This window comes from Zootoca vivipara, chromosome 15 (genome assembly GCF_963506605.1).
Source record: "Zootoca vivipara chromosome 15, rZooViv1.1, whole genome shotgun sequence".
NCBI lineage: Eukaryota > Metazoa > Chordata > Lepidosauria > Squamata > Lacertidae > Zootoca > Zootoca vivipara.
Window position 1 is genome coordinate 25,144,561 of NC_083290.1, and position 71,658 is coordinate 25,216,218.

Genomic DNA, 71,658 nt, shown 5'->3' on the forward strand with positions numbered 1-71,658 from the left:
TATCTAAAGAGGCTGCAGGGAAATTCTGCTGATCGCAGCCTCCACAGACCGGAAAGCGCAGCCACGTTCATTAATTCTCCCTCTCCCCCTGCCACACACAAACTCCCTTCACCCCACATAAAGTCTGCTCTTGGCATTTGCACAACTCATCCCACACATCCCCACCCCCACCCCCTGCCAAACAGAAGCAACAGGAGAACAAAGTGTGTTTCCTGTCACCCACCATCACCATTTCTTTTCTCACTCCCCTCAACTCCCAGACGGAACTCTTGATAATAGAATCCTTCATTTAACTTCTTCTGTGGACTCCTTCCTAGATCTTTCCTGGCCCTGCAAGGAAATAAGGCCTCAATTTCAACCAGTATGCTTTGCGTACGGCACTGTTTCCTTTCCACTGCGGTTCAGTTTCAAAAAAAAAAAACCTGCGTTATTCTTCCCACTGTCAGCAGACTTTCACACAATCAATTCCTTTGTGGACTGAAAACAGAAAACACTATGGCTTTTTCGCTGGGTTGATTTCCATTCCAGATGTGTAATGAATAAGCGAACATCAGCAACTTCCACACCCGTTGGAATTCTCTGACATCACTGCTTTGCCCATCTATGTTTTATTTTGCTCTGGTTTTCTGGTATGATCGTGTGGCACGCATTCCCATGGTCAAAGAGTGGTGTTTCATCCAAACTTCCTAAGGGGACTTTCAGTCTCAAGCAGCACCAGGGATGTTAAACTTGTTAGCGATTGCAGGAGTCACACAATGCAATCACACGCACGTCTACTCAGAAGGAAGCCCTGTTGAGTTCAGTGGCGTGGCTACTAAGGTAAGTGTGCAGAGCATTGCAGCCTTAGTCTGCCCTCAAGCCGAGGCTCCATATAGCGACTGTAATATCAGCGACATGGAACCTGCAGCCCTCCAGACAGTGTTGGACTTTGACTCCCATCAGGCCCTGCCAGCATAGCCAACACTCAGGGATGGTGGGAATTGGAGTCCAGTAACGCCTAGAGGGCCACAAGTTCCAAATCGCAAACTCAATGCACAGAGTTCCAATCATTGCTTGGTCAAAATGGCCTCACAAGAGGAAGGTATGTATCAGGTTTTCAGAAGGGGGGGGGCATTAAAAAAAAAACCTCTAAGAGGGAAGGAAACAAAAAACTCATGAGGACAGGATACTGACTGTCTGTTAAGGGAGATGGAAAAAGGAGGAGGGATGGAACATTCTGAAATAGGGCATGTTTGGCTGACTGGAACTCTGAACAAGGGCACTCTGCAACACTTTGTTACAGAACCCCCTTGTCATGACTAATAGGTTATTATTGATCTAGCCTCCACAAATTTCTCTTAATTCAATTTGATAGGCAGTTAAGCTAGTGACCATTACACCATAAATAAATGTGTTCTCTCGCTTGCTCTCTCTTACTCACACACACCCAGTGGCATAATGGGGAGGGCCTACCAGGGTGGTTGCCTCATGTGCAAAAGAAAATTAGGGGTGTGCCTCTGCAGCTACCACCCTGAACGGACAACATTCCCCTTCCCACCTGCCTGCCTCACCTGTACAGCATGCCGAGCATGAGGTAGGAGAGGGTGGGCCCTCGCATCCCTCAGCCATGCAGAGTCCCTTGCCAGTGGGGGAGACAGATGGATGGCAAGACTCGCAGTGGTGGCAGCACCCCAGTCTGAGGAGGTATGCACACATGCTCTGCCCAGCAACAGCAGCTCCACATGGAGGCATCGGTTAGGGGGCGCAATTCTTGCTTTAGAGGGTACAGTACTTGCCTTGCCCGGGGCACTGGTAACCCACGCTATGCTACTGCAAACTCACACAGCTCCTGACATATTTACAGATCACATGTCAGGAACCAGATTCATCCTGGCCTTCTCCCTGACCCGTTTGCAAGAAGACTGGCTTCCCACTTGCACTCGGAGGTCACACAGCCCTGCAACAGCCATACCACGTCATCGTTCTCATTGTGTGTCGGACTTTTGTGTGTGTTGATGCAGGAGAGGGTGGGGAGGGAAAAACCCTTCCCTCTGGCAGCACACCAAAGAAGTTTGTTTGGTTCCCCCGCTCCCTAAGGTGCAGAACCCATTTATATCCAAAGAGGATGTTACAAAAATCAAGTGCTGCATTTGAGAGGCAGGGAAATGTCAAATACCACTGCACAGCTCAAGGTTCTGTGCCAGGTTTCACCTTGGCCCACCTGTGCTTGCTCTCCAAGGCTGCTGGCATCTCGTTGACAAAGCAGGGATGAAAGGGAGGCAGCAGCTGGGTCAATCGGCATATGGTAAATGTCAACCATCGCTGGATGCCATTACAAGAAGGTTAAAGGCCTCACATTGAGAGGGTAGAACCTTCATGATCCTTCTCTGTTGTTCCATGCAGGCTGTCCGCAAACTGTGTGCTCTCTCTGTTCTTAAAGCTTATACAGTTTCCTTCTAGGGAAAGCTGGATTCTGTGCAAATGGGGAAACAGTGCAGGATTCCTCTCTCCTTTTGCATCATTGAACCTGGTTTTAGTAGCTAAGGCAAAGGGGAAAGAGGGGGGGGCTTGGCATGGAAATCCCTGCCTTGAAGCCACTGAAAACATGGCCCAGCCTCCCCTCCAGAGATTTCAGCAGGCATTGCTGCCTATGCACCTTCAAGCATATATTAATGTCCATGAGGACTAGAAACCTTTTAGAAGTGAACACTGACATTTTTGTGGAGGTTGAATTCTCTCTCCAAATACCACATTCAATAGAATCGAGGTATGGCCACACATGCAGCCTTGTAGACTACTGGTTGTGCTTCAGATGGAGGTCTCCAAACTGGCAATGGTTCAGCCTTCAACATCTGACCAGAAGGGAGACTGTGGACTTGATATATTTTAAGTAGGGCTTAAAGGCTTTCTTCTGAACACCGCCATTGAGATTGCACCGATGGTGGTGCCACTTTCCCACCAGCGACTGATGGGGCAGGACCTGAGGCAGAAGCAGAGCAGGTGGAAGCAGCAGGAGAATGTAGGTCACCCTTTCTCACCCTTGAGTCCCCAGATGTGGTTGGAATACAAGTCCCATCATCCCTAGGTAGCAGGATCAGTGGTCAGGGATAATGGGAGTTGTGTAGGGAAGCGTACAGATGCTAGGAGATGGTATATTTATTAGATATTATCCTTTCTTCCTCGTGTTTGTGAGTTCAGCAAAGTGCATCCCTTGCATCTTAAAGGAAAGCTTTGGTAGGCCAGTTTTAACCTTTTAGTTTAAGTAATCCAGGATCTGTGGGAATGTTGTGGATTGTAGGAGAGGATATATTGATTAACTATTATCCTTCCTAATTCACGCTAGTGAGTCATATATATAGCAGAGCTAATTCCCCTTTGGTGCTGGAGGAGACTCTTGAGAGTCCTATGGACTGCAAGAAGATCAAACCTATCCATTCTTCAGGAAATCAGCCCTGAGTGCTCACTGGAAGGACAGATCGTGAAGCTGAGGATCCAATACTTTGGCCACCTCATGAGAAGAGAAGACTCCCTGTAAAAGACCCTGATGTTGGGAAAGATTGAGGGCACAAGGAGAAGGGGACGACAGAGGATGAGATGGTTGGACAGTGTTCTCTTTTCTCTCTTTTTTTTATTAAATATAAGCTTTATTGAAGTTCACATTAAAATACAGTTTCTTAAATTCTTACATACCCAAACAAAACAATAATGTAAATAATAGAGAAATCATAACATACAAAATCATAAATAATGAAATAATGTTGAAAGTATAACCTATAATGAAATAATAATGAAGATATAACATAAAAAATTAACCTCACACCACGTCAACCTTGGGTTAGATTTAAATAAACAATACTCATAATCGTGGCAAAGTCAGGTTAACAAAAAGAAAAGGAAAGAAGGGCAGAGAACCAAAGAAAATTACACTCAGATACTCATTCATTCCCATAATATAACCTAACATGGAAAGAAGGAAAAAAAGAAGAGAAAGAAAAGAAAAGAACAGTGTTGGACAGTGTTCTCGAAGCTACGAACATGAGTTTGACCAAACTGCGGGAGGCAGTGGAAGACAGGAGTGCCTGGCATGCTATGATCCATGGGGTCACGAAGAGTCGGACACGACTAAATGATTAAACAACAACAACAACAATTCCCCTTTACACAGCGAGAAGCTAGTTGCAGATTCGTTTCAATCTCTTTAGTTAAACAATCCAATCTGGCATCCCCAGATTGGAGTATATTCCTGGTGAGACCCCTTTGATTCCCTTCTAAAAGAATAAAAACACAAGAGCCTTCCTTATAAGTAATGAAAAGTTTACTCACATTCAGTTCACAGTATTATCCCTGAAGCCAGGCTTTAGCTTGTAGTTACAGATACAGAGTGGCTTGCATCCTTGTAAGGATGGGCCCATGTGCTGCTGGCAGAGAGCCAGCAAATAGCATCAGGAAGAGTGGCCAAAATGGGAGAGAGAGAGAGAGAGAGAGAGAGAGAGAGAGAGAGAGAGAGAGAGAGAGAGAGAGAGAGAGAGATGGCTGTGTGACTGGCACCTTTTTTAGGGTCAGGAAGGGTCACACTCACCTACCTGATCACATGGAGAGGGGGGATGCTCCAGACCAGATGTAACAGGAAGTTCAACTGGCTAGATCAACATCCCCCTGCCTGTGCCTACTCTAGGGAAATAAGGAATGTTGTACTTGACTGCTCCTATGGATTACATCCCATGGATTCTTTAAGGCAAACTGGATTCTCCTGCCCCCCCCCTTCAAACAATAACCACACAAGCAGTCTTGTAAAAGGTAAAAACAACATTTACTCACTCGGCATTCCTCGTTGAAGAATAACAGATAACAGCAGCTTTGTTCTGGCAGGCTTAAAATGGTAACCCAGTGGCAAAGCCACAGTTTGGTCTAGTTTAAAATGGAGTCTGAGCAATGGAGCTCAGACTTAAAATAGGTTCTACATTGCTAAGAGCAAAGAGGAGGGGGTGTCCAGCCAGGTGAGGAGATTATATATGGCAATGCCCTCCCCCTGTCAGGGCCACAAAGGGAGTGGCTGTCGAAGTTCTCTTTAGCAAACCTACAGGAAAACTGAGTTTCAACTCCTATCTCATGTGCCTATCCAGCAAACATGCATTGCTGGTTTGACAGCATTGTAAATATCCCCCAAGTTGCAGTCCAACAACATCCGGGGACCCAAGGTTGAGAAAGGTTGATGTAGGCGGTTGTGGCAGCAGAGGCTGGTCAAAGCAGCACACTGAGAGCCAGTGTGGTGTAGTGGTCAAGAGCGGTAGACTGGCAATCTGGTGAATGGGGTTCGCTTCCCCACTCCTCCACACTTCTCTGAAGTCTCTCAGCATCACTCACCTCACAGAGTGTTTGTTATAGGGGAGGAAGGGGAAGGAGATTGTTAGCCGCTTTGAGACTCCTTAGGGTAGTGATAAAGCAGGATATCCAATCCAAATTCTTCTTCTTCTTCTTCTTCCTGTTCCACCTCAAGCAGCAAAATGGGACGCACCACCCCTGGCCACACACCCTCCCCTTTATCACTCGATGCCAGTCCCTGGTGAATGACTGGTCCTTATGAGTTCTGGCAAACACAATATGAACCTGGATGCTAAGAACAGGGGTGTTGGCTGAGTGGAAGAGGTTCTGGGGCAAACACCCAGCAAACCCCCATTACTCTCCGGCAAGCCGACATTGCTTCATCCAGGCAGCTCTGAGGGTTATATATTGATGCTGCATTATGTTATGGCAGCGACTCGCATCTGCGCCACGCAGGCATGAATAAAAGATGGGCCGGCAAATGGCGAAGAGCAGCAAATTAATTAATCGAAGCATAGCTCTCTACGTTTCCATAAAAGCACGAGAGAGCAAAATAAAAACCCAGCCCCATCCAGCGCAGGCAGGCAGAACAAAGCAAAACAGGAACCAAACAAAGGGTTGGCAGAGACAGATATTTAGGGCCCTGATATGCACAGCGCTGCCGCATATCCCAACCTATCAGGGATCCCAGCGTGGCTGTTGTGGAAGGCAGTAACTCGTATGAAATTCAGTGTGGCTTACTCCCAGGTCAGTGGGGTTGAGACTGCAGGCTTAAATGGAATTAAATACTTGTTGAAAAAGAAGGGAATTTGGGTGCTGTCTGAGAACCAAGAAAGAGGGAGATTTACCTAAATTCTTTAGGCTGAGAGTTCTACGAAATGAGCCTTTCAGTCGAGCTCCTGTCATTTTTCTAGGTCATGCCCCTTCTCGCTAAGACCTGTTCCTTTTCCCTCTCGTTGACTCCTTGGGCATAGCCAGGATTTATGTTGGGGGGCAGGACTTGGGGGGGTGCAGAATCAAGCTAACTGTGAGGCGATTGGTCCCACTCTGCATCACCACCCCCAGGAAGAGAAATATGAAAGCCAAAGTCTCATCCATACTAATAATCAGTGCTTTTTTTCCTTTGAAAATGTTTAGGGGTAGTCTCATTTTGACTCAAGAAAATCACCATTTTATAGTTCAAATCGGGGAAATGAATACAATGGTACCTCGGGTTACAAACACCTCAGGTTACAAACACTTTGGATTACAGACTCCGCTAACCTGGAAGTAGTACCTCGGGTTAAGAACTTGACCTCAGGATGAGAACAGAAATCGTGTGGCGGCATCGGGAGGCCCCATTAGCTAAAGTGGTGCCTCAGATTAAGAACGGTTTCAGGTTAAGAATGGACCTCTGGAACAAATTAAGTTTGAAACTAGAGTTACCACTGAACAGTAAATGGACAAAAGTACAGGTTTCACAAAATGTTTAGGGGTATGTGTACCCCTGCGTACCCCCAGGGGGAAAAAAGCACTGCTAATAATCCACACTAGTTCTGCCTCCTGTCTTCAGGACTGTATCTGCTAGGCAGCCCCAAAGAATTTGGGGTGACTGTTTTCTAATTCTTGTGGCAGGAAACCAAGACAGGATACACACACAAACATGAGTGCGGCATGTCTAACACTGCCCAATATTTTTTTTGAAACCCAAAAATGTTGTGTTTCTTAAATAGATTGTGTAGTTTGTGAGTTTGGAGCCGCCCCACCCCAAATCATGTGAAGTCATGCCAAAATCATGTTTCGGTCTCTATCTTCTTGATTCAAAATGGCACCTGGCATCCAAACATCAACAAATAATCACCCCCACCTCGGGAATCGTCCTGCTGAATTTAAAGATATCCCAAGTGGTGGTGGTATGACAAAAAAAATAGGTGAAGTCACTCCCAAGTCATGTTTCATTCCACCATCCTGATTCAAAATGGCACCCGGCTTCCAAATGTCAATGAAGACCCCACCCCCACCTCAGGAACCCTTGTGCCTTTTTTGGTGATGATATCTCGAAAGGAGGCCAAATCTATGTCAAAAAAAAGCTATGAAATCATGCCAAAGTCACATTTTGGTCTGCCATGTTGATGGTGCCCAGCATCCAAATGGTGCCCAGCATCCAAAAATGGTGCCCAGCATCCCAAATTGTGATGAATTCTTCAGAACACGTGTGCTAAGTTTGGCAACAAAGATCTTGAGAGGTGGCTGAACCTAGAAAGAACAAAGCACTTTTCGAAATTTATGGACCCAGGTGGCGCTGTGGGTTAAACCACAGAGTCTAGGGCTTGCTGATCAGAAGGTTGGCGGTTCGAATCCCTGCAACGGGGTGAGCTCCCGTTGCTCGGTCCCAGCTCCTGCCAACCTAGCAGTTCGAAAGCACATCAAAGTGCAAGTAGATAAATAGGGACCGCTCCAGCGGGAAGGTAAATGGCGTTTCCGTGCACTGCTCTGGTTCGCCAGAAGCAGCTTTGTCATGCTGGCCACATGACCCGGAAGCTGTCTGCGGACAAACGCCGGCTCCCTCGGCCTATAGAGCGAGATGAGTGCTGCAGCCCCAGAGTCGGACACGACTGGACCTGATGGTCAGGGGCCCCTTTACCTTTACTTTATCTATCTATCTATCTATCTATCTATCTATCTATCTATCTATCTATCTATTATGGGGTTTTAATGCGGAAAGATGCCTCCCCTTCCTTACTCTTTCCGTAGCAGCCCCTTTTGGCACCCCTTGCACTGCTTGCAATTAAATTAGCACCAAAAGGCTATTTGCATTGGATAAATATAGCACCTGCCACCCAACCAAGCTGTTTGTCACCCAGTTTAACACATTTATCCAAACCGGGCCCATCCATCTTCCTGATGCAGCATCATATTCTCGCAGATCTGTCTTGTCGAACCCGTTAGGGAAGAAAAACAAGTAGGGGGGAACCCACAGCTGCCCATTCGCCAGCTTCACCCCTTCCATTTGGAGGAGTTATTTATACGGAGCGGCGAGATACATGGCATTAAGCTTCCTAATGATAATAATAATAATAAAAGCCCAAGCTGGGGAGGAAACAAACAAAGAAGGGTGCCATGTGTTTTATTATAGACCAAAAAAGCGCCTGCCAGAATGATAGATCCCCCCGCAAAGGAAACACTTTTTATCAACAAAGTTCCTAGCCGAATGCAGGCATGATGGATGGCCTCAGCCTTGGCGCACAGTTCTAGGCTGTGCCTGAAGCAGACAGAGCTCCCGTTCCGGGGCTTAATTTACAGTGAGACCAGAGAATGTTCTGGAAAAGAATTACAGCTCCACCCCTTCCCCCCAAGGGTCAATCAGGAAGAGGCATGATCTTGGGAATCACTTCCAGACCTCCAAGTGCCCCTATTTTTCAGGGACAGCCCCGGACTAAGAGAAGCCGTCGCTGTTTCTGATTTCATACAGGAAGAGTTCAAGTTTATTACAGCCATAGGCCCATATCTATGTAACAATACAGCATTCATCATACAACTAACAAAACAATTTGGTGAGTTTAAAGCAGCAAACAAATTAATTAAAATTGAGATTAAAATTAATTCAATTAAAACCACCAAATTCAATAAAATCCAAATCGTCCAAACCATAATTAAGCTTCTACCAAATAAAATTGTAAATGCACAGCACAGTTCTAGGTCTCTTTAGTAAGTGTTAATATTGGTAGACCATCAAAATCATAGAGGAGTCCGTTTTCCTTCTTATAGAACAAGACTTTAGTCAGAAATCTAGCAACCATAAGGGATCTGGGCGGGTCCTCATCATTCAATAGGTATACCAATTGGGTTTCCTGGGTTTCATCCGATATTGCCGATATAAAAGGCGACAGAAATCTGGAACCTGTTTCTGATTTGACCTTGGAATGTCTCGGTTTTCCTTAGGATGTCCCTATCTTCATCAGAGAAAAGTTGGAGGGGATGAAGCTATGTAATTCCCCCCCCCCCCCAAGCCAAGGAGATCAGTAACTATACACCCTTTAGAAGGCATCTGAAGGCAGCCCTGTATCAGGAAGTTTTTGGTTTTTTTAAAATGTCTAATGTTTTATTATGATTTTTTTTTGCCAATTATTTGTATTGATTTTCCAATTTTTAAAAAACCAATTGTCACCAAATGAATACAAGTTTAATACAAATTTTAAAAACGACTTCCCACTGCCCCAGATGTTCCTTCTTTCCCCCTCCCTCCATCACTGCTCCAAGTAGATTAGCTTTCCCAACTTTCATTCCAATATTCAATAAAATTAAACGTAATTATGTTACAATAATATTATGTTTTTGTGAAATATTATGTGGCTGGGGCAACCCAGTCACATGGGTGGGGTATAAATTATTATTATTATTACTATTATTATTATAATTATTATTATTGAATAAGATGTCCCTATTTTCATCGGAGAAATGTTGGAGCGTATGGATTTCATCTGGGCCTTATGCTTCCCCCCCCCCCCCAATCTGAGGAGCAAATCCAGAATCAGAGACGGTCATCCACATGGAAGATTCCACCCAAGCCCTACCACCAATCAAGAAACAAAGGGGGTGTGGCAATAGCCTGTCGCTCAAACTCTCCCAACTCTTGGCCACACCTTCACAGCTCTCACATTTGATGCTTGAGAAGAGCGGCTAATGAGAATGGACTGAGCTGCAAGCTAAGTGTCTCTGTCGAGGGGCCTGATTAAGGGAGACCTTGAAGGTAAAGTCATTCCTAAGAAGGGGAGGCGATTAGTTTTTAATCAGCAAGCAAGGTTCTCTTGGGCTGAAGAACATAATTAGAGGAGGTCCTGATCCCCCAGAATATCCAAATCCCTGCCTTGTCGTCCCCTGTTCATACTCCTGGCACTGCTGTTGGAATCAGTGCTTTATTCTCGCACACACACACACACTTTATAAAAGGGTTTCCTAAACTTACTAGCAGCTGATGTATATATCAGAGTGTATCATATCATCAAGCATAGAAAGGTAAAACACGACATGCTTTTAAATGGCCCCGCACCTAGATTTCTGTGTGAGTCATGGCACTGAAGTAGAATGCAAGCCCAGAGCAATGGCTCATCCAGAGATACAACAGGAACTCTTCAAAGAACATTGCCCTCCAATCTCCCTCCCCTCTCTTTACCTGCAACTGCATGATGTCTATGATGATAGTGTTTCATACAAAATGTAAATGAACTGTGAAAACGACTACGAATCAAAAATGGGCATGCTATACGTACTTTTCCATGTTTATTTCTTTGTTTTCTAACACAAGAAAATATTTAATGAAAACTAATTTTACAACAACAACAAAAAGAGTGGATAATATTGCTGTGTCTCTTTAACAGGAGTGGTGGAATGCCAAAACATGACAGAATTACTTGCCTCCAGTGGAGGCTGACTGGAAGGAAGCCAGGCCAGAGCAGTACAGCATACAGAGATGCAATGGGCACCCTCACCTGAGGCCAATCCATTCAGCTATGTCTCAACTGCAGCCAGAGAAAAAGAGAGACGTTTGAGCAGCCACACTGGAGGGGCAATCAGAGGCTAAGGAGAGATGATGTTGTTGACGTTTATTAACGTTTAATTTTCTACCACTTTCAGCCTGGGTTGCAAAGGGACTACTGTTGCTTCGGGGTGAGTGCATGGTCTGAAGCTGTCAAAAAGAGTCTCCTGTCTCCTGCAATGTTCCTTCCCTGCTTCATTCCAAGTCGGATATTTGTAGAGGCAGGTGATATCACGAAAACACCTTTTACCTTCTTTCCGCAGGAGGAAACTGATCCTTTTTCAAAGCTCTCCTGAAACTTCCCACCACTGAGAGAAAATCGTGAGGGTGGCACAACATACGAGAAATATATTTCAAGGTGTTGTCATAGTCATTATCAAACGGCTGTTGTTTTTAATTTGACATTTTATTCAATTTAAAAAAGAAAAAGAAATCAAATGTCCGTATCTGTCACAGGGATGGAGGACGAAATCCACCCCTTCCGTGGGTTTTTGTCTGGGTCTCAGGGCTCTCCTCAGGAGCTTTACCTGCCTGAGGCTGTGCCATCCTTTCAAGACCCAGCTGCCCCCTTGCCAAACTCTCTCATTCGCAGCCCTCGCTTGCACCGACAGCTACCGGAATAAATGGCTCTGCTGTTTGCAAAATAAATAACATGCCTCCATTTCCCTGCCTTGTCTGGGGACTCACTTAGTGCGCTGGGAAGGCCGCGGAACTTGTTTACGGTCCAGCTATAAACCCTCACTCCGACGAGGTCGGTAATGTTGACAGAGCTTTCTGCAGAGCCCCTTTAATGCCACAGATCCGGAAGCTAAGGAGCCCCACTCAGAGGGGGGAGTGGAGTAGGGGTATATGCATGGCACATGATCTGAAATGCAGAGATGGTGTGAGAACTGGTGCAAAGGATGCCTCTTAACTCCACCCCCCCTCCTGTTCTCCCACAACTGCCTGCTGAGGGTCTGAATGGCCCTGCCCTTGCCTCTCTCCACCTGGCTTGGGGCATAGCTGTCAAGTTTTCCCTTTTCTCGCAAGGAAGCCTATTCAGCATAAGGGATTTTCCCTTAAAGAAAGGGAGAACTTGACAGCTATGGCTTGGGGTGGGGTCTGACAGGCTTCACAAGGACTGCGGCTGCTGCTCAGCAGTGAGGGCTCCTCTTTTAAATTGTTTTTAATTTTTATCTCTGTTGTTTTAAATGAGACCACCTTGCCTGTGAGCCCTGGAAGACCTGCACCCTGCCTTGCTGTCCTTTTCCCATCTGGCCTGGGAGAGTGGAGTGCGGACTGACTCCAGCTACAAAAACTGAGGCTGTTGAACAGATTCTTGGGCTGGAGCATGGGTAGGCAAACTAAAACCTTCTAAATCCGGCCTGCAGACAGTCCGGGAATCAGTGTGTTTTTACATAAGTAGAATGTGTCTTTTTATTTAGAATGCATCTCTGGGTTATTTGTGGGGCATAGGAATTCATTCTTCTTCTTCTTTTCAAAATATAGTCCGGCCCCCCGCAAGGTCTGAGGGACAGTGGACCGGCCCCCTGCTGAAAAAGTCATGATGACCCCTGGGCTGGAGTATTGTTTATGGCGGGTTGAGAGAGCTTGTTGCTGTTATTGATATTCTTATTTTTGTATCTTTAGTCTTAGATCTTATGATTTACGTGGAAATTGTTTCCATTTGGTTGTGTCTGTTTTGTTTATTGTTTATGACTTCTGCTATGTTTGTAATTATGTAAATCTTGACATGTTGTAAGCCGCCTTGAGCATAGTTTCAACTATGGAACATACCCGCCAACTCCCGGATTGAAAAATACTGGATCAGCAGCGGCACGGCACCGGAAGTCGCTTCTACGCATGTCCAGACATCCGTAGAAGCGACTTCTGCTGCCGGCGCTGCCCGATTTCCGGTGGCCAGACATGGGCAGAGCAGCACCCAAAATCAGTTCTGCGCATGGTCCATCGGTCCAGACATGCACAGAAGGAGCCTCCCTGGCCGGCAGGAGCTGCTTTGAAAATCTGGGGGAAATACAGGATATTTCCCATTCAGGATAAGAGCAGGAAACGGCTTTAAAAATGGGGGTTTCTCGCAAAAAACAGGAGACTTGGCAGCTATGCTATGGAAAGGCGGCAAACAAATAAAGCTATGATGATGAAGAAGAAGGAGAAGGAGAAGGAGAAGGAGAAGGAGAAGAACTAGACAAGTGGGCTCCATATTCTGCCACCTCCAATGTCATCCTTTTCCTCCATTTCCCAGGGGCAGTGGGGACTCTCTCCTGGGCTCTCCCACTTCTCCTCACATAAAGGCCACCATCACAGAACATAGAAAGCAGCCTTATACTGAGGCAGACCATTGGTCTATCTCATTCAGTGTTGTCAGCACGGACTGGCAGCAGCTTTCCAGGGTTTTGGGCAGGGGTCTCTCTCAGCCCTAGCCAGAGAGACCAGAGAATATTTCAGGACACTCCGAGAATTGTTGAGCTTTTGGGGGGAAGGCACAAAAAATTGTGAGCTTTTGTTTAGGAACCCCCAAAAGTTGTTTTAGACAACGCAAAACATTTTAGACAGGACCCCCCCCCCAAATTGATTTCCTGTTTCCTGCTTGCAGAGCAGAAGCTCTCTAACCACTGAGCTACACAGCTCCTCCCTGTCCTTTCTAATGGCTGGACAATGAATGGGTAGATGGGACCGCTGTTAGGTTACATTTGACTAGGTAGAGCAGGGTTCGCCAATGTGATGCCCATGGGGACCAGTTTGCCCACTAGTATCTCTTATGGCACCAAGGAAAGGCTTCAGTAAAAATATTAATGCAGAAAATCCACAGTACGCAAGAGGGTGGCCTCTCCTGCATTAGACAAGCTCCCTTAAGCAGTGTTATTTTTCTAGAAAAAGAGGTGCCAGAACTCACCATTAATGTGGCATCTGTGGGTGGGTTTCTTTTTGGAACATCAGTGCCTCATTACAGAGGTACCCATTGCTCTGCTTTGCCCATTCTCATGACTGTTCAGCCATTGTGACAGCTGCTCTTTGTCTTACAACCTTGCAGGCTTCCCTCCAAAGAATCCTGGGAACTATAGTTTGTTAAGGGTGCTGAGAGGAGTTTGACAATCAGTCCCTCTTTATTGTAGCTTTATGAGGGGAAGTTGAGCCTCCTAACAACTCTCGGCACCCTCAACAAGCTACACTTCCCAGAATTCTTGGGGGGAAGCCATATTTCTTTAAAGCGGTACGATACTGTTTTAAATACTTAGTGCAGGTGGGGCTGGCCCTTTTGTCTCTTAGGCTTCATTCTTCCCCAAACCTTCCTGGAGTTCCGTTTCCCGCAAAATAACGATGCCTCTGCTTACCTTGGGCTCTCCTTGTTTTCAGCAAGAGTGTTTGGCTCCCTCTTTATCATAAATCTAGCAGGATTTAACTTCTAGCTACTGATCCTTCTGACAGTAATGGGCCATTAACCAACTAGACATAAAACTGAAAGTGTAAATCTTGCTCCTGTGGGGAATTAGAACGCAGGTTTTTAGGATGCAGGCCATGAAACGCGAGAGTTCACCGCCATCGCAAATGAGGCCTGATTAACAGTCCCTTCCCACAATCCTCTCCTTCGCAATCCTCCGGGAGCAGGAGGAGGGTTGGCAGGAGCTGCGTGAGGAGAAGGGAGAGCAACGCCCTTTGGGAAGAATGAGAGAGACCCTAATCACATCCCAGGGAATTTGGCCCCTTCTTTAGCCAAAAGGCACAGGTCTTCCCCCTATTCATTTTGTAAAGTGGTTTGTCTGCTGACGATGCATTACGATGCCTCCTAAGATGCCCAACACCACATTGGGCATAGTGGGAGTTCAAGGAGCAGTTTTTTAGCCTTGTTTGGCTAGCATTGGACTCGCCTTTGGATTAAGATGCCAACGCGAACCTTTCCAAACTGCACTGACTTTTTGGTTTCATATAATTCCCGAGCAATGTTGGGTACGAGGCCGCTAGCCTACCATATGTTTTGGAAAGCTGGTTGCATGTTCGCTGTGCCTTTGAACATCTCTTTCAGATATCAGGACCACCTTGTCCTTGATGATCCCTGAGATCAAGGAGCAGGTTCTCGTCTATGTTTTGGATAACATTGGCCCAGGGGTCCATTTCGTTCTGTACCTTGACATCAGCAGCTATCCAAGGATTCAGATGAGATTACGCCTCCCGCCACCCTCCATCTGCACCTGGAAATGCCAGGTATATATTGAAAAGGGGCTGTAGCTCATTGGCAGGGCAGGTTCAATAGCCAACGTCCTTGAGAAGAGATGAGAATATCCCCTGTCCTGTCTGAAATCCTAGAGAGCCACTGCCGGTCAGTGCGAACAATACTAAGCTAGATGGGGCAAAGATCTGGCTCCGTATGGGCAGCGTAACCCTAAATCTTGCTATTGTTTGGAAGGAAGCATCATAGCTCAGTGGCAGAGCATTGCGGTCTGGCCACAATGACCTGGGAACATTGCGATTCCAGCCTGCCTGCCTCTTGGCCAATGGTGGGCCGGCATGGGCAGGATTTCCCCAGGGGGGCAGACCCAACTGACCAATAAGTGTCGCTTGGGTCCGCTCCCAGGGGGGATAAATTGAGACCAGCCCAGGCCTCCTTCCCAGTTCACTGTGGTCAGACCTCCCATCCCTCCCTCTCCTTTTCCCTCAGTTTCTCAATGGAGATTAGACCTTGCTATATGGACCTTGTTGGTCCCTGTATTCGGGGCCCAGTAGGAATTTTTCCAATCGGCAAATTGGCACCAGCCATTTGGTTTCCGCCTGCCACGTAGCAATGGTCAACAACTTTCTGCAGTTAGGCATTGGGTAAGCCTAGTCATGGGTCAAGGAGAGGTTGTAGCCTCTGCCTGCCCCTCCTGGGTTAAGGGTGTCCCTTTAAAGGGATCCAAAAGGAGTTGCTAGGCTAAGGCCATAGCAATGGGGACTCCTCGTGGATACCCCTATTTGTTGGAGATCATTAAGGCTCACCCTAGTGGTGGGTTACCCTTAGTTGTACCCCCCCAGCAGGTGTGGAATATGGCTTAAGCCAAACCATTCACATCTGTAATCAATAAAGTTGTGGCCTGGTAGAGCCCAATCCCTATACAGTCATACCTCCGTTTACGTAACCCTCTGGTTAAGTTAACTTTGGGGTGTGCGTGCAACAAACCCGGAAGTATTTTACTGAGTTTCACCCCGTGTGCATGCGCAGAAGCGGTCTTCAGGTTGTGGAAACGTCGGGATCCGACCGGACCTCCAGAACGGATCCCATCTGCAACCGGAGGTACCACTGTATCTGCTGTCTTGTCTGGTTATTTTATAATGAGGGAGCATCGGGGTTACGGGGCCTTGTCATGCAATGTCCCCTGCCTGAAAATGATGGGGAGCCTCTGCCAGTCAGTGTAGGCAATAAAGCCCAATGATGCGACTTGGGGTAAGGCAGTTTCTCTTAAATTCAACCTTGGACCTTGTGCATGCATTTATGTGCTCTGCCCCTGAGTTACAATTCTTTTAACTTGCACTGGGTGACTCTCTCTCTCTCTCTCTCTCTCTCTCTCTCTCTCTCTCTCTCTCTCTCTCTCTCTCTCTCTCTCTCTCTCTCCCTCTCTCTCTCTCTCTCTCCCCCCCCCTAGACTAGACTCTGCAGCTCCTTCACATCTCCCTATTTCTGCAACAGACGCAACAGACGCCTTTCTCTTTCCCGGCCCAGTGGTCTCCCACTGCATATGTTTCAACACAGGGCAACAGCACCCTCTGCTGGTTGTTGGCAGGAGGACGGCAGCCCTCGGTAGAAGCCGCTCTCTCCATCAGCTATAATATATTTCTTCACACCTACAAGCCTGTCCAGGACAGACATTTTGACCAGCGCTCCAAGCTGACACCGCAGCACCGCCAAAGGCACTGTTCCCACCAAACACTCCTGAGAGCATCGCTCTGTTCGCATCAGTGGCTCGGGGTGAACCTGAATGCGCTTCAGAAGTTTGCAGAACGCTTGAGTTTTAACAACATTCCTGGTGATGCTGGGTTGCCCCAGGCTGGATCAACACGACTCGCAATCTAATGTGTCAGACTCGGCCCAATTGCCAAAGCTGGTGGCCCAGCAAGTTCTCGAGAAAGCCCCTGGCGTGGCTGCCTGACCAGGGCTGTGAAAACAAGGGAGAGGCAGGCCACGAAACATGGCTGATGGGGCTCCTGGGAGTGTCCCAATTCTGAAGACCTGAATGAATTAGTCACGTAGAGGATCTTCAAATCCATTCTAGGAATCTATACTTAAAGTCAGATCCTCGGTCCATCCACCTCAGTATGACCTATGCTGACCGGCGGCAGTTTCAGACAGAGGACATTCCCAGCCCTATGTGGAGATGGCGGGCATTGAACTTGTCTCACACAGGGATCAAACCTGCAACCTTGGCATTATCAGCACCATGCTCTAACCAACTGAGCTATCGAGAAGAGAGTATCTAGATTTGCACACACACATACTAGGGGCTGCCCCCCCCCCCCCGGTCACTCCACTGTATTTTAGACCTCCCACCCTCATGCAACTTGTGGCTTTATTATTATTATTATTATTATTATTATTATTATTATTATTATTATTGGCTGCCTTTGTGACCCACCTTTTCTCTGGGGAGCTCAAGGCGGCGCGCATACAGTAGTTCTCCTCCTCTCCCATTTTAGCCTCAAAACAACCCTGCAAGGTAGGTGAGCCTGTGAAACGGCGGCTGTCAAAAGGTCACGTGGAGGAAACGATTTATTGAATATTTGCAAACAAACTGTAAACAGGATAAGAACATTGGCAGGATCGTTGTAATAACCTGCAGCTTTATAAGAGTATATATTTAAAGCAGGTGAATAAATGATTAAGTTCAGAAATATTTGGAATATGCAGAAAATGTAAAAGACAAATTCAAGGAACCGCAGAAAGAGGGGGAAGGAAGTCGAGTTTCGAGATGTTAAAAGGATTGTAAAAGTATTGACATATATAAAACATATATATATATATATATACACACACACACACACACACACACACTGGTGCCTCACTTAACGAATGCCCTGCTTAATGAAATTTCCGCTTAACGAAAGGATTTTTCTAACGGAGCTTGCCTCACTAGACGAATGCGTTTTATGAAAAATTCGTCTAGTGAATCGCGGTTTCCCATAGGAATGCACCGAAATTCAATTAATGCGTTCCTATGGGCAAAAGAAAGTCGAAAAAAATTCAGTGCATTCCTATGGGATTCGCTAGATGAATTTTTCGCTATAAGAAAAGACCCGTGGAACGAATTAATTTCGTCTAGCGAGGCACCACTGTGTGTATGTGTGTGTCTGTGTCTGTGGTCATGGGGTAAGCTGCATGGCAGAGTGAGGATCTGAACCGTGATCCCCCCAAGTCCTAGTCTCTAACCACTACACCTCATTGCCTCTCCTTAAAATCCACCTCAACCATGAGATAGGCTTGTACATCATTCCGTAGTCCTCTCTTCTTGCACCATCCTCTCTCCCCATGACTGACTTGCCCACCGTTATGCGTCATGACGATGCCCTGGGACATTCTGCACAGCCCTGAGTTGCCTTTCCTGAGCATTTTCCTGCCCTGCCACAACGCCCTTATGAAGTGCTGCAAGGTGCCGGCACATCGGGCCGCGACATCTGATCCCCCGTCCTGTTTTTGCTTCGTGCAGCAGATGAGAGATGTGGCCTGCGCTCCTCGCTCCTCCGAGCCGAGCCGGGTGACTTCACCTCCTCTGATATTATGCGTGTATGATTCTCAGCTTACACACCCAAGCGAAAGCCATTAAAATAGCTTTCGGTGCAATGGAGGTCATTCTGCAGCCTCCCACCCCCACCCCAGAGATTGCGGTGCAGGGAAGTTCAGGATGGGCTTGAAGTATTTACAGCAGTTTCACACTTGATTTAATTCCTGTTTGCAGATCTCAGGACGCCTTTAATGCCTCCCTTCCTTGATTTATCTCAAATGTATTTTTTTGCAAATGTAGCTGTGGCAGCAGGGAATCATTGCATTTAAATTGTCCATAGCTGTGTTTGTTAAATATTAACACTGCAAAAGGCAGATTACGTTCTTCCAAATATTTAATAAATCTCCTTTTCATTAAGTTGCAGCCATGGTGTGAGTGTGTGCATGAGTGTGTCGCCTTTTTTTAATCCTTGCTTTCCCTCTGTGGCAATTTTCTATTCCTCTGAAACCACGGGATAGTTTGAGAAGTGATCTTAATGGAATTTTGGAACCTTGTGGGTCAGTGATTAGTGGTTTCTAACCATGGATTCACAAGCCCCATATTCCATAGTTTGGCGAGTGTAGTGCAATCTGTATTTACAGCAAAATGTCACCAGCAGGTGAGATATTGTTTTCTTGTCATTTTAAAAAAAAACACCACAGGGCTGTGTACAGTACTGTATTCTAACACACATTGCCCCCTTGTGGTGAAATGGAGAAACAGCTGCAAGAAATTCAGAAGCTGAAAATGTTAAGTGCTTTAAGACCGCTACAGTGGTACCTCAGGTTACAAACACTTCAGGTTACAAACTCTGCTAACCCGGAAGTAGTACCTCGGGTTGAGAACTTTGCTCCAGGATGAGAATGGAAATCATGCGGCAGCAGTGTGGTGGCAGCTGGAGGCCCCATTAACGAAAGCGCGTCTCAGGTTAAGAACGGTTTTGGGTTAAGAACGGACCTCCAGACCAAATTAAGTTCGTAACCCAAGGTACCACTGTACTTACAAGGAGATTATGTACTGGGGATTGTGCCTAAACTCAAAATCGTGCATAGTCAAAACACATTGGGTTCAATGGTGGATGGGGTCTTTTCCCCCAGACCCTCCAAGTGTTCCTATCTTCCATGGACAATCCCAGATTACAGGGCTGTCATTAGCATATGCAGTGCCTGGGTGCAAGGATCCACCCAGCGCACTCATTTTGGGGGGGCAGCTCAAAGTTGTTGAGCTTTTAAGGAAGGGAACAGCAAAAACCACTAACATGTAAAAATAAACTCCGCCTTTCTGTTTTTGCAATCATGATAAAATGTAAGAAACCACTAGGGGGCGGTACGAGATAGGTTGATTCCCCAAAAGAGAATGGAAATGACCCATCGACCGCAACCACCCAGGGGTCACGGTTAAGAGCTTGGGCGGCTTAAGCGGCGGGCACCCCCCTCGCCCTGCCAGAATTCGGCGCCCAGGTGCACCTCACCCCTTGCACACACACCCCCGGGTAAAGATGGTCCTGCCAGATTTACTGACGCCATCCCGGTTTCTGATTTGATCCAGAAATGTCCTGCTTTTCCTTAGGATGTCCCTATTTTCATGTGAAAAATGTTGAAAGGTTTGGTGTTATACAACCCCCGAGCCAAGGAGATAAGTAACTATACAACATGGTGGAGTCTCCTTCTTTGGAGGTCTTTAAGCAGAGGCTTGACAGCCAACTGTCAGGAATGCTTTGATGGTGTTTCCTGCTTGGCAGGGGGTTGGACTGGATGGCCCTTGTGGTCTCTTCCAACTCTATGATTCTATGATTCTATGATTTAGAAGACATTGGAAGGGTATAGGGTCGCTTTTTAATGTTTAATGTTTTATCATTTTTTATATACTGTACCGGTATGTGTTGGAAGCCACCCATAGTGTCTAGGGAAACCTAGTCAGATGGGCAGGGTATTATTATTGTTGTTGTTGTTGTTGTTGTTGCCATATGTCCAAGTTTTCCTGGACACATTCAGGAATCAGACAGTGAAATGGCATCGGGGCAGATTTTCGCTGAATCAACAAAATGTCTGGGAAACCTTGATGTAGGGTGATTTTTATTTTTATTTTTATTTATAAAATGCTTTTAAAATCCCAGAAAAGCCCAACAACTATTCCCTGATTTTCACTTTTGAAAATCATTGTTATTATTATTAATTATTTTATTATTATTATTATTATTATTATTATTATTATTATTATTATGTTGCCAAGTGCCTAATCCTGGATGTGCACAAGTTAAGTGCCATGTAAGTTGCAGGCTTCCTGTACTGCATTCCCCGTGGTTGTACCTCAATTTCACTGAGAAGGGAGAGACATCTACAGGAACATGCAATCCCAGAAGAATTACAGGGAATGGCATGGTGACATATCCCAGTCAGAACTGATGGGTGTTTCTTTCAGTTTATGCCAGGAATGGTGTAGATGGGATTCAGGAAAGACCTGCATCCCTCAAACAGCTCAAGAAAGAGAACATAAAAATCTAAGACTGAATCAAGCCAGAGACTCACACCTAATCATCCCTAATACAGAATTCAGTATGGCCCCATATTTGTCAACATTTCCATTATGTTATCCACCAAAACTCCTATCTTTCCTGGTAAGGATGGAGGAGAAATTTGATTCAGTATACATTAAATTTGAAGCAAAATGTGAACTGTCATCCTTCCATCTATCTGTTGGTGAAACCATTATTTGAAATTTGCGCACACCCAAAATTCACATCCCATGGACTGCAAGAAGATCAAACCTATCCATCCTGAAGGAAATCAGCCCTGAGTGCTCACTGGAAGGACAGATCCTGAAGCTGAGGCTCCAATACTTTGGCCACCTCATGAGAAGAGAAGAATCCTTGGAAAAGACCCTGATGTTGGGAAAGATTGAGGGCACAAGGAGAAGGGGACGACAGAGGACGAGATGGTTGGATAGTGTTCTCGAAGCTACCAACATGTGTCTGACCAAACTGCAGGAGGCAGTGGAAGACAGGAGTGCCTGGCGTGCTCTGGTCCAGGGGGTCACGAAGAGCCGGACACGACTAAAAGACTAAACAACAACAACAACAAAATTCACGATGCAATTCTCCAGCCAAACAATGTTTACAAAAATGCATATAATAAAGGCATGTTTATAAAAAAACAAAGATATCAGTGAAAGTAACAGACAAAAACTCATTATATTAGGGGAAATGTTTCTCTTGGTGCAACATACCTCGCAAGGTTGTTGTGAAAATAAAACGGGGGATGGGGGACAGGGACACCTTGTACTCTGCCCTGAGGTTCTTGGAGGAAAGTTAGGATAATAATATAAGACTATAATGATTTTCCTTTTCTTCCGCTTGCCACACCTCTGTAGTGTCACCCTTGGGATGCCCCTGATTTGAATCTAATTTTAAGCACTTTCTCGTTGTCCTGGCAACGGCCTCAATTTTCACAATGGGAACAATCCGGAGAAAGTTTAAGGGTGCCTTTGTTAAGTGATTAAGACCCGTCAGTTATTTCCCGCCCCCAAAAAGGCATCTTGTTCTTTTGCACTGGCTCTATGCTCAAGGATGAAAGTATATTGCAAGCACTGGTAAGCAGATGAATGGAGGACATCCTCTGAAGCAGGGATGGCAGCCAGATCCAGACATGGCCAACCCTCCATGGACCCCTTTGACGGGTGGAGAGAGGGCTGCCCACCTGCCCATCACCTGTGATTTAAGAACACAGAAAGCTGCTCCAAAGCACTGGTCCAGCTAGCTCAGTACTTTCTGCAAGGACTGGCAGGGGCTGTCTAGATTTTCAAGCAGGGAGATGTCTTTCCCAGTCTTATCCAGGCTGAATCTCAGATAAAATTCTAATTGACAGACCATGTCAGCCCTATAAACCAGCAAACTTACTTTATGTGCTCTCTGTTCAAAAGCACCATAGAGCCTTTTTCCCTGGCATGTTTAAGTGTTCTTAAACATCAACAGTTCTGGAGTGGAGGTTCAGAAAAGAAAATCCCCCATTGTCAACCTAAATGCCCCAGTGAATCTGGAGAGGTAGAATCAATAACTCATGCTCTTAGGCATCATTCCTTTTACCATGATGCTCACAAGATTTGGATTGAACCCTTTTTACAGACATTCCCAGGATGATCAGATGCAGCTTGTGTTGCTGTTTTTTTACTCTTTTCAGATCAGAACACATCCACCTCTTCCACAATGGCTGAATATTCTTTCTCTCTTCTGCTTGGTACTATTGTACACAGTACAAAGCTTCTTTTTGAATGCTAGTAACTGACCATAATAAAAAGATGGATTGATTGACTGACTGACCTTCCATCTACAGGGGCAGTCTACCTGTGGATACCAGAGCCAAAGGCAAGAGGGGTGGACTGCTGCTTTCATCCCCAGCTTAAAGGCTTTTCACAGGCTTCTTGCTGGCTGCTGTTGCAGGCAGAATGCTCGGCTGATCCGACAAAGCAATTCACAAAGTCCTATCTGGGGCTTATAAATATCCATTCCCCGCTCTCTCTCTTTTTTTGCAGGAGCTGCAGAAACCTATTGCATTTATCTTCCTAATAGGCCCCACATCCATGGACGGCCATCAAATTCCCTGCCTGCTTGGCTGGATTCACAAACGCAACAGCAATTGAGACTGGCTGCAGGGGCGAGTTTTGCACCGCGCCAGTTATTTCTTTGGGCTGCACTATCCATTCTGGCCATCCTGGAACTGAATGTGGAAAGTCATTTCCAACGCCTCTCCTATGAATTTAAAGAAATCCTGCTGCATCAGTCCAGTGGCCCATCTAATCTAGCATCCTGTTCTCACTGCCTGTTATGTACTGAGCTGAATCCTAAAACAATAGGATCCAGAATCAGCAGTCTGATTGGTCCGCAGGAGCCACCCAATCCAACTCCAGGTGGAAGTGAATCCGCAACCTGATTGGCCTGCAGGAGCAGCCAATCAGGCGACTGGCAGAAGTGAATCCGCACCCTGATTGGCCTGTAGGAGCAGCCAATCAGGCTGCAGGCAGAAGTCAATCCACAACCTGATTGGCCCACAGGTGTAGCCCTGAAGTAGCCAATCACTCAAGGCCCATTGTGTAAATAATGTATGTAAGCAGATGGTTTTGGGGAAAGAGCCATTCTTCTCTTCTTCTCCTTGATGACTATGAGCTGAATAAAGAGCATGAAATTCACTCTCAACTCCGAGTATATTTCACTGCCTGTAGGGAAATCCACAAGCAGAGGCGTCGCAAGGTGGGTGCGGTGCCGTGCATCCCGGGTGCCACCTCTGAGGAGGGTGACAAAACGCTGTGCAGCAGTCAACTGCCGTAAGAGGCGCTGTTCCTTTGACGCACACAGGCTTCCCACTGCCGAAATGGTCCATCCGCCGGGTCTCCCTCAGCTGTATGGCAGCCGGCAGGTTCCTCGTCGCAAGGCACGCAATCTCCCCCAAAGGAGATGAAGGAGGCGGATGAAGAGCGAAGGGGTGGCATGCAGATCAGAGCCCAACATCGCCATGCATTTTATTCTCTCTCTTTTTGGGTGTGTGTGTGTGTGTAGGTCTCAATTGCTGCCCCCTTTCTCCCCCACCCTGGCTGACATGCAGCGGGATCATGCCACCCACATCCTCTGGCCACGGTGCTGGAGAGAGAGAGGTATGCCTGGGATCCTTGGCAAGGCGCTTTCAAAAAGCTTAGCAGCTCCATTTGGACTGCCTCCCCAGCCTCTCTGCAAACCCAGATCCTTGTGGGGAACAGAGAAGGAAGCAGGGCAGAAGCTGTTGCTTTAGCGCCCAGTTCCTGCTGTGGCAGTCAATGGCTGTGAGAGACGCTATTGCTTTGGCACACACAGGCTTCCCGCTGCCAAAATGGTCCGCCCATCAGCCCTCCCTCAGCAGGTTCCTCATTGCAAGGCACACGATCTCCCCCCAAAAAAGCTCAACAACTTTGTCTCCCCCCCAAAAAAATGAAATAAAGGCAAACCATTGTTGTAGGCGCACACACAAAACTTCAATGTGGTGGTGGGGGGTTGACAACAAATTTTCCACCCTGGGTACCACCTGACCTTGCTCCACCACTGCCCACAAGCAGGACCCAAGCAGAAGAGCCCTCTCCCCTACTGTGGCTTGCAAGATATAAAGATCCTAGGATGCAGGGGTGAGATTCACCATTTCATTTCCCCACCCCCACGCCTCACTTTGGAATCACCATTCATGTCATTGGACCCCCTGTGCCACAGAGGCATCAGGAAAATGGTGCCCTCACAGCCCCGCTGTTTGTTCGTTTCCACAATTAACCATTTATTTATTACATTTCTGATTTATTCTATTTATTATCCCACCCAAGCAACAAGTGATAAGACGTCTTAAAAAAAAACCAATCCCAAGACAGATACAGATCTCTGCTTAAAAGGCTTGTTTGAAGAGGAAGGTAAAGTACGACAGCTAAAGAGGCCAGCAGCCCCACACTTCCATTGCATTGTGGCAGGGGGTGGGGAGGTCAATCTAGTCTCTGCAATTAGTTTTCTCCCCAAAGGATGTCTGATTTCTGTATCCTTTGGGAGAATTCTCAAAGGGTGTGGGGGTGGCCAGCCTGCACCTCAAAGAACTGACCACTAGGTGTCAGGCCTGCACTGCTAACTAACTCTCCTTTGGTCGAAAATTCACAACACACACAACTAAATCACCCGGTCTGTTGAATTAATAATTCCATTATGTTTGTGAACTCATAGAATTGTGAAGCTGAATCTAATCCAATCCCCTGCAACACTGGAATTATTTCTTTCTTTGTTTTCCTTTTCCCTTCTTTCCTCCTTCATTCCTTTTTTAGGTTAGATTTTAGAAACGCTTTGTTTTATTTCTGTGAATTATTTAAAAAAGATACTTTGCCTTGGGTTTGAACTTTTGTATATCTTTGGATAAATATATAAAATATGAAATATGGCCGTGGGGTCTTTAGGATATCTGGTTTTATTAACAGCCTGTGCATAGGACGGAGGGGCTCGCTGCCTTAACATTCCATTAGACCTTGCCTCCCCATTAGGGTTTCAGAGAACCCCCAAGTCACAGCTCTGGATCTAGCACAGAGCAAGACAAGCCTCTGTATTCTCCAGCTTCCAAAATCTCACAAACCTATACTTGCTTCCCTGGCATATTGAGCTGGGGAAAGGCCCTTTAGAAAGTGCTTCGAACCCTGCGACATTTCAGGGAAAACACTTTTGCGGCGGTGGTGGTTTTGAGAATGATGAGTCTGCTTCTTTCCCTCAAAGAAAATATGTGTTTGTACCAGATGGTTTTGGGGGAGGAAAGAAATCCAGGATGCAAAGAGGAACCTGGAAGGGAGGAGATTTTTATTTATTTATTTTCTCAAGGAACTCGCAGCGCAAATAATTAACGTCTGCTCAAGGATCCCGGGCAAAAAGGATCAAACTGAAATATTGTGAGCCCTCTGGGGCAAATCCCCCCACGCCACCCCAGCCTATGATTTGGGGTAGGGGTGTGGTTCCCCTCAAACTGCAGCACTTGGCAGAGGACAGCTAGAGTCAGCATTCCTATAATCAGATGCATAGTTTTGCGGCCAGAAGCAAAACCTGATAACCATTTCTAGAGCGTCCTTGTGGACTTCCAAAGGGAAATTGCAAAGAATATCCAAAAGCACAGACTGTGGAATTAATGGACCAGGATACCACAGGTCTAATGGGGTAAAGAACTTCCTAGAAATAAAAGTGTTTTGTGTTAGTAAGGGGGCCTGTGGCTTGGCTCACTCACCCGAGTCATCGAGATCTCAATCTCTTTCCGTTTTGTTTTTAAGGATCTTATGCAAGGCACCTCTGCAAGCCTGCACTGTAAGACTCTAGATATCGCTGATCACCTGGTGACGGTCAAGTCTATCTGGTGCCAGTGGCGTGACCCTGGGTGTCTCCCAGACACTCAATGTTTTGCCTTGGTAGAGAAGAATGCTTTTGTGATGCAGAGCCTGTGATACGAGCACAGCTCAAGCAGACTTTGCCCGTTCCCATTCATGCTGCAAATACCAAAGCGGCCTGTGCAGTTGTGTGATCACGGTCCCCGACTCTGGCTTTTTGTCACTAAACCCCAACTTTTGCTTGTCACCAGGGACGAATTTAGGTTTGATGAGGCCCTAAGCTACTGAAGGTAATGGGGCCCTTTATATGTCCAGCTGTCCTTTGTCAACAACAAATTGTCACTGGCTTTTGTGTTGAATATATGCTATATGGTATTTGTGGACCTAATAGGTATCTAAAGCCATTTGCACATAACAAAATATGCATTTTTCCCTTTTTTGTGGGGGGGGGGGCAAGAGAGTGGGGCCCTAAGCTATAGCTTGTTTAGCTTATACGTAAATCCGGCACTGCTTGTCACAGTCTTTGATGGTGGGTGGGAAGCATAATTTTCTTAGACGATGCATGAATTTCATACCAGGAACAATCTAAGAAGGACTATATTCCTCCTTCGTTTTCATAAAGGAGAAAATGCCTTTTTCCAATACATTCCTTGCCATCTATAGTTTTAATAAGGGTTAACATTAAAATGAAAAAAGTATGGTGCCCAAATAATCACTGGTGCCTTTTTCACCAGTTTAAAGGGTTTTGGTTTTTTTTCATTCACACATCTAGGCAGAAGCCCTACTAAACAGCAGATCAGATTTGGCTTTTTGATTATGTCGCTGGGGGGGGGGGCAAATGAAGGCTACTGCAAGTGAGAACAAGTGAGGGCAATGTGAATGAACGAAAACACCATCATTCATAAAAATGCACGCCTCCAAAAAGCCATTGGAAAAAGAAGTGTCATTGTAAAACTCTTGAAACTGTTCACGAAAAGAAAAGTGGGTAGGTTTGCCTCAGCCTTATTGATAATGTTCTTATCCCTTCTTTTTTAAAAAGCAAAAACAAAAACAATTTTATGAACTACATAAATACGGAGGCACCACCTGGTGAAAGCAGCTGGCAGGAAGACGTTTTTTGTAGATATAGCAAAACGCGTGTTTTTGAGACACAAAAAAACAAAAAAAAACCTTGCCATGTGAATGTCATTGAAGGACTCATGAAACAGATATAATATTAGATTATTTTCACACCGACCTTCAACAAAAGCTGCAGCTTCTTCAGCATTGCAGAGGGCTCAGAAACCTTTGAGAAGCTGCTTCCCAAGCACTGTAGGCTCAAGGATATAGATCAAAGCCCAAATCCTGTCTGTTGCTCAGCTGATGCAAAGCACCAGCTGTATAATAGGTGCGGAGCGCTGAAATGGCATGGTCCTTGCCTAGGCAGCTTATAAATACTGAATATAGAAAACGATTTGAAACAGAATCCGAATAATTTTAGTGCATTGAGTGTGTGTGTCCATCGAACCCACAATTGCCATAACTGCAAATCAGATTCCTCACTCAGAAGTGCAGCCACCTCTCAGATAATTATGAGCCAGGTACAAAGCATTTGCCTGCACAGGGGTCTCTTTTATACACATCAGGGTAGCACACTTTTCTCCTGAAGACTCTTCCAAGCTGGTCACAGAGAAACACGAGAGCTCATGAGCTGCATCTTGCCAAAGATGAGGCACAAGAAGCCATTACATTCCTTCTTCTTGGGCAGATCCAGTGGTAATGATCTCTCAGCCTGCTCTCTGTATAGAATACTTCTCATAGCTGCCAAGTTTTCCCTTTTCTCGCGAGGAAGCCTATTCAGCATAAGGGAAAATCCCTTAAAAAAAGGGATAACTTGGCAGCTATGATACTTCTCCACGACCACACTGTTCTTCTGTTTTCTGAAAATAATGCAGATTTGCAGCAACCCAGATGAAAGTACCGCCTTTTCTGCTTTGCATCTGCAAGGGTGGCAAATCACAGATTAAAATTGCCCTATGGGGAAACATTTCCAGCCTCCGCTTCTGCCTCTGGTTCTGAACTGCTCTCTGCCACAGACCTACCTTGCTCACTAAAGCCTGTTGCCTCTTCAGCTTCTGACCCCTATTCTCCCTCCAACCACTCAGCGTCGTCCCACCACTAATCCCCTGGCTCTGAGCCTTCTTCCTTTGGAAGAACCCTGGGGGGTTCTCCAGCTGGTGCCTCCCACCACCACTCTTCTGCATCCAGCCAGTCCATAACGCAGCTTCCCCACCCCCACCCCCATGCACTCACTTGCCTTCTTACTTACAACAACCAGTCCAAGAGATCGCACTGCCTGCCAGCTCCTTCCCCCTCAATCCCAGTCTTGTAGAACTCAGCAGAGAAGTGGACAAGGAGGACAGGCTCTGCCTGTCATCTGCTCTGGCTCCCCCTACTGTTGGCCTCCCTGGCTTCTGCCCTGCCAGTCCCAATGGGCTCCAGACACCAATGAGCAGAATTGTTGGGCTGTTGGAGAAAACAGTGTTGGATATGGGATGGTGCAGGTGGTTCCTTCACACAGGGAGCCAAGTCAAGGGGGCACAAAACTGAGAAGATACATAATTGAGAAGATCCATTTGGGAACACCAAATTTTGGCCTTGCTCAAGGTGCCATCTTACCAAATATTATTATCTTTTAAAAAATCTGCCCCTGGGGGAGGCAGATGCTAGACAAAGTGGGGACAGAGCAGAGCAGTGTGCTGCATCTGAGGGGAAGGAAGAAAAGAAAGAAATTGAAAGAGCCAGCCAGGTTTTGTCAAACTGGTGCCATCCAGATAATAATAATAATAATAATTTATTATTTATACCCCGCCCATCTGGCTGGGTTTCCCCAGCCACTCTGGGTGGCTACCAACAGAAAAATGAAATAAAATAATCTATTAAACATTAAAAGCCTCCCTAAAGAGGGCTGCCTTCAGATGTCTTCTAAAAATCTGGTAGCTGTTTTTCTCTTTGACATCTGATGGGAGGGCATTCCACAGGGCGGGCGCCACCACCGAGAAGGCCCTCTGCCTGGTTCCCTGCAACTTGGCTTCTCGCAACGAGGGAACCGCAAGAAGGCCCTCGGTACTGGACCTCTGTGTCTGGGCAGAACGATGGGGGTGGAGACGCTCCTTCAGGTATACTGGACGGAGGCCATTTAGGGCTTTAAAGGTCAGCACCAACACTTTGAACTGTGCTCGGAAACGTACTGGGAGCCAATGTAGATCTTTCAAGACCGGTGTTATGTGGTCTCGGTGGCCGCTCCCAGTCACCAGTCTGGCTGCCACATTCTGGATTAGTTGTAGTTTCCGGGTCACCTTCAAAGGTATCCCCACGTAGAGTGCATTGCAGTAGTCCAAGTGGGAGATAACTAGAGCATGCACCACTCTGGCGAGACAGTCTGCAGGCAGGTAGGGTCTCAGCCTGTGTACCAGATGGAGCTGATAGACAGATGCCCTGGACACAGAATTGACCTGCACCTCCATGGACAGCTGTGAGTCCAGAATGACTCCCAGGCTGAGCACCTGGTCCTTCAGGGGCACAGTTACCCCATTCAAGGCCAGGGAGTCCTCCACACCTGCCCACCTCCTGTCCCCCACAAACAGTACTTCTGTCTTGTCAGGATTCAACCTCAATCTGTTAGCCGCCATCCATCCTCCAACCACCTCCAGGCACTCACACAGGACCTTCACCGCCTTCACTAGTTCTGATTTGAAAGAGAGGTAGAGCTGGGTATCATCTGCATACTGATGAACACCCAGCCCAAACCCCCTGATGATCTCTCCCAGCAGCTGCATGTAGATGTTAAAAAGCATGGGGGAGAGGACAGAGCCCTGAGGCACCCCACAAGTGAGAACCCAGGGGTCCGAACACTCATCCCCCACCACCACTTTCTAAATCCGGCCCAAGAGGAAGAAGCGGAACCACTGCATGACAGTGCCCCCAGCTTCCAGCCCCTCTAGACGGTCCAGAAGGATGTTATGGTTGATGGTGTCAAAAGCCGCTGAGAGATCCAGCAGAACTAGGAAACAACTCTCACCTTTGTCCCTAGCCCGCCGAAGATCATCAACCAGTGCGACCAAGGCAGTTTCAGTCCCATGATGAGGCCTGAATCCCGACTGGAAGGGATCCAAATGGTCCACTTCTTCCTGGCGTGTCTGGAGTTGTTCAGCAACCACTCACTCAATCACCTTGCCCAAGAATGGAAGATTTGAGACTGAGCGATAGTTGGCCATATTGGCCGCATCTAAAGATGGTTTTTAAGAAGCAGTTTAATAACCGCCTCTTTCAGCGGGTCTGGGAAGGCTCCCTCACAGAGAGAAGCATTCACCAACCCGCGAAGCCCATCACCCAGCCGTTCCCGGCTAGCTTTTATAAGCCAGGATGGGCAAGGATCAAGGAGACAGGTGGTTGGTTTCACTCGTCCAAGCAGCCTGTCCACATCCTCGGAGGTAACAGATTGAAATTGATCCCACGCAACTGGACTAGACAGGACTCTAGCACTCGCCCGCCCCGGCCCTGCTCTGACGGTGGAGTCTATCTCTTCCTGAATCTGAGCGACTTTATCTGCAAAAATCTTTGCAAAATCGTTGCAGGAGATCATACGGCCCAAACTGGGTCCCTATGGAGCCGGTGGTTCCACTAAACTGCAAACCACCTGAAAAGGTCTCCTGCTGCTGTTTTCTGCAGATGCAATAGAGGCGGTGAAGAAAGTCTTCTTCGCTGTCGCTACCGCCACTTGGTTGGCTCGACATTGAGCTCTAACCCATGTCCGGTCAGCTTCAGAATGAGTTATCCACCACCGGCGCTCTCGCCATCTCAGCGATTGTTTCATTGCCCTCAGATCCATGGAAAACCACGGGGCTGTCCGGGCTCCATGCAATCGGAGCGGGCGCTTCGGAGCCAAACAGTCAATAGCCCTGGTTAACTCTAACATTCCAGCGGGCCACCAGGGAATCGGCTGAAAGGCCATCAACATGGGATAAAGCCTCCCCTACCACTCTCTGGAAACCATTTGGATCCATTAAGTGGCGGGGGCGGACCATCCGAATCGGTCCCACCTCCCTGCAGAGGGGAAGGGTCGCGGAGAAGTCCAGTTGCACCAGTTGCATATGTTTGGGATGGCAGCACAGCCACCCATCCTGTCAGCAGTGTGTACATGGCAGAGATGCCTGGCACTTGTAGAATGAAGTAACACAGGGCAGGAACCTGTCCAAAGGCACAGACCCCATTTCCGAGAGAGGACTTGTGAATACCACCTTCCAGGTGTTGCTGTCATATAATATTTTATTTATTGCCTTTATATCCCACCTTTTGCTCCAAAGGAGCTCAAGGTGGCATATGTGCTTTCCCCCCTTCTCTCCCAATAATCCTCACAACAACCCTGCGAGGTAGGTTAGGCTGAGAGAAGATAGCTACTGGCCCGAGGTCACACCCGGTCAGCTTCATGGCCAAGAGGGGGAGATTTGAACCCTGGTCTCCCAGGTCCTAGTCCGGCACTCTAACCACACTGACTCTCCGTTGGTGACACTGCTGGGAGTTGTAGTCTAAAGCAGTGATCCTCAACCCCCGGGCTTGTTTGTGTTCCCCCCTTTTTTTGCAAGATGCAGAAGACATCTCAAGCTCTCTAGGCCTGTGACATTTCTGCAAAGATTGCTGCTTCCATGGTGATGAGGAGGCTGAGTCTGCTTCCTGCTATCGAGAAATGTCTGTTTTTGCCAAACATCTCAGGGGTTGTTAGCTAGAACAGGAAGATGAATCAGGAAGGGACGAGACTTTGGCAAAGGAATTTGCAGCACAGAATTAAAAGTGTGCGATCTGGGACTTGTCAAAATGTCTTGGGGAATGAAGGAGGGAAGAACAGAACTGAAAGGGCACACACACACACACACACACACACACACACACACACAATTTGCAGGATCATTTCAACAATGAGGGGAAGAACCTCCTGCTTTTGGCATCCTTCGGAGGTGGAGCCGGATTCTGGTGGTGCAAAATGCAAGGCCAGCCGTGTGCATCATCTTTGAAGCTTCAGTTCCTCCCCTCCTCCCTAGTGTGATCACTCTCCAGAAGGAAAGGGCTGTTTTTGCCAAACTTCTCATGCAGCAAGAAAGCAGGGCAGTGTCCTGGGTGGAGAGAGAGATGAATCAGGGAAAGACAGGAATCTTTTTTCCAGGGAACTGAGGCCCCTTCCACCTTGAATTCCTGAAATTGCTGGAGGACCCAGAAAAAAGAAGAGCCGAAGGAGAAGAGAAGGGCTTGAATTCCTGTGGCTGCCAGAAGCATCTGTTTGCCACATGGCGACAGCCACCCACATCTCTCTCTCTCTTTTTTTTCCCTCTCTCTCTCCCTCCAAATCTCATCACTCTATCCACCCACATCTTTCCTACTTTTGAAGTTCACCATGTTAAGATTCTAGGAACATCAAAAGAGCCCTGCTGGATCAGGCCAATGTCCCATCATTGCCACCTCCTGTTTCCCACAGTGGTGGACCATCAGATGGCTCCAAGACGCTCCCAGGGCATGAAGGCAACAGCCCTCCCTTACTGTTACTCATAAGAACGCTGCAAGAGCTTGGCTGCTGGATCAGGCCAATGGTCCATCTCCTCCAAGAGCCTGTGCTCAGGGAAACATTACAAGGCAGGCACAAGCACAACAGCTCTCTCTCTCTCTCCACTTCTGACTCCAGGCAAACTGGCATTAAGAGGCATACTGCCTCCAGCAGAGGAAGGAGAACAAAGCCCTTGTGGCCAGTAGCTATTGGTAGCCTCATCCCTCTGCACATGTGTCTATTCCTCTTTTAAAGCCATCCAAGTTAGCAGCCACCACTGCATCTTGTGGCAGTGAGTTCCATAGTTTAACTCTGCAATTTTGTGCAAAGAAGTACTTTCTTTTACCAGTTTTGAATCTTCCAGTGTTCAGCTTCATTGGATGTGTCCCCAAGTTCTAGTATTATGAGAGAAAAGGAAGAGGAAGAAATCTCTGCCCACTTTATTTATTTCCCACCATTCCTCCAAAGAGCTCACAACAACCCTACGGCTGAGGCAAACTGTAACTGGCCCAAAAATCTGACCCAGTGAGTTTCATGGCTGAGAAGGGATTCAAACCCTGGTCTCCCAAATCCTAGCCCAACCCTCTAACCACTACACCACACTGGCTCCACATTACTCCACACCATGCATGGTTTTGTATCGTCCAATCACACACCCCTCTCCTTTCCTTCTCTCTGTTGCTGTTTGTGAGCAGCCCAGCCGACTCTCCCTCCACCAAATGCCAGGCTCCTTCTGTCACTTTGCTCCTTGGTGCTAACAACATCCACATTAGGAAGCTGCCCTTTCCATTTCCATGAGTGTTGCAGTGGCAGGATAAACGCAAGAGCCTTTTCAATAATAAATGTATTTCTGGCAAACTGCACCCCCACACACACACTTCCTTATAGCTATGCCTGTAGCAAAGGAGTAGTCTGTGGAATAGGAACTCTCTGATCATTTTCTAATCTGTTTCTATGGCTTTCTAGACTTCATCCAGAACAGATGGGACACTGGTAGGCCGCTCAGTTGCCCAGCATTTGCTGCATCATCCTCACTGCTCACTCCACTTCCTGTAACAGGAAATAGGGTTGCATCATGGAGGGGGGGGAAGAATTCTTGCTGTACAAAGAGGGGGATCGCTCTGTATAGTCACCCAGTTCCCAAAGCCTCAAGCGGTCCTATCTCCTGTTCCCTCCTCCCCAATTCACGTACTCATTCCTCCCATTTCAGAATATCTGTTCTGGGCTCTTGCCTATTTCACTGGTTTTCATTTAGCAACGCTATGTAATATTGCCCTGTTAAATTGCCATTTTAGGATTCCTAGTGTGCCTTACACTGGTATAAATCAAAAGGGGCTATTTGAAAGTGGATCCTATGATGCCGTTTGGCAGACCCTCCAAGTGTCCCTATTGTCCAGGGACATTCCTGGATTTACAGAAGCCGTCCAGGTTTCTGATTCCATCCCAGAATGTCCCGCTTTCCCTTAGGACATCCCTATTTTCATCGGAGAAATGTTGGAGGCTATGGCTGGGGGTCAGAGGTGGGTGCTGGGTCTCAACCAGCTGAAGATCTTCATGATGGCACGCAGCATTTCTTCGGGGTTTCCGGCAAAGGTCTGAGCCCCACCCCACCCCAAGCTCCTTGGTGATGTCTCATATGAGGTGTTGCACGACCAATTTGGTGCTCATCCACAGAAATGTGCCAACTTTTCAAACAGCCCCCATGGCTGTGCCTTTCACAGGAGTTTTGATTTTCAAACGTTAGCAGGGTTATCTGCACCCCTTCTGAGATCTGTGGACCACGTTTCTCTTGAAGGAACAGAGAGCAGAGCTGTTTGTGTCTTTTTTCCCAGTTAGCAAGCCTGGCTGGGCTTGGTTGGCAGTTGCCAGCAATGTGTGCTGACTCAGTCCTTAAGCTTTCCGAGAGACACACACAGAACTGGAAAGCACCATACGGTCTCCTTTCGAACTACTTCTGCAGATTTGCAGAAACAGCCAGGCTCCTTGTGCTCGACTAACCACACACAGCTTCCAGGAAAAGTCTCACATCAGATGAGGAATTCAATAAGGTTTTATTGGAATTCTAAGGTTTTATTGTGTGCAGACAATATTCCTCTTTTGGTCTTTGACATAATTTTCTTTGACAATAAGCTGTTGGAAACACTCTACAAATGTTCACAAAACAGGACTAGGACAATGAGCAAGGTTGGGCTCTGCCTCCCAACTCCCCCTTGCCAGATTTCCAAACCTCAGCTGCTGAATTGCAGTTACAAACGAAGTCTGGCTGGGCAAAAAAATGGTCATGGAGAAGCTAGTAAAGGTAAAGGGATCCCTGACCATTAGGTCCAGTCGCAAACGACTCTGGGGTTGCGGCGCTCATCTTGCTTTACTGGCCGAGGGAGCCGGCGTACAGCTTCCAGGTCATGTGGCCAGCATGATTAAGCCGCTTCTGGGCGGAAACGCCGTTTACCTTCCCACCGGAGCGGTGCCTATTTATCTACTTGCACTTTGACGTGTTTTTGAGCTGCTAGGTTGGCAGGAGCAGGGAGCGAGCAACGGGAGCTCACCCCATCCCAGGGATTTGAACTGCCGACCTTCTGATCAGCAAGCCCTAGGCTCTGTGCCGGCCATGTCCCAGAGAAGCTACCTGAGCAGTAAAATTGGGGAGACAAGCCAAAGGCATCAGCTTGGGAGGGTCAAGGGTGATGGAGCAGGCCTTAGCCTAGCACGATGGTGGGGGCTGATGAGAGATGGGCACTGGCTGGGCCTGGTAAGTGCTGAGGAAGGCAGGATGGGGCACCAGGGTGGTGAGAGAAAGGCAGGAGATAAGGGTTGCCTCATAACCACCCATGGAATTTGTATTTGTGGAGATCCACTTAACCAAACGTCTTCTGGGAAGCCCTCAAGTTGAACCTGAGCCCACCAACCTGAGCCCTCTCCCCAACTACGAGCCCCTATAGCAGACGCACGCCTTAGAGATGCAGCCCATCCACCACGGCTGTCACTTCCGCCTCTCCTTCCTAGCCGTGTACCACGTGGCGAGGGAGGGGGCTCCAGAAGCTGCTGAAGGCGCTCGCCCCACCCCTGCAGAGAAGTCCGCTTTGTACCGCAGGGGGTGGGGCTGTGTGGGCGGGGCGTGTCCCGGAGCCCCGCCCCTCCTCCCTGTCGCCTCGTGCAGCAGTCTCTCGCCTTGCCCCAGACTGCAGGAGCCAGAGACGCGCAGAATCCTCGCTCCAGACGCAGGTAACGGGGCTTGCTTCTCGCCAGGGGACCGTCGAAGGAGCCCATCTCCAGGGTGGGGCGGCTGCAGGAGGAGGAGGGTGGGGAGGAAAGGGGCCTCGGCGAGAAGCGGAATACCGCTGTCCCTTCTCCTGTTCATATTTTCTTGCCCCCAGCCCCGGGAAATTTTGGAGACGCGAGGCCGCAGAACCGGAGGCAGGGGGGGGGGCGATGGAGAGAGGGAGGGATGTGGAAGAAGATGGAGTGGGAAAGGTGAGATGGAGGAAAGGAGCGGTTAACCGCCCGGGGAAAATGAACGCACGAATAAAAAAGACTGCATTCCTTTGCGCAAAGGTGCAAGCGCTGCGCTCACCCGTGAGCAAACGTGCCCAGGATTGCGCTATTAGGGAGAGACAGAGCCGAGGAAGAAGGAGATGAGCAGGGAGGAGGAGGAGTGGAGGAGTGGAGGAGGAGGAAGCATCGAAGGTGGCGGGGGAGAATAGATCTGGGATGCAGGCAAGGGCTAGGAAAGGGGGATGGAGAAGATCTTGCATTGCTTGAAGAGGAGAGTGATGGGAGCAGGATTTCCAGAGGGACGTAGTCGACGGGTCGGACTCTTGCAGCAAAAACATCAAGTTATCTCCTGGCACCTTGGAGACTAACCCTTTTATTGCGCTTTTGTGGACCGGACTCCGCATCCCCAGAGAAAAGGACGGCGGAGGGGGCAGGGTTGGGTCTCTTGCGCTTTTGCCCTTTTGCTTCCTCTGCCTTAGTGTCCCCTCTGACGCAGCAGCAGCCCCGGAGGACGACACCCTTGGGCGCTGCCATCTTTCTCATCACCCTAGAGCTTTTCTCGGTATTCTTATGAGGGTCTCCCTGTGGGAGGGGGGTGCCACCATGCCCTTCCTCTTGCAGATTTGCCCGTTCTTCCGCCTTACAGACCCCACCGCCACAGGCAGAAAGTGTTTGGAGGGAGGGGGAGAAATTCGTCGTCTGCCCAGAAATGCGTGTGTGTGTGTGAGAGAGAGAGAGAGGCTGTACTGATGGAACGGATCCAGCATCCGATTTCCAAGACTGTCTAACGCGGGCATACTTGCTGTGTCAGCGCCACATGGCGGGGGGGGGATTGCTGCAATATCCCCCACAGGGTAGAGAGCCGTTGCCCTCGAACCAGTAACCTGATCTCCTTGGGTGCCGGACTCCTGCTGGGTGTCAGGAGCGCTGCGGTCACCTCGCCAAGGTCCTAGGAATGTGGGAAACGCAGGTGCAGCCTGGGAAGGCTGAGTGCGGGACATGGCGGTGCCGCAGACACTTTGCCAAGCGCTCTGCTGGCGATGCTTTTTCTGCAGCTGCCTGTTCTGCAAGGGCAGCACCTTAGCCAGCCCTGCAGCAGCATCATAGTGGACCGCATTGCTGGTGCAGTCTAGACCGGTCCTTCCATTTCCTGTGGGGTAGGCGTTAAAGTGGGGGGGGGGGCAAGGAAGAATCGGCACAGGCTGTTGTTGTTGTTCCGCCTGTGGTTTGCCAGACCTGCAGGCTGGCTGCAAGGGAGGGCAGTTTGGTCCGTGTGCCTCTTTAGTTGGCGACCAGGGAGGAATCACCTCCTCCTTCTCCATGCCAACGCAGCTCCTTTATAGGAACATATAATGAGCCATAGGTCTATGTAGCTCAGTACTGCCCACACTAAATGGCAGCAACTCTCGGGGGTTTCAGGCAGGAAATCCTGGAGAGCTGCTGCCAGTTGGTGTGGGGGATACAGAGCTACATGGACCAATGATGCGGCTCAGTATCAGCCAGACCATTAGTCCGTCTAGTTTAGTATCGTCTGCTCTGCAGGCAGAAAACTGTGCGTAGGATTAGTTTGTTGGCTACACTCACTTGCAGTGGGTTTTCAGATGGGACATTTCCAGCCCTGCCTGGAGGTGCCAAGAAACTTTTGCGTGCAAAGAAAATGCTCTGCCACTTCCCCACAAACCCAGGACATCGCACAGCTCATGAGAAATGGCCTAAACTAATGCAGGGCTATGAATTCTCCTACTGTCTGCCTTGAAAGACTTTATTTGTTCCCAGTTCTGCATAAACAGTGCACTCAGGCCATGCCCAGTGGTGCTGCTCTTACAACATGGGCGTAGCCAAGGAGGGGCGGGGGGGGCACCTAGATCAAGTAAAACAATAGAAATACTTAGCTAACTGACCAATCACGTCGGTTCTGCCAAATTTAGTCTTCGCTCAGGGCGCCATATTGCCAAAGCCTGCTCCATACGGAGCGTGCCTATTGATGTGGGGAGGGGAGAGCGAGAGAAGCAGCAAGACAAAGGCAGGCTTGATATCAAATTAAAGAAAAAGGGAGGAGTTGGGGTGCGCAGTAGATGGGGGCAGTTCATAACAACAGATGTCCGCCTGACAAGCCCATGTCTGCCTCCTCCAAATTCCTAGTTATCTTATTTATTTGTCCCACCATTCCTCCAAGGAACTCAAGGTGGCGTACATACTTCTCCACTTCCCCATTTTATCCCCACAACAACCCTGTGAGGTAGGCTGGCTGAGACACGGTGACCAGCCCAAGGTCACACCCTGTAAGCTTCATGGCATGGTGGGAATTTGATCCCAGGTCCTAGTCAGACAAGCTAACCAGAAATACCACACTGGCTCTTAAATATTCCTTCCCATCTCTCTCTCTCTCTCTCTTCCCCACCCTTCCTCTCTTACATCCCCTTTCAGGAACCTTGGGAAGCTACCTGATATTGAGTCCCACAATTTGTCCATCCAGCTCTGTATTATCTACCCAGACTGGCAGCAGCTGTCTCCAGGATTTCAGACAGGGCTGCTTTCCAGCCATACCTAGAGAAGCAGGGATGGGACCTGGGACCTTCTGCATGCAGATTAGAGGCTCTGCTGCTCAACTATGACCGTTGCTCAGGGGTAGAGCATCTGCTTTGCATGCAGAAGGACTCAGGTTCAATCCCCGGCATCTCCAAGGCTAGGAATGACCCTGTCTTTTAAACTCTGGAGAGCTGCTGCCAGTCAGTGTAAACAGTACTGAGCCAAATGACCAATGGTCTGACTCAGTATAAGGTAGCATCCTATACCCCCCTCCTTCCATGAGCTTCAGTTTTACTAATTAGCAACTCAGTGGGCCCGTTTTGAAAGGGTGGAGGTAGATCAGGGGTCAGCAGGGGGCCGGTCCACTGTCCCTCAGACCTTGTGGGGGGCCGGACTATATTTTTGGGGGGGAAATATGAATGAATTCCTATGCCCCACAAATAACCCAAAGATGCATTTCAAATTAAAGGACACATTCTACTCATGAAAAAACACCAGGCGGGCCCCACAAATAACCCAGAGATGCATTTTTAAGAAAAGGACACATTCTACTCATATAAAAACATGCTGATTCACGGACCGTCTGCGGGCCGGATTTAGAAGGCGATTGGGCCGCATCCGGCTCCCGAGCCTTAGTTTGGGGACCCCTGAGGTAGATGGTGCTTTTGGAGCTAGTTAAAACCTTCTGCATCCTTTTCTGATGCAAATCTCTCTCTCCCTCTCTCTCTCTCTCTCTCACACACACACACCCTTTTTCAAATCTGTATTTTTTCTCCACAGAGCAAATAGCAGTGGTGGAGGGGTGGGGAGGAACTGGCAAAAGGTCACACTGGGGGGAAAGGGTTCAATTAAACCCCCTTCCCCACAGCAGAGCTTCCTGGGTTTTCAGAACAGTCGCTCACATACACAGCCCAGCTGCCGATTCATTTTTTAAAAATGAGTTGTATCCCAGTCCTCGCTGTCCAGCATCACATCTGATTTGTGCCTGTGAGTCATCTTGTAATATATCTTCCCACCGCGTAAGTCAGCATGGGCAGCAGCTACACAAAACAGCAGAAGGGATCATTTGGGGGGGGGGGAGAGCCTCTGCAGCTACAGAGGGGCGGGAGGCCCTTGCAAGCTGATGGGCCACATCGGCTCAAATTCAATTTATTTGTTTGTTTGCTGCATTTATATCCCTCCTTCATCTTCCAAGGAACTCAAGGTGATGTACATGGGTTCTCCTCTTCCCCGTTTCATCCTCACAACAACCCTGTGAGGTGGGTTAGGCTAAGAGAGGATGGCTGTCCCAAGGTCACCCAGGGGAGCTTCATGGCTGAGTGGGGATTTGAATGCAAAATCCTAAAAATACAAAGTTAGCCCCTTGAGAAGGCTCTGGGTCGTGGAAGGGGCCGCTGTCACCCTCTGGGTGTTACGGGGCTCCATCAATCACAGAGGGGCATGGCCAGTGATTAGGGGTGATGGGAGTTGTAGTTCGGGAACAGAGGTGGGGAACCTCAGGCCCCAGAGCTGAAGGTGGCTTGGCATAAGGCACCTTCCTGTGTTTTCGTTATGCAAAATGGCTTTAGCTCAGTGGGAGAGCGTCTGCTTTGCATGAAACCCCCAAGAGATGCTGCCCATAATTGCAGACAATACTGAAATAAATGGACCAGTGCTCTGACTCAGTGGGAGGTAGCCATTAGTGCTTAGTACTGTGGGGACAAAAAAGAAAGAAAATCAGAGTGGGAGACATCAGCACAGACCTTTTACAGAGAAAATGGCCCCCGTTGCTCTGCACATCCTCTCCTTGATCAGCTGGCAATGCCTTATGCCACTGGGGTCCCCAGACTTTTGAGGGTTCCCAGGGAGGCATATTTTGGAACTGCCATGGGCACCGTTGCTATGACAAGTCACGAAGACAAAAAAATATGGGGGACCTAGATGGTGGCACACGGAAAACAAAGCAAAAAAGGCAAAACGTGTTCACACCCTGTCTCCCCCCACTCTCCAAAAATACACAATGCACTCTCTAAAAAATAAAACATTAAAAGCCAGGCAAGACACACACACACACACTTCAACCTGCCTAAAACAGCAAAACCCATACGCCAAAATCAAAACCCCAAAACAGGCAACACCCAAAGGACGTTATCTCATAAATCTCCCCCCCCCCCAGCAAAACTTCATACAGGTATGAATGAGGAAACAAGTTACGGTAAATAAAAGTGTAGAAAGCTGCCTCCTTATAAGGTCCTTCTAGCCTTGCATTGTCTGCACTGACTGGCAGCTGTCCAGGATCTCCAACCAAGGGCGTACCCACCACGGGGCAAGTTAGGGCAGCTGCCCTACTCTAGAAGCAAGGCTGGTGGGCAGAGGCGGGGAACCAAGCACGGCGGGGAACCAGGGAGCGCGGCGCGGTGGGCGGGAACGCCGAACTCGCGCTCCGCTGGGCTGGGCTCCGCCTCCGCCCACCAGCCTTGCTTCTAGGGAGGGGCACAGCCCAGCGGAGCGCGAGTTCGCCGTTCCCGCCCGCTGCACTGCGCCCTCCCTCCAGCTCCCCGTCGCGCCCTCTGGCAAGGCCAAGCGCGGTGGGGAACCAGAGAGCGCAGCGCGGCGGGCAGGAACGCCGAACTCGCGCTCCGCTGGGCTGGGCTCCGCCTCCGCCCACCAGCCCTGCTTCTAGGGAGGGGCACAGCCCGGCGGAGCGCGAGTTCGGCGTTCCCGCCCACTTTGTGGCCCCTCCCCTTCCGTGCCTTGGCCCCTCCCCTTGCCCCCCCCCTAGTTTTGATCCTGGGTACGCCCATGTCTCCAACAGAGAAAGGAGGCAAAAGACCACCACCACCACCAAAAAAAAACAAGCTTGAAATAACTGCATAGCTTTCTGCTTCTTTGCCCTGCCTCCATTTCCCTCCCACTGCTGTTGTTTCCCCCGTGTCTTATTGTAAGTCCCTTGGGTTCAGGGACCTGTCAAACTTGTGCCTTCTAAAGCAACCGAGTTGTAATGCTCAGGGAGGTTTATTCAGGCAACCTGCTTTCAGTGCTGCGGGGAGGTGACAGCATGAAGCAGAGAGCCCTTGTGCATGTGCAGAGTGCCTCTCTTTGCTCACTCCAGTCCTGATGTATCTGGGATTATGAGGAACTGTCTTTCAGAGTACGTAACTTTCTAAGAAAGGCTGGAGTCTCCAGAGAGTCTTTCTGAAGACAAAGTTGGGCAGGGGCAGGGTGCTTTTGAAGCCCAGAATGACTACAGCTACAAAAGCTGACGCTGCTGAACAGACTTGTGGGCTGGGGCATTGTTTAGGGCTTTTTGTTACTGTTTTTGATCTCAATCTTTTGGTATCTTTATTTTTAGATCTTACGATTTGTGTGGAAATTTGGTTGTGTACTTTTTGATGCGTTTTGTTTATTGTTTATGAGTACTTTTGTTATGTTTGTAATTATGAAAATCACTTCGTGAGCCACCTTGAGCATAGTTTTAACTATGGAAAGGCAGCATACAAATAAGATGGTGATGATGATGTTGATGAAGAAGAAGAAGAAAGCGAGTTGGGGGGGGAACCAAACTTTTTTACCATCTTCCTGAAACTAGAAGAACAGGCAGGGGCTAGGAGCCAAGTGACAATAGGTTTTTCAAAGCCAGATGAAAGACTGGAGTTGAAATAATTCTCCTTGCCAAAGGAGCAAGCCAACTGCTAGCAGCGGTAAAACCCTTGATGGATCTGTCAATACTGATGCAATGAAATCTAAGTTCTACGTTTGTGCAGCACGTTGCACGCCCTTCTCTAACCTGCATCCAAGCAAGCAAGAGGCGTGCTCAGAGTTCAAGGACAAATTCCAGCCAGGCAAAAGCATTCACAGATTATGTGGAACAGGGCCGGCAAGGGGTGTGGCCTGGAGAGAGGAGTGGTTAGTGAAGAGATGGAGCTTGAATCATAGATTCAAAGAATTGTAGAGTCGGAAGGGACCCTGGAGGCTCAGCTAGTCCAACCCCCTGGAGTGCAGGAATCTTTTGCCCAGCATGGCGCTCGAATCCATGACCCTGAGATTAAGAGTCTTGTGCTCTAGCGACTGAGCCACTCTGAAGAGAACCTCAAGGCCTGATAGACATCCTGGAGGGCCTCATTCAGCCCCTAGGCCTGAGGTTCCTCTCCCCTCCTCTATACCGTCCTTCTGCCATGCCAGAAGGGGCAATAATATCCCACTGAGAGACGCTTTTGATGGTTGCCCCACAACTAGAGGCTTCCTTCTTCTGGAGGTTCTCCAAAGGCTGAGTAACCTCTAGGAACGTTGGGTCTGGGCTGGCAGAGAGAGAACATATTTCAGAGCCAGCGTCCTTCCCTCTGCTTTGCTTACCTTGCCTTCTGTGGGCCAGAGGCAAGTGTGGAGCTGCCCAATCTGGGGTTTTCCTGGTTCCAAACTGTGTTGTGTTGGAGACTTGGGAGGAAAGGTGGAAAAGACTGAGGAGGATGCAGGATTTTCGCAAAGCCAACCGGATGGGACCAAAGGCAGAGCATGCACGGCAGTGATTCCCTATAGCAGGAGCAGAAAACCGTTTTCACCTCTGAGGGCCACATCCCCTTAGGCAAGACCCTCTGGGGGCCACATAACATGGGTGGGCAGGGCCAGAGGCAAAAGCAGATGGGGCAATGAATGCAAATTTTACTCGGTAAACACAGCAGGGCTTGCTTCTGAGCAGATATGCCTGAGATGGCACTGCTTTGCTCATGTGGCTTATTGCTTAGGAGCAGTGGGAGAGGTTGTGCTGCTTCTAAGGCATGGTGCTGTCTGCTGGAGCCTAGCTGAAGAGGCTGGTGGGGGTGGGGACATAGAAAAGCGGGCTGGAGGCTTCTGCTAACGTAATTTAAAGGTTCCTTGTTCCCGTGTAGCCCAGAGGTGTCTAGAAGAGGCTATCTATCTTATCTAAAAGCCCCTCTTTTGCCAAAAAGGCACAGACTCTCCATCTGCCTGTCTCTCTTTCTGCCTCCTCACCATCTCCTTGGCGTCTTTCCCCACTGCAGGAGTCTTAGGATGACTCATCCCCAATTTAGCTCACCCAGTGCTGAGTCATGCTTTCCGCTGCAGGGGGAGAAGGGCCAGGTGGAGGGGAATAAAGGGCCTGAGGCGGGAAGCAAGGGGTGTGTGGCGTGTGTTGTCTGTGTGGGCGTGCTAATGAACTGCAGGCCCTCTCGCCCAAATCTAAGCTCCTGCTTTCTAATAAGCTTCAGACCACGAGACCGGCTGTGTTCAGCCAGACTAATTTTTGACAATTCCCCTTTTGCCCTCCCAGTCCCATCTCTATATAATCGGGTGCCTTTTCTACTCCTAGATTCCTCCCACGCTCCACACCGTAGACCGAAAGGAAGATGAAGTCCACTATTGGTATTGCAGTCCTCGTGACAGGTAAAACTCATTGCCTTGTGCTGATGTCAAGGGTGCCACTTCCTTACATGAAAAGTACAGTGGTACCTTGGTTCTCAAACTCCTTGGTAGTCAAACAACTTGGAACCCAAACACTGCAAACCCAGAACTAAGTGTTCCGGTGTGCGAACCTTTTTCGGAAGCCAAACGTGCTCCATTTTGAGTGCCACACTTCCATTTCAAGTTTTACACTGAGATCTGCCTGTTTTTGTTGTTTAATTTGCATTTTTTGCAGCTCTTCTTTGTTTTGTTTTTGTGACTGTGTGCAACCCAGTTCAGCTACTGATCGATCGATTGTGTGACTGCAGTACATTGTTTATTGCTTTCATTTTATGGCTCAATGGTCTTGTTAGAAAGTAAAATTCATGTTAAACTGCTGCTTTAGGGATTGTTTTTAAAAGTCTGGAACGGATTAATCCGCTTTGCATTACTTCCTATGGGAAAGCAAGCCTTGGTTTTGGAACACTTTGGTTTTGCAACGGACCTCTGGAACGGATTAAGTTTGAGAACCAAGGTACCACTGTAAATGAATCAAAACAATAGAAAACAGCCCCCCAAAAAGGAGGTGGTGTTCTTGCAGTGACCCGGAAAGGGAGACCCAAAAGGGATGCTCCCCTTTGATGAGTTAATTAACCCAATTTGAGGGATTAAAAATGCTCTTGTATTAATTTCACCTTCTAACTGATGAGGCTGCAAGGATTGCAGGTCAGCTCTGCAGATCATTGCTTCTCCGTGTGTTGGTGAAAACCTCTTGCCTTCCTCAGTGCTCCAAGTTGCCCGCTGCCAGAGGATTAGAAGCCTGACCGCTTGCCTGAGCGACCAAAGCCTGCGCTTGGACTGTGCGTACGAAAAGAAGACCTCAAATGCCCTGACCTACGACTTCCGCCTGAGCAGGGATTCCGGCTTGGGGATTGTTGTTGCCAGCAGCCAGAACGTCCCCAATGCCATCTACAAGAACCGGGCCAACGTCACCGTGTCCAACAACCTGGTGTGCCTTCACCTTGCGGGCTTCACCACCGCCGATGAGGGGACCTACGTGTGCAGGCTGAAGATCACCAACGATTATGAGGATAACCAGATGAAGAACATCTCGGTTTTCAAAGGTGAGCAGGAGTCCTGGATGCGAGGCAGGAAAAGAACTCAGAGGAGCTGGCCCTGGTCCTGAAACGGGGTGGGTGGGAGAGAAATTCAATCTCATTTGCATCTTAGCAAGAAACTTCCCCATTCACAATGAGACCAGAACACAGCTATCCTTCAAAATTCAAACTTCTCCAAATTTTGCGGTGCGGTTCTTTAGCCGAATAATGTGCACAGAAACGGGGAAAAACAGCACCTATTTTAGTGAAAACGAGACAAAATTTGTTGTATTGTGGGAAGTTGCTGGCAAAAATGTGTATATTTGTCAAAATGGTGTGGCAGGAGACATTCACACAAAACTGCTGTCAAACTCTGACGAACTTTTCTTTTTAAGCGCAAATTGCTGCAGAATTGTGGAGAACTGATATTAAGGCTGGATAAGAATGAGAAATCCGCAGAACCAAAAATGGATGGGTTTGTTCATCCATAAGGGTGGTGAACTGTGAATGCAGGCAAAGATGTTTATTGGGTTAGATTTAAGACAGGAGGCAAAGTGACCCAAATTCACAGGGGGTAGAGGGGAGGAGAGAAATCAGGTGGGCACATTTTGGTGATTTATTTTGGGTTCATGACTTTATTTTATTATCATCCTTATTAAGAATGGTACAATGAGTTAAAGTAAATAGAAAAAATTAAAAGAATATATTAAAAAAACATTTAAAAGGCAGAGGAAAACAACAGCAAGAATATGACAATGAAATATAATTATGGTTACGGAACTATATAATATGTATGTAAATGGATAAACTTATGATTTCCCTCAAGTCTACGTTGACTCATGGGTCACTATGGTTTCGATAAATACTTTCCAAATATCATTAGATTTGTCCATACATCATCTTTGACCGAAAGCGATCCATTCGTGGGTTGCAAGAGTTGTCATGCCATCTATCTATGACTTTATTGAATGATTCTGATAGACTGGTTGCCTTTTCCAAGGTGATTTCCCTTTTTTTAAAAAAAATGCTCAAACAAATAGACGGCATCAAAGGGAAGGTGGGAATCCCCAGGCCCAGTGTTTTCATCAGGAAAACAAATGCAACCTTTCCCCATGTCTGAATGCACCCTTTGTTTCTTGCAGACCGGCTGGAGAAATGCGCAGGAATCAGCCTCTTGATCCAAAACACCTCCTGGCTGCTGCTGCTGCTGCTCTCATTGCCTCTCCTGCAAGCTGTGGATTTTGTGTCCCTGTAAAGAAGGAGAAGCGAGCAAAGTGGGGGGAGGGAGGGAGGGAGGGAGGGAAGGGAGAGCCGGCTGGGGAGCGGACTTAAACCCAACAGAGCATCGTGGCCCTTTCCTTTTTTCATTGTTGTTCTTGTTCCAGAAAGAGGCAGCCGATAAGGAGGATGGTTTGATGCCGAACCCCGATTGTATCTCTTAATATTATCTCTCTATATCTCTCTCTATATAGCCGCATAGCTGATAAAAGTGACTGATTTGCGCTAAAAGCCAGTATCATGCTGCCACATTCAAGCAACGGATCACCCAGAGGGTGCGACAGGAAAAGGACGGGGGGGGATCCTCAGCGCTCCATCCAGAAATCAAGCATGGCAGAATTTATGTGCCACTGCCTTCCTTTCTTTTGTCCCACCCCATGCCAATTTTTGCTATTTCGGTTCCTCTCTTTATTTGCCCACTTCTCCCAAATGTGCCCCTGCTTCTGGTCTTCTGCAGCTTTGTCTTAGAGACTCGAGGGAAGGAAGCAATGCCAGCAAGGCTCAGCATGCTTTTTAAATTTTAAACCAAAGAGGTGTGCAGCAAAACGTAGAGGGGGCAGGTGGAGGGGGGGGTTCATAGAGCACATCTTAGACTCCAACTCCCATCAGCCCCCACCCAGCCTGCTTGGCTGTTGATCAGGTGTCATGGGAGTTGTGAGGGCGACAGCATGCATTGAGAGCCTGCATATTTCTTGCAAACCACTTAGAGGTTTAAGTACAATCAAGCGATATATATATATATACACTTTGTTAAATGAAATAAATTAATTTTTGGAGGACAGCCCTGACGCACAGTGCTCTTTTCCCTCTGAAGCCCACAGTGGTCTTTATTGCAGCATGGCCCTTATCTGCTGGGTATCCTCCGCGAGAGAACAGGAAACCCCTTGCACCTAGGGTTGGGTTGCAAAAGGAATAGCAGAGGCTTGCAGATTCACTACCGGGGTTGGGCGTTGGCTGCTGGACGAAGGAGTCGTAGCTTTAGTGGCATGGAAGTCATGTGTTTGCATTGCATGCAAAAGGTTCCAGATTCAATCCCTGCCAACCTGTCACTGAAAGCTGTTTGCCAGGGAGCAGCAGTGAGGGAGAGAGTTGTATGCTGTTACTTTGATTTGCTTGTTTTCATGCAGTTTGTGGGCTTCCCAGTGTAGGCAAGTGAAGTTGAGTGCTGAGCTCAGGTGCAACTGACCCGGCAGGGCTTTTCTTGCATTTGGGAGAGCCTGGGGTGCAGCAGTGGGTGGGTGAGCTTCAAATTTGCCCATCATTTGCTCTGCATAACAGGATCCTCGAATTGGCTGGGTTCCGTGAAGGAGAGCTAAAATCAGTCCTAGCCCAAGCAACTGTTCTGCTAACCCTGGCTTGTTTGTTTTTTAAGGAAGATTTTTAAAAAATTATTGTTGCACGGCAACCCAGGCTCCAAGTGATGTGAGATTCCAGCGGTTCCAGCTGCTTACCCCAGGGTTTGTGGAAATGAGGCATGGCAGAGACTGTGTTGTCTTTAATATATATGGTTTATTTACACATATATACAACCTGAGCCTATGAAGGAGGAATTCACAGCATCATCACCCCAAAAGGGTCTTGTTTCTCCCATAGTCCAAGCCTTGGATTCAAACAGACTTCAAATATTGCTTTCTAACATTGCTCTCCCTCTCTTTCTTCAGCTTGCTGCTTTCCTTCTAGGACACACCTCTCCTCACCTCTCAGCCTTAAACTCTGGCTTTGTCTATTGAGGGAGGGGGACCCACCTATTCCCAGTCTAGCACAAGCCCTTAGGTCTTTTGTTCTCCTAATGGCCCATCACCCAGGAGGCTAGCCTGACTTGATTAGCTTTTGCACACTTGCTGAAACCAGAGATTAGACGCTTCTCGCATTCCGTTTAACTCCTCAAGCACTTACTGGATCCAGGGAATAGAGTGGTCTGGCACCCACAAACTCATAACACTACCTCCCCCCCCAAAAAAAAAAAAATCAGACACCTGTCCACACATTTTCAACAAACAGCAAAATATCTCTTTCCTGCAGAAAATTCACAAACAAGTGAGCCAAAGCATGAGAACACACATCATTAAAAACAGATAAAAATACAAAATGACACTTTTAACCCAACCCAGTACAGTATCAGCTTATTCCTTTCAAACAAGTCAGGTTTTCTCCTTTCTCCTTAGTGCACACTCCGAGTCAGTTCTGTATTCCACACTTGGCATGTCCAAGATAGTGAGTTTTGACATGTTTAAGGCAGGATACAACTCTTAGCGCCTTTGTTCATTTCCCCCTTCTGCTCCTGCTGCACAAGGCAGCTTTCAAACATACAGCTAGCTCAACAGTTCCTACAAATCATTCAACAGCTCCCATCACCACAAACATGCAAAAAACAACAACAAATCAACAGCATTCAGAAAATAAAATAAAAAACTTGCCAAAACTTCCAGGATGGTCCCCTGCAGCAAATAATAAAACAGTCCCAAAAAAACATACCATGCTGTTGCCTGCATGACTGTTTGTCTTGGGATTTCACCAAGTTCTCAGTTCCAAGTAGATCAACAGTTTACTTTGGGGCTCAAATCACACATTCAGGGTTTGTTTTTCAAATTTCTCTTTCCCCTCCCCTCTAGTTGTGGATCGGAGGCTCCAAACTCCAGTCCCCAAACAGTCTCTGCAGTGGCATGCAGGGCTTCAAGACACAACCATAGGGGAACACATCTGCTTCTGCACTGGCACACTGGGGGTTCCCTTCTACTTTTTTCATCTTACTAACCCTGGGCCAGTCCACTACATCCCCTGCCCCCAAACTGTAAATCAAAGTCTTTACCTGGGGATACCTTCATTAGGATCAGACCCCCTAAGTTGGTGACCAGAAATTGGCCTCTGTTTCCTCCCAACAGCCGTGAATTCCCCTCTCTGCTTACTCCCAACATCTCCTGAATGCTTCATGGGCCCAAAGAAAGGCAGGTAATCCTCCCAGTGGCTCTTTCTTCCAAAACCCATGAGATCCTGGGTGACTGTAAGTTCTGGGATGGGTGCCCACCGTGCAAGGCTATATTAGGGCACCCAAGGGGCAAAATCATTGTGGGCAGTTATCTCATCCATTTCCTCAGACACCAGCTGCTCTTCTTGAATGCTCTCTCATACCTCCAATTTCTCCTGCCACATCTCTTCTTTTGGCACCTCTGCAAGCCACTTATGCACACTTATGCCTCTGGCTTTTCCGGTGTCTTTTCCACCACTAAGAAAAACACCGCTGCTCTACTTGCGCACAAATATTAACACATCTCTTTTTCTGGCACACATGGAGTGAATAGATCTCTAGGCAGCAGCTCTTCACCTCCATCCTGCAGTGTGTCCTCCCGCTGAGGCACCTTCCTCCTGCACTCTCCCTTTTCCACAGCAGGCTCCGAGGGAGTGGAGAAATCAGTCAGTAGCAGCTGCTCAGCTCCAGCCAGCTGGAGGCGTTGTCTTCCCCCTTGCCTTCAGCTACTAACTTTGCGGTCCAAGCCTCTCAGCTGCCCATCCACACAGTGGATCTGTTTGGCCACCCTTCCATCTAGGCGTCTTGTAGCTGAGCTCCTGGGTCACTTCCAAACCCCTGTAAGCATATCATGAGGCAAGGCTCTCACCTCGCATGTAGTCATGCATTCATCTCCATGGAGAATTCGTCGCCACTCTGCCAGCAGCTGATCCATTTTATCCAACCGCCTGCTTTGTTGTTACTTCACTCTCGTAAGCCACTCAAGGAGGGTTGCTGTTGTTCCTGCCGATTCAGGCACACATCTTTCCCACGCCCTCCTCCAGGAAACCCAAATGCCAACTTCTGACACCAGTGTTGCACAGCAATCCAATCTCTGAGCAATTCAAGATTCTGGGGTTCTATGAGCTTACCCAGGGTTTGTGTTTCCTTTAGGTAATGAGGCCTGGCAGAGACTGTTGCCTTTAATATATATGGTTTATTTATCTATGATATATTGTTCATTTATTAACCTGAGCCTACAATGGAGGGGTTCACAGCATCAGCACCCCAAAAGGGTCTTGTTTCTTCCACACCTATGGTACATACTGATGTCTGCCATGGATCCAGACAGACATCAAACATGGCTTTCTAAAGTTGCGCTCTCACGCTCTCTCCAGCTTGCTGCTTTGCTTCTAGGGCACATTCCTTCTCACCTCTAATCTAAACTCTGGTTTTGTCCTTTGAAGGAGGCCCCACCCACCCATTTTTCATCTAGGACAAGCCCTTTGGTCCTTTGTTTTCTTAATGGCCCATCACCCAGCAGCCTAACCTATCTCAATTAGCTTTTAACACTTGCTGAATCCAGGGATTAGAAGTGTCTAGTACTCAGTTTAATACTCCAAACCTTGATTAAACTCTAAAACTTATTGGATCCAGGAACATTATCAAGTATCGGGGCAAAGCTTTCTGGTTTACCCAGCCCAAGGTGAGCAGTTTTTAGTCTGTCAGCAAAACAGATCTTGGTCTTTTCTCTGAAGAAAAACCTAGTGTGTAAAAGAAGCCACCTTGTACCATTGTCCCACCTAGCCTAGTATTATGTGCACTGACTGGCAGCAGCTCTCTGGGGTTTCAGGCAACAGTTCCAGGAGGTAACAAGGATTGAACCTGGGACCTTTCCACGCACAGCAAGATGTTCTCCCACTGCGCCATAGCCCTTCATCTTTCATCTGGGAAGCATAGCTGAGCAGCTTGCTTGCATGGGATAGCTCAGTTGGTAGAGCAGCAGGCTCTTAATCTGAGGGTTGTGGGTTCAAGCCCCATGCTGGGCAAAAAATACCTGCATTGCAGAGCCTTGGACCTTGTGGCCCCTTCCAACTCTTCTGTGATTCTATGGTCTTTCCCCAGCCCTCAGGTGGAGAAAGGAAAGGGAGCTCAGTCTTACCAGGGGGCAGGAGAAATGACCCCTGTCTACCCCAACTCCCTAGTTTGCAGCTGCAGGTGTCTAACATAGGGGTATGAAGGCAGTAACGGGGCGGGGGGGGGGGTCAGGCACTGCTCAATCAGCTGTGGAGCCTCCCTGCTCCCCTCTGCTCTGGAAGAAGTGGAAGCGACCCTTAATTGTGAGTGTCATCGCTGACCGCAATGGCAGTCAAGCAAAAGGTTCAAGCTGTAAAGAGTGTGAATTGTTTTCCTTGGCCGCCAGTTGCCCACCTGTCGCTAGAGAGTCCTTAGAGTTGGCTCAGTCCTAAGTGGAAAGGCCATCTTGGATTCTCAGCGCTACTGGAATTAAGGGCCAAAAGTAGGGGTTTGATGGGGGAACCGTGTGGACTTATTCAGTCAGAGCTAGCTGGGAGGGGAGAAAATACCTTGGATTGCAGCAGGCTAGGGAGAAATTATCTTGGAGTAATAGAGCATAAGGGGAGGACCTCTTGATCCTCGGCTCCATGAAAATCACCATGGGAATTAAATCTGCATGGTTTTCCTCTCTATTGCTTAGGTCTAAATTGTCTCAAAGCTGTATTCAGAACCCTCCCACCCTCCATTGATAAATAAGCTAAAAACAGTTCCCTTTCCCAGTTCTCAAAGATTTGGACAGATTGATGCAGAGTGCACCTCCAAACGTTAAGTGGCGTGAGTTTACAGGCTGTGTTGCCCAGAAACAGGGCTTGTTTGACGAATGGTATTGTTATCTGACTCTCAAAAGGTCCAGTCCTTGCATTCTCTTGCTGCATCACAGCTGAGCAAAGCAGGCCTTCCTCATTTCTGTCATTCCAGCAAAATCTGCTTAATATAAAGTGCTTTTCATTATGCCTTTAAAGAAATTCCAGTCTGGATTCCTGGAGCACGTTTGGAGCAATCCACTTTCCCTGGTCACTTCTTGGCAGCAGAGGGTTCCTTCCAGGAGATATTAGAGGAAAAGCAAACATACCCAGGCAACTCTGCCAATTGCAAATGATAAAAAATAGATTATTTTACCAGTACTGGCAGAAAACTGTGGACTAGTACCTTGGGTAGACTTTGCAAGGTGGGTTCTCTCACACCAGTACCACTCTTTGCTTAGCCATATCAGCAACTATTTCTAAGCTGCTTTCTGGATAGCATGAAGGAAAGTAAGTTTTCTTTGAACTGCAAATGACCAAAGTAGATTTGCTTTACTGTACTAGCCTACTAGTAGGGACCCAGGTGGCGCTGTGGTTAAACCACTGAGCCTAGGGCTTGCTGATCAGAAGGTTGGCAGTTCGAATCCCTGTGACGGGGTGAGCTCCCGTTGCTTGGTCCCAGCTCCTGCCAACCTAGCAGTTCGAAAGCACATCAAAATGCAAGTAGATAAATAGGAACCGCTACAGCGGGAAGGTAAACGGCGTTTCCATGTGCTGCTCTGGTTTGCCAGAAGCAGCTTTGTCATGCTGGCCACATGACCTGGAAGCTATACGCCGGCTCCCTCGGCCAATAATGCGAGATGAGCGCGCAACCCCAGAGTCGGTCACGACTGGACCTAATGGTCAGGGGTCCCTTTACCCTTTACCTTTACTAGCCTACTAGAAAACTGTGGACTAGAACCTTTGGCTGACTTTGCAAAACGCTGTGCGCCTGCAATTTTCTTAATTTTCTCCCACCAGCACCTCATTCACCTACTCATAGTGGCACTATTTTTAAAATAATTTTCCAGTAAACAGTATGTGCCCAGAACTGAGGGTGCAAAATATAAGCTGTTGATGTGCCGTATTTCTGTTATGCCATTTGAAACGGGCAGGTGGATATCTGCATGTCACATGCACCTTTTGTGGGATTTCAAGGGAAATGTGTGCTTTTTTTTAAAGGGGGAGGACGGACCCCCCCCCTTTTTTGAACCAGGCTTTGTAAATACAGTACAGAGAGTGGGATTACAACTGAAAACAGAGTGATGCTCTTACAGCTGTTGCAATTCTTTGCTGGATAAGAGCAAAGAAAGAGCAGCAGAGAGCCTCTATCCATTGTGAAAGAGCTACAGGCTGCCTGGGCTGAATGTTGCTTGAGGTTTATTGGTGAGATGTTTGGTTAGGTGGATCTCTGCAAATACAGATTCCATGGGTTTTTATGAGCTGGCTCCTTTTCTTGCTTCTGTCCTGCCCTCACCAACCTGGTGCCCTATCCTGCCTCGTTCAGCACTTACCAGACCCAGCCAGTGCCCAACCTCCCACCAGCCCCTGCCATTGTGCTAGGCTAAGGCCTGCTCCAACACCCTTGATCCTTCCAAGCTTTGGCTTGTCTCCCCCAATTTTACTGCTCAGGTAGCTTCTCCCTAACCATCTTTTGCCCAGCCAGACTTGATTTTTAACTGCAATTCATCAGCTGAGGATTGGAAATCTGGTGAGGGGGAGGGGGAGGCAGAACCCAACGCTGCTCATTGTCCTAGTCTTGTTTTGTGAACATTTGTAGAGTGTTTTCCACAGCTTATTGTCAAAGAAAATTATGTCAAAGAAAAAAAATCTGTCTGCACACAATAAAACCTTAGATTGTTGGATTCCTCATCTGATGCGAGTCTTTTCTTGGACGATTAGAAGGGTCTGGGGCCAGCAGACCTTGGCACTGCCAGGTTGAATTAATCAGATACAGGTTACTTGTCTATCTGCCAGCCTCTGTTGCAAGTAGGACTAGCCCTGTTTGACCTAAGGAACCCCACAATAACAGTGGGTGTGGTGGTCGTTTGCACACATATGCTGCCCTCCAAATTGGTGAGGTCCTAGGGTCCAGAAAAATGTGGAGGGAGGGGTGGGCACTGGGGAAATCAATTGCCAAGACAAGGGGTTCAGCCACCCTCGCTCTAATGAAGGTGTGGAGAACTTGTGGCCCTCCAGAGGTTGCTGAACTACAACTCCCATCAACCCCAACCATTGGCCATGCTGGCTGAGGCTGATGAGAGCTGTAGTTCAGCAACATCTGGAGGGTCAAAGGTTCCCCATGCCCACCTGAATGGTAGCCCTGATGACAAGAAAAACCAGTTGCCACTGTCCCCTCAGTATTTAATTGACAGCCATTTGCATTTTCTGCACTGGTGTTTCCAGTGATGGTGTGGACCTGCAACACCCCATGATTTTGGATCCGCTCCAAACTGGTGCCAATGTTTTGCAGTTGCTTTGCAGCATTTTGCAATACGAAACCTGCATCTTTAGTGCCTTGCCCAACAGTCATTGATACATCAAGCAGGTGTCTGTAACACCCAAAAATCCAACATTGTCCAATTTCATCCCAACCAGTGCCAAAGTTTTGCTATAGTTTTGCAGAATTTTGCAGTCAAAAACTCACATTTTGCCGTGCCCATTTACGCCATACCCTTGTATACATGAAGCGGGCCTTACTGATAATGGATTAGAATGTACAGTTTCACCAGCTGGCGTCTGCAAATCAAACTACTGGTAAGCAGGCTAGGATTAGGGGGGCAGAGATTAATTTAGGGGAGCACAACCCATTCAGTTGCACTGGGCACGAGCCTCAAGGTGCCATAGGGGATGCCACAACTATGATTTAGTATGGAGTACGAGAAGCGGGGGTGAGGATTTGCCTTTCACCTCCAGTGCCCTCTCCAGATGACCAGGTGCTTTTCCAATTCCACCAGAGAGGAAGATGAGATCCACCTTTAGCACTGAAGTCCTCCTGACATAGAAAACATTACAGCAAAGTTACAGGTAGGTAGCCATGTTGGTCTGACGTAGTGGAAACAAAAAATAAAAAAATCCTTCCAGTAGCACCTTAGAGACCAACTAAGTTTGTCATAGGTATGAGCTTTCATGTGCATGCACACTTCTTCAGATACACTGAAACAGAAGTCACCAGAACCTTATGTATAGTCAGAGGGTGGGGAGGGGTATTAACTCAGAAGGGTGGTGGGAATGGGTGATTGGCTGATAGGAGTGGTAAACCTGTTGACGACTGTTAACAGCTGCAATTGGTCTTGCAGGATAAAGCAAGGGGTGAGATGGCAAAAGAAAGCTTTCTCATGTATAATGAGATAAGAATCCAATGTCCTTATTCAGACGAGGACTCTCCACGGTTTTAAGCTTGGTAATTAGTTGCAAGTCAGCAACTTCTCTTTCCAGGCTGTTTCTGAAATTTTTCTATAATAAGACAGCTACTTTGAGATCTTGTATAGAATGTCCTGGGAGACTGAAGTGTTCTCCTGCTAGTTTCTCTGTCTTGTGATTCTTGATGTCATATTTATGTCCATTTATCCTTTGGCGTAGGGTTTGATCCAAATCACTGACTATGATAAAAACCCTTCTGTTTCCACCGCCAAACCTTTCAGGCGAGAATTTGCCACAGTTTGGGATCATTTTTGAGTAAATTGGATAATGTTAGATTTTTACTGAAATTGTGACAGCACAGGTCAAGGATTTTATTTTTTAAAAAAGTATTTCCACAGGATAAGGCGCCGAGGGCTGATTTCCTGACCTACGATAAAAAAAACCCTTCTGTTTCCACTGCCAAAGCGTTCAGGGGAGAATTTGCAACACTGTGACCATTTTTCAGTGAATTGGATAAGGTCAGATTTTTAGTGAAATTGTGACTGAGCGGGTTAGGGATTTTTTCTCTCTCTTCGAAAAAAATGTTTTTCCGCAGGTTAAGACGTCAAGGGCTGATTTATTCACTTTTGGTTTAAAAAAAACCCTTCTGTTTCCACCGCCAAATCATTCAGGGGAGAATTTGCAACAGTTTGGCACCATTTTTGAGTGAATTGGATAACTTCAGATTTTTGGGGAAATTTTGATTTACTTCATTATAATCATCAACAGCCCGTCGCCTAGCAACCGCCCCGTTGCCTAGCAACCACCAGTTGCCTAGCAACGGCCCGTCGCCTGGCAACCGCCCCATTGCCTAGCAACCACCCGTCGCCTAGCAACCATCCTGTTGCCTAGCAACTGACCTGTTGTCTAGCAACCGCCCGTTGCCTGGCAACCGCCCCCTCGCCTAGCAAACCCCAGTTGCCTAGCAACCGAACGTTACCTAGCATCCGCCCGTAGGCTAGCAACCACTCCGTCACCTAGCCACCGCCCCGTCGCCTAGCAACCGTGCTGTTGCCTAGCAACCGGCAGTTGCCTAGCAACCGACCGATGCCTAGCAACCCCCAGTTGCCTAGCAACCGCCCTGTTGCCTAGCAGCCCTCAGTTGCCTAGCAACCAACATTATCTAGCGACTGTCCGTAGCCTAGCAACCACCCCGTCGCCTAACAACCGTCCTGTTCCCTAGTAGCTGTCCTATTGCCTAGCAACTAACCATTGCCTAGCAACCGACCGATGCCCATCAACCGTCCTGTTGCCTAGCAACCGCCCCGTCGCCTAGGAACTGCCTGTCGCCTAGCAACCGTCCTGTTGCCTAGCAACCGCCCCGTTGCCCAGCAACCGCCCCGTTGCCCAGCAACCGCCCCGTTGCCCAGCAACCGCCCCGTTGCCCAGCAACCGTCGGTTGCCTAGAAACCGCCCTGCTGCGTAGCAACCTTCTGTCGCCTAGCAAACATCCTGTTGCCTAGCAACGGACCATTGCCTAGCAACCGCCCCGTCGCCTAGCAACCGCAAGTTGCCTAGCAGTCGCTCGTTGCCAAGCAAACCACCAGTTGCCTAGCAGTCGCTCGTTGCCAAGCAAACCACCAGTTGCCTAGCAACCGCCCCATTGCCTAGCAACCGCCGGTTGCCTAGCAACTGTCCTGTTGCCTAGCAACCGACCGATGCCTAGCAACCGACCGATGCCTAGCAACCCCCAGTTGCCTAGCAACCGCCCCATCGCCTAGCAACCGCCCCAATGCCTAGCAACCGCCCCATTGCCTAGCAACCGCCGGTTGCCTAGCAACTGTCCTGTTGCCTAGCAACCAACCGATGCCTAGCAACCAACCGATGCCTAGCAACCGCCCCATCACCTAGCAACCGCCCCGTCGCCTAGCAACCGCCAGTTGCCTAGCAACGTCCCGTTGCCTAGTGACTGCGGTTGCCTAGCAACCACTGGTTGCCTAGAAACCGCCCCGTTGCCTGGCAACCTTCTGTCGCCTGGCAACCGCCCTGTCGCCTAGCAACCGTCCTGTTGCCTAGCAACTAACCAATGCCTAGCACCCCCAGTTGCCTAGCAACCCGCCCCGTCGCCTAGCAATTGACCGTTGCCTAGCAACTGTCCTGTTGCCTAACAATTGACCGTTGCCTAGCAACTGTCCTGTTGCCTAGCAACTGACCGTCGCCTAGCAAGCGTCGCCTAGCAACTGACCGTCGCCTAGCAACCGCCCCGTTGCCTAGCATTTCTTGGCCTATGATAAAAACCCTTCTGTTTCCACCGCCAAACGTATCAGGGGAGTCTTTGCAACAGTTTGGCACCATTTTTGAGTGAATTGGTTAACTTCAGCTATTTGGTGAAATTCTGAGCCACGGGTCAGGGATTTTGTCAAACAAATGTTTTTCCACAGGTTAAGTTGTCGAGGACTGATATTTGGGGAATGATTAAAAAAAACCTTCTGTTTCCACCACCAAACGAATCGGGAGGATTTTCAACAGTTTGGCACCATTTTTGAGTGAATTGGATAACTTCAGATTTTTGGTGAAATTCTGACCCCACCAAAAATCTGACGTTGTCCAATTCACTCAAAAATGGTGCCAAACTGTTGCAAATCCTCCCCTGAAACGTTTGGCAGTAGAAACAGAAGGGTTTTTATCATAGGGAAAAAAATCAGGCCTCGACAACTTAACTTGGGGGAAAACATTTGTTTGAAAAAATCCTTAACCCGCGCAGTCACAAATTCCCTGAAAATCTGACCTTATCCAATTCAAACATGGTGCCAAACTGTTGCAAATTCTCCCCTGAAAGGTTTGGTGGTGGAAACAGAAGGGGGGTTTTTTTTAGTCATAGGCCAAGAAATCAGCCCTCGAAGCTTTAATCTGCGGAAAAACATTTTTTTGAAAAAATCCCTAACCTGCGCGGTCACAATTTCAATACCACCACTAGACGTAATATGGACACTTGTACCAGAGCCTGCAATAAACCCAGATGCCAACTTTGCTGCCACATACACCCAGACAACACCATTACTGGCCCCATCAACATCAAACATACCATCTCAGGACTATTTAATTGCTCATCTTCTAACAGTGCCCTTCAGCTCTCTATATTAGACAAACAGCCCAAACCAAAGGATAAATGGATATAAATCTGACATCAGGAATCACAAGACAGAGAAACCAGTAGGAGAACACTTCAATCTCCCAGGACATTCTATACAAGATCTCAAAGTAGTTGCCTTATTACAGAAAATTTTCAGAAACAGACTGGAAAGAGAAGTTGCTGAATTGCAACTCATTACCAAGCTTAAAACCATGGAGAGACCTGGTCTGAATAAGGACATTGGATTCTTATCTCATTATACATGAGAAAGATTTCTTATGCCATCTCACCCCTTGCTTTTTCCTGCAAGACCAATTGCAGTCGTTAACAGTCATCAACAGGTTTACCACTCCTATCAGCCAATCACCCATTCCCACCACCCTTCTGAGTAATACCCCTCCCCACCCTCTGACTATACATAAGGGTCCGGTGAATTCTGTTTCAGTGTATCTGAAGAAGTGTGCATGCACATGAAAGCTCATACCTATGACGAACTTAGTTGGTCTCTAAGGTGCTACTGGAAGGAATTTTTTATTTTTTGTTTCGATTACAGCAAAGGACTGCCTTGCACTGCCATCTAGCGGTCTGAGAAGGTAATCATCTGGGCCAACCAAATTACCATTTTAACAGTCTGATTTTTTCTACATTTTGCAGAAATGGTTGGACAGTGTTCTCGAAGCTACGAACATGAGTTTGACCAAACTGCGGGAGGCAGTGGAAGACAGGAGTGCCTGGCGTGCTATGGTCCATGGGGTCACGAAGAGTCGGACACGACTAAACGACTAAACAACAACAACAAAAAGCACAAATCCTCCTGGAAATACTTCACCATTTTTAGCAAGAATTTCTCCTTAAACAGCTCGGGGGGGGTTTTGCATGCAGTTTTGACTAACGTACACATTCTTGCAAGCAACTTACCCTAAAACAATGCATTTTTGTATGACTTTTTTCACCAATGCAAGCATTTTTATAAACATGGTTTGGCCGGAAAACTGTGTTGCAATAAACCAGATAAGAGCCAATCTCAATGGCTGTGTTTCAGTTCTAACACTGTTTCAGAAAGTGTGAATTTTGACAGATTTGTCTTTAAACGCAATCAGTCAAATTTCTTCCCCATCCCTACGCTATGGGCACACAAAATGCCCCTGCATTCCATGAACCTTGAACAGCACTTTAATGTAGACACTGCTCTCGATAGGAGAGGAGTTTTCTAATATCCCATACATACCAGCACTATTATATTTTTTTTTTTAAAAAAAAGGAAGGTTCCAATATTTACACCCCTGCAACTGAAAAATACAAAATGAGTTGTTAATGTGTTAATTTTTTGTTGTGCTGCTTCAAATGAACAAGTAGATCCCTGCGTGTTTTTATGTGCTCATGCCTTGGATAATCTGCCTGCACACAATAAATCCTTAAGGTTGCTGAATTCCTCATCTGGTTGGAGTCTGATTAGATCAGTGTTTGGCTTTCAGACCGGCCTGCTTTGAATGAGGTTGAGCTGCTACCATTGTCTTTCAAGGGTGAGCAGAAAGGCAGTTTGGCAAACCTTTGCACCAGCTCCAAATTATCTCTTTAATGAGCATGCATAGTTAAAAGGAAGCAGTAGCTTCTCACACCATTTCATGTCCTGCCGGAAGATAAAAATCACCTGCACCCACTTAATTCATTTTTGCATGTTAGGCCACTGTGAAAAATAAACGCCAACCCTATAAAAACTGCAATAATAAATCTGGCACTTTTAGCGATTTTTTTTTAATAAAGGGATTGCATTTCAAGATCTCCCTTTAAACAGGCAGCAGATGCGGAAGGCTGCTTTCCAGTCCGGGCCTGAGCTCCACAAACAACCTCTCTGTCGACAAAGTTCACTCCAACAATCTGCTGCATGATCCCCCTGCGGTGTAGTTCGATCTTCCAAAGCTGATACACCGATCCAAACTTGAACACAGTGGCCTTCACTTCCGAGGAAACGCATATATAGGATGGAGCTGTAAGGACGCTTTCCTGCACCATGGCTTATTTCCAGAGAACCGCCAACTTCGTCAAAGGCAAAGGAAGCTTTATATACGCGTGGCGAGCTCGGCCACGTGGCCAGGCGGAATCCCGGCTTAGTTTAATGGGGGTTTATTTACTTCCCCAGGAAAGTGTTCGCGCCAGCAGGTTGCGCGTCGTTGCCACTACGGTTGCCTCTGCGCGTGTGCGTAAACGGCCAGCAGCGCACCCGATCCATAAAAAACCCAAAAACAATAGGACTGCAGCTTTATTCGGAAGGAGGCGGGTCGCTTGCTATGCCGTTGTAAAAAGAAAACCAAAAACCGCGAAAAACTTAATAGATTACCCGTTTCAAAAGCAAACAGCAAAACACTTTTTGTGCTTTCAAGGGGGAGCTGCTCTTAAACAGGGTGACCTACATTTTCAATATATACTATATGTTCTCTGTGGGGGTTTTTATAGTTTATTTATGCCGTGAGCCGCTAGGGGTTCAGCACTGGGAGAAACGCGTGCTATTAAAGCAATAAGGAGCCGCGCGTTTTCTGAGCACGTGCAGAGTGCATTTCTAGCTCGCGTGCAGCTACTGCAGCCAGCTCCGGAAGAGCCTAAGCTTGGGTCCCCCTGCTCCGTTCCTTCCCTCTCTCCGGCTCCCGGTCCTGCCTTCTCTCTTCTCCGCGCGCGCCGCCCCGCGGGGCTCTCCTAGACGCGGGTGTCGCTTCTTGCCCCGCGGTGCGTCAGCTGCGCCCGGATTGTGACATCAGGCGCCGGCGGCTGGGAAAGCGGCTCCATGGAGCCGGCCGGGTTCGGCTCGTCCCCCCAGGAGAGAGCCAGGTGAGTGCGGGGCGCGCCCCGATCCCCACCCCTAACCACGGGCAGGCGGGGCGGGGGAGGCGCTTCCCTTCGCCCGGGTTAGAGACGCCCGCCGCCGGCGGCAACTCCGGAGTTGGGCCCCTCCTCGCGATTGAAGGCGTGGCGAAGCATCGGGGCCGGGTGTGTATATCCGTGGCTTGGAGAAACTCTTGTGTCGTTAAGGTAGCCTTCGCCGACGCGCGTTCGCCTTTTCCCAAGTTACTACCTCCCATCTCACCCAGGCATACTGAGCTATCCCAGGTTACTCTCTGGCGGATTGCCGTAAATAAAAGTACGTGGGGAGGGGAGGTAGCCAACGGCAGGCAACCGGCATAGAGATTAGAAGCCGCTATCACCATCATTATTATTAATGATAGTATCAAGTTTAGGGTCTAAGATAGCGTGTGTTGGGGTCCAGTCCTACCGTATGTGAAAGGCCCTTCTCCAGGGTAAGGACTCTTGATTGTGTATGGAGACCTATTGCACCCACCGAGGTGGTCTGGAAAAGGCTTTCTGCACATGGTCAGAAGCATCACAGAACACTACTTTTCATTTCTCTCTTGCTAGTCACTTCCAGGGAATTATTTTTTTAAATTGAGCCTTCATTTTGATTTGCTTTTGCATAAAGTCTGTGGAGAGGTGAAACTTAATCTTCTATTTACCCAGCTTCCTTTCAGATCTGTTGCATAGAATTGTAGAACTGGAAGAGGGACCCTGAGGACCATTTAGTCCATCCCTCTGCAATGCAGGAATCTTTTACCCAGCGTGGGGCTTGATCCCATGACCCTGAGATTAAAGAGCTGCAGGGACTCACTTAACAGAGTGTCAGGCCAAGACTTGGGGGAGACCTCAAATCCCAAGACTTCAAATCCCCACTGGGCTGTGATGCCCGCCATCAGCTCCTAGCCTTGCCTACCTCTCATGTTTGTGAGGATGACAGGGAGATAACAGGGAGCCTAACCATCCTGGACAAAAAGTGGAATATAAATGTAATAATAAAAGTGCATCAGGAGAGGGAATGAGTTTGTCCCCTTCCATCCGGTGTGTATACTCTTCCCCCCAACTCCTTGCATGCTGCAAGTTCTAGAGCCTAGGGCTTGCCGATCAGAAGGTCGGCGGTTCGAATCCCCATGACGGGGTGAGCTCCCATTGTTTGGTCCCAGCTCCTGCCAACCTAGCAGTTCGAAAGTACATCAAAGTGCAAGTAGATAAATAGGTACCGCTCTGGTGGGAAGGTAAACGGCGTTTCCATGTGCTGCTCTGGTTCGCCAGAAGCGGCTTTGTCATGCTGGCCACATGACCCAGAAGCTGTACGCCGGCTCCCTCGGCCAATAATGCAAGATGACCGCCGCAACCCCAGAGTCGGACACGACTGGACCTAATGGTGAGGGGTCCCTTTACCTTTATTGTTGGTGGTGACTCACCCAATTGCTCCCTGTACTCCGGAGAGCTGCGCATGGTCAGCCAGTTGGTGGAAGACAATACTCTAGCTCAGAGAGGGACGGGATGTCAGGAAACATCCATTGCTGGGCAAGGGAGCATTCTCTATTAGCTGCTTGCTGGAGCTCTTGGGGCAAAATTCGGTTTCCCCCAAGGAAATTCAGCAGCAGCCTCAAGCCCTTTTGAGCCCTGCCAGGGCTCTCTGTCTGCGCTGAGGTGCATGTGACCGAGAAGCCGGAGCTGTTGTTAACACCAGGAATGATGAAGCTGGCGTTGAGGAATCTCTCCCTGTTATTGCAGGCTGAGTCAGTGTCTGGAATAAGCCCTGGGGCAGCCAGCCCAAGCAGTGGATCTGCCTCCCAGAGTGTGACTCTCTTGTGTTGTGTTGCTATGCGGATTTGTTTGCATCTTAGGGCGTTCTCCAACTGGGGCCCTCCAAATAATGCTGCTGCACTACATCAGCTGGGGCTGATGGGCGTTGTAGTACAGCAGAATCTGGAGGTGCCCCTGGCTGGCCCAGCCTGCCCTAAGTCCTTCTCTAAAGACTTTCCCAGGGGCGAGCCTCACATCCCTCTGAAAACGGTTCCAAGTGGGTTAAAAGTGTCCCCCCTTTTCCTTCCTTTAACCTGTGACACCCTGCAGCTCCTTTACCCAAGGGGAAGAGTGTTGGTTGATTGCCCTAGATTTCTGCTCCCAAAGTTCAGGGCATTGTAAAGCCCGTTTCCGTCTCCCATCTGTCATTTCAACAATGCCCATCACGCTGCTAGGCAGGTTGCGCTAATGTTCCCATTTTACAAATGATGGAACTGAGGCTGAGAGATACAATCTGCGCCTAAGGGGATCACGCTAGTTCATCAAGGCTCTGTGCGTGTGCTGCTCACTTCCTCATATGAACGTGGAGTTATTATAATAATATTTTCAATTATTGTTTTGCAAGTGCTCTTAACAAAACAAAACAGCAAGAGGCTGTGCTGTGTGTGTACCAAAATAAAGCTTAAAAGGAACAGCAAGAGCCGCTCCAAAAACTGATATTGTGGGCAGTCTGCAGCACCCTGTGAATAACAGTTTTACTTTTTTACTTTTTTTAAAAAAAAGGGGTGGGTGGGCTTCTTTTCCTTATGAATTAGCTTGACTTCAGACTGGGAGGAATCCCATTTCTCAGCCATTCCTTTCCAATCATATCCTTCTGTTCATCTTAGTTTTCTTTATGGTAACATCTTACTCACTTCCTATCCCCAATGCCCTCTTCCTTCCTGTCAAGCTGTCCGCCCGCCTGCCCCCCACCTTTCTATCAGAGATGAGCCCGCCTGGCTGGGCCCCTCCTGCGCTGCCCCTTTAAGTCTCCCCACGCTGGAATGTGAGAGTGCTCCAGCCATCCTGTGAGGTCAGATAAGACACTATATTTATCTGGCTGGTAACCTGAGCTGTGAATTTCTGCTGTGGACTACACCACTACTGAAAGGCATTTGAGTTCATTCTGTGCCGGAGAAGTTGAGCTGCTTGTTCAGATCTCCCCACCCCCACCCCACCCCGCTCTTTAACTGCCAAAAAACACGACTAATCCACCCCCACCCCCCAAATCTGACTTTCACAAACAGGTTAGTACCTACTGGCTCTGTAACCTACCTTTTTTCTCTCCACCCGATCCTGCCGCAGAAAAAGCACCTTGCGGAGACAGAACTGAGCCCCATGCCACTACTCCTCAGGCCCGTTGTTCCATGCGCACAGGTGGGTACAAACCGGGGCGGAAGGCTGGAGGGCTGTTTAAAGAGCTCGACCAAGTCCAAAACAACTCTTGTTTCTTCCTAGGCTGAGATGTTTTGTGGGGATGAGAGGTTTATACATTTACTCAAATTACTCTCCCAGTGTGCTTAATGCAGTTGTTAAGCAATCCAAAGTGGAGGGTTTATTATTATTATTATTATTATTATTATTATTTAAAACTTTAATAAACCTCTTTATTTTGGACCGGTTATAGGTGTTTGTAGGAATCGGCACACTTTAGGAAAGTTTTTAATGTTTGATGTTTTACTGTATTGTGTTTTTAATATTCTGTTGGGAGCCGCCCAGAGTGGCTGGTATAAATAAATTATTATTATTGTTATTGTTATTGGCATGGGCAAAATGCTTTATCTCAGGCAGAGCAGAATGGTAGCAGGCAGCCAGCTGTGTCAAGAGCAGCAATCACCAACGTGGTGCCCTCTAGATGTTGTGGAACTATATTGCTCACCAAGTCTGGTGAGCTGGAGACCCAAGTTTGGGAAACACTGGTCCACAGCAAGCTGGTTGGGCTAGCAGTTGGTTGTCGCTTGATGGGAGATCAAGACGTAGTAGGGTCTCGGCAGACTGCATGGCCTGGTCAGCCTCTGCTCAGAAACACTGGTTGCAGACTCCATTTATAATGTCCTTTATAATGTCCATGCTTTTGAGCTGGGCTGAAGTTGTAACTTAAACAAAAACAAAACAGCCCACTTGTTCAGGAGGGTGTATGCTGGGGCATTAAAGTGCAGGAATTGGTGTCATGGAATTCATCGAATTGTAGAGTTGGAAGGGACCCCAGGGGCCATCTAGTCCAACCCCTTGCAATGCAAGAATCACAGATTAAGAATTCCTGATCGGTGGCCATCCAACCTCCAAGGGAGGCGAGTCCACCGCTTCCAGAGGCTGTCGTTTCCCCTGTCATTGCAAAGTTAAGTTTGTGAGGCTCACTCCTTTAAGTCAGCACACCCAGGAAGCAGTGGGGTGTTGGGGTGTTTGATGGAAATCCAGTCTGCTTGGGGGTTTTGCTGAAATTTGCTGCAATGAGAGAAGGGTCAGGGCGTACCCCTGGTGTACGCTTGGCAAAAAGAAAATGCCCGCCGGCAGAAAGCTCAGAAGCTGGTGGGGCTCTCTGACCTTAGATGGCAGAGGCCCCCACAACTTTAAAGTGTGGGGGTGCCCTGATGGTCAGTGGGAGCCAATGGTTGTGCAGAGAAAGTGACGGGCTCTTGTGCTGTGGAAGTGGTGCTCTGGGAGGAGTGGCTGTGGCTTTAAATTTTTGGGTAGAGGCCATTGTTCTGTAGGGAGAGTGTCTGCTTGGTGTTGCAGACCCAAGTCCCTGGCATCTCCATTTTTTTAAAAAAAGGATCAAGTGGCAGTTGAATGAAAAGACAAAAGATGCTGCTGCCAGTCAGAGTAGACCATATTGGACTAGATGGATAGGTACCACCTATGTTAATTGGGGGAGGGGCCATAGTTCAGCACATAGAAGGTCCCGGGTTCAGTCCCTCATTTAAAAGGGATCACGTGATGGGAGAGATTTCTCTCTCTGCTTGCTTGAGACCCCAGAGAAGCTCTGCCAGTCAGAGTAGGCTATCCATCTTCTATTTTGAGTCCCAAATAGGGCTGGGCGATATCTGGTACATATATTGGATATCACGATGTATGAAATAAGGGTGTATTTACAGGCATTGGCTGCCGGCATGGTTTCCCCCATATTGTGATTTTTTGCACAGCACACAAACACACATCATGATTTACAATGTACTGCGAGGTCAACAATCATGAAACCGATATCACGATATGGACTTCAAACTGGTTTTGGACAATATATATCGCCCAGCCCTAGTAGTCCCCAGACACTGTTGGACTACAACTCTCATCATCTCCAGCCAGTTTAGCCAGTGGTCAGGGATGATGGGAGTTGTAGTCCAAGAATATCCGGGGACCCAAGGTTGAAGCTCCCTGGATGGTTGCGGGTGCCTATCAGGATCAGTGTGGCAGAAGGCAAGGAGGCCAAGAGAAGTTGAAGCCAGAGCCAATGGCAGCCCAGAGCCAACAAAGACTTGCTTACATATTACCATTTACTCTGCCTCCAGTGCGCTTCTGCAACTTGTGTTTGAAGCTGTGTGCACATAACTTTGGCCCCAGCCCGCCTCATCCTGTAGTTTCTTGAGAAATGCTGCTGATTGATATGTTTTCCCTCAAACCAGCCTCCATCCAATCTGAAAACATAAGCTGCCCTTGAGATGAAGCGTGCGCAGGTGAAACATCTATTGCGCAGCTTCACTGAAACAGACTTTGGGTGGGCCGTGGGATGTTTCACGGGAAGCAAATCAGGTCAGGTACCTCGAGTGAAGACACCCCTGCCCCCAGTGTGTACAGCGATCTACAAATGCAATGTGAAACACAACCTAGTTTTGTTCCCATCCTTTCCCTCCTCGCTAGGAGAACATTGAGGCTCAGGTGGAGGAAGGTAACAGCCAGACTGGCTGTAAGGAAGCAGCTGAGGGCAGACTGAGGTTGGTAAGGCAAGTGCCCCATTTGCCCTAATGGACCAGCCAAGAATGCTGGTACACAGCAGCAGTTGGGCATATTCCTACGCCAGCTCTCCATCTCGTGTTGGGCAAACCACCTCTTTTTGCCCTTCTCCCTAGGCCCCTCTCCTAGTGCACAGAAACCTGTTTTTTAATGCCAGCCCTAGAGTGTATGCCATGACAATAAAGGTCTGTAGCATGCTCTCCTTGGAGTGTCCTCTAGGCATGTGCAGAGTGCTGTGTGCTGGGCCAAGTTGTCTTGGCGGCAAGGTTTTCCATTGTAGGGATTTCATCACTGTCCTTTGCAAAGATCTACGCCAGATATTTTGAGTCAGTTCTATAGCAGTTCAACTGTTATGGCTTCTCCCAGAGGATCCTGGGAACTGCGGTTTGCTGAGGGCACTGAGAATTCTATTAGCAATCCTTTGCTCCACAAACTCGCACACAGCCTAGAGATTTTGTTTTGTTTTTGGACTACAACTCTCATGAGCCCCAGCCAGCACAGACATTTGTCAGTTGGGAGTCATAGTCCAACATCTTCTGGAGTATATATTCCTGCATCATCCTCCGAAACAGGGTTCTCAGTGCAGCTAAGAGTCAATATCACGATGGCAGTGAACAATATTAAACAAATAAATCAACGTCATTCCCGCTGCAACAGCACAAATGGTAAACGGCAGCAAAAGCAGGGTTTGTTTGAGAGTCTTCCCAATCCTTCACCTCACCTCATCCAGTTTCTATCCTGCAGGCCTCTAAAGTCTGTAATGACTTTTATCTGCAAGCGAGTCCAGTTGAACTTCAAACCCAGATGTGGGGAACATTTGACTCTCCAGATTGTGCTGCACTACAACTCCCATCATCCCTGGGAAGACATGGGAGTTGTAGTCCAGCAACAACAGCTGGAGGACCAAAAGTCCCCTACACCTGTTCTAACCCGTGTTGAATTCAATAGGACTGAGTAGACGTGAAGTTGCAGCCAGAATCAGATTCGTCTTGGTGCTACAGTTTGCAGAGCAATTGAACAACCCAGTCCCTCTTCCCAAGGAACTCTGGAAACTGTAGCTCTACGAGGGAAATAGAAGAATCCTGGCAACTCTAAGCACCCTTAAACAGTTTCCAGTGCCCTTTGGGGGAAGCCACGGCTGTTTAAAGTGGTATGATCCTGCTATAGTGCTGGTGAGGCCTCAGTTGCCAGCCTTGTGGGCTTTTGTACGTGGAATTGGGGAACGAATCATCCTTTGGTCTTCAAGCAACAAAATTCTTGGGTTGGCCCTGACTGTCTCTAGCGTACCTCAAGGAACCCTGTGTCCCTGTTACCTGAGTGTAAGCCAACATAGACAGGTGAAATGGCATTGGGGGAGTTAACTCTTACCCCGTCCAGCCTCCCCCCCCAGTGGGGTAAATAGCAGCTTCAAGGTTAGGGGTGTAAAGGTTTAGATAAGGGAAACTGCACTAGGGGGGAAGGAATAAACTTCCTCCAGCCCCTGTTGCTGCCCCATCCAAATGTGCTTCTGCAGCTGTTTTTCACTAAAAATAGCCACACAGGGAGCTCTGATAGTGGATCTCCTGCTTCTTGTGGAGTTCGGCCCTAAATATCTGGTTCAAAACAGCAACAGGTCAAAACGTTTCGAATGTGGTTGTTGTTGTTGTTGTTGTTGTTGCAAAACAGCCATGCCAGTACAACATCAGCCCTCCTGACTGGAGGGCCTCTGAGAGAACCCTCCAGGCTGTTATGGAAAAGAGAAAGAAAACAGCCTATTCTCTGATCACAGAGGATGGAAAACATCTTGAAGGTTTTCTTTCTCTCTTCATCCTTCTCCCTCGCCCTCAGTGGCCTTTTCGACTATTGACCCCTTTGCTGGGACACTTAATTATAGGGGACAGCCACCAAGGCGTGATCTGCGACGCTTGAGTCACAGCTGAGGCGAAAACTCCCATCCAGAGGAATCAGGAAGAGTTGAAAGAGCCTTGAAAGTGCCTAGCTTTGCATTTTCACAACTGGCTAGATTATTTCTTCTATTTCTTTATTTTTTATTTTTTTGGTAGCATAATGACCACTTACTAACAACCCAAAGGTGGAGTAGCAGGGCATACATTACACCCTACCCTATACAAAGCAAGCAAAAAATAATAAGAGGAAGGACTAGTAACACTCCATTATAATTCAGGACATCCATTTTTCCCATCAGGTGTACCTGGTGAATGCTGGGCATCTTAAGTCCGAAGCATAAGAAATAAAATCCCACCAGGTGACTTAGAAGCATTCTGGGTTCTTCATGCCTCTGGAGACCTGCAACTTATGTGTTACTTTCCTCCACAATAGCCAGAGTCCACAAGTTCTTATAACACAAAGACAAATGCAGATTTTTCAAGGTTTTCCATTGCTGGGCTACTGAAATCCTATCTGCGGCTAGCATCCATGTCAGAAGTTCTTAAGAACAACCAAGCTTTCATGTTACCAGTCCACATATTCAGTAGTGACAGTTGTAGGGGAAAAGAATGAGTTAAAAATAAAAACAAAGGCACAGACGTACCAAGTTTCTAGTCCTTTTCTTTGGGAGCCATAGGAAAGGCAGGATTCTGTTCAACAATAAGCAATAGTTTAGAGTTACTTTAAACATGTAGTTGTGAACTGGTAGTGCCTTGGTCTCAACCAGCATGGCCAAATAGTCAAGGATGATGGGAATTGTAGTCAAGTGACATTTAAGTAGAATAATAAATAGCAGCCGTTCATGATGGTTTCCAGGGTGGTTATGCCTCCCTCTCAAATAAAGCAAAGGAAGTAACTAGTCCTTAAGGGTTAACCTGCCCACAAGTACCTGTTTAAGTCTGTGTTGATAGTCTGAAGCATTCAAAAGATCACCCTCTTCCTGTTCACAGCAGTGTTTCCAAAAAATAGATCCCTTTCCCCATTTTTTCCCTAGAAAGCCTGGTAGCTGAAGATTATAGTTACTTAGCAGAGGCTAATCGTGCAATGCAGCGATGCTGAAATACCATTATTACTTATTTCATACCAGGGCCAGTGATAGAATCTTCCATGTTGCTGTTTGCCACTCCTCTGCAATGGGGGAAAAAAGCCTTACTCAGAGATACACACCCATCAAACAGGTTGTTAAGCAGAGGGATAGGGGGTTACATTAGCATGCATGGTTGAGGGGCTCAAGTACCACTTCCCTTAAAGGAGAAACACAAAAGCTCCCCAGGTTCTATTATTAGTACCAATCAAAATGTCAGAATATAGCAAGCAAGCTTCTGAGTCCACCAGAACTTGTCAGTAAGAGCATCTGCAGAAGCAAAATGCACCATTATTATTACACAACTGGGAGAGGCGACCAAGTGGGCCTATTCAAGTCTGGGTTAAGCTTAAAACCAATGGCTTAGTCTTGAAATCCTGAGGGAGTTGTTCAGAGGCATTGCTAAGAACCTTGTATGGCGAAGAACGCTTTTATTCATTAATTCATTCATTGCACTTTCCAAAGAGCTTGGGGTGTGGTGTGCATGGTTCTGCCACTCCTTACTTAACCCCAACAACAGCCCTGTGAGGTAGGTTAGGCTAGGAGGCAGCTGCTGGCCCCTTAAGGTCACCCCTTAAACTTCATGGCTGTGTGGGGATTTGAACCCTGGTCCCCCAGGTTCCAGCCCGACATTTTAACCACTACAACCACATGGGCTTTCATAAGAAGACGAACGTAAGGGTAGCGGTCAAATCCAGCATCCTGTTTTCATTGTGGCCATGCAGATGGGAAACCTGCGAAGAGGACCTGAGCACAACAGCTGTCTAGCTGAGGTCACCCAGTGCTGAGGAAAAGGCCTTTCTAAGACTCTAGTCCTCATTGTAGTGATTGATTTAATAAGGAATGTAAGAAGCTGCCATGGGCCAAGTCAGACACCTGTCCACCTAGCTCAGTATTGTCTACAGTGACTGGCAGTAGCTGCCCAGAGTTTAAAGCAGGGTGTTTCCCCCCCCCCCCCAGCCATGCCTGGAGATTCCAGAAATTGAACCTTGTGTTGTACCACTGAGCTACAGCACTTCCCAACAGTTACATAAGCATGGTGCTGATCACACCGAGGTAGCAGGTTCGGTTCCCGTATGGGGACAGCTCCATTGCAGGGGGTGGGACTAAATGATTGCCAAGATCCCTTCCGAACTCTACAATTATTTGATTCTAAGACGAGCCCTGCTGGGTCAGGGCAAAGGGGGCCAGTCTGGTCCAGCTTCCTGTTCTAACGGTGGCCAGGCAGATTACCCCTAAGCACTCCTTTGGTTTCCAGCAACTGGTCTTCAGA

At 47.9% G+C, this 71,658-nt stretch overlaps 1 protein-coding gene across 1 annotated transcript; it reads left to right on the forward strand.

The window, feature by feature from the left end:
• The first annotated feature begins 36,053 nt into the window (after window positions 1-36,053).
• THY1 (Thy-1 cell surface antigen) lies at window positions 36,054-51,243 on the forward strand. Its single transcript, XM_035139746.2, has 4 exons — window positions 36,054-36,187; window positions 44,292-44,365; window positions 45,148-45,486; window positions 46,602-51,243. Exons 2-4 carry the CDS (start codon window positions 44,329-44,331, stop codon window positions 46,712-46,714), a joined length of 489 nt encoding a protein of 162 aa, XP_034995637.1. The 5' UTR covers window positions 36,054-36,187; window positions 44,292-44,328; the 3' UTR covers window positions 46,715-51,243.
• Window positions 51,244-71,658: the final 20,415 nt, after the last annotated feature.

Bases quoted from the DNA above. Each gene is read 5' to 3' on its own strand.
- THY1 (XM_035139746.2), top strand. From the start codon at position 44,329: ATGAAGTCCACTATTGGTATTGCAGTCCTCGTGACAG. The intron at 44,366-45,147 runs GTAAAACTCATT...TGCCTTCCTCAG, and splicing joins TATTGCAGTCCTCGTGACAG to TGCTCCAAGTTGCCCGCTGC. The intron at 45,487-46,601 runs GTGAGCAGGAGT...TGTTTCTTGCAG, and splicing joins GAACATCTCGGTTTTCAAAG to ACCGGCTGGAGAAATGCGCA.